This window comes from Theropithecus gelada, chromosome 7a (assembly GCF_003255815.1).
Source record: "Theropithecus gelada isolate Dixy chromosome 7a, Tgel_1.0, whole genome shotgun sequence".
Lineage (NCBI taxonomy): Eukaryota > Metazoa > Chordata > Mammalia > Primates > Cercopithecidae > Theropithecus > Theropithecus gelada.
Genome location: NC_037674.1, coordinates 50437958 through 50506787, shown reverse-complemented (window position 1 = coordinate 50506787; position 68830 = coordinate 50437958). Strand labels below are relative to the sequence as shown.

The following is a 68830-nucleotide window of genomic DNA, read 5'->3' as shown; positions in this document are numbered from 1 at the left end:
AACCCTGGTCACCCTCCCCAGTTCCTCCCAGGGGACCAACTGGCCTTGGGAAAGTCACTTGTTTCTTGGTACCCTCTTCCTGCTGGCAACTGGGCCTGAGCTGTCCAGGTGGGTAGAAGGTAGGAGTGGGGGACTGCAGGCTTCTTGGGCAGGGTTTCCCTGAAATCTTTTAAATTGTGGAACCAGAGCCTCTGAGGGTGAGAGGTGGCAGGACAGGCAATCATCTTTGCCTCTTCCCTCCTGCTGAAGGGGTTTGGGGAAGTGGGAGGGGCTCTTTTAACTACCTTTTAACATTTTTTGTATGCTCACACTGCCCACAAGGGTATGAAGGAGGAAGGAAAGGGGAAAAGAAAAGGAGGGAGGGGGCCAGGCGCGGTGGCTCACGCCTGTAATCCCAGCACTTTGGGAGGCCGGGGTGGGCGGATCATGAGGTCAGGAGATCGAGACCATCCTGGCTAACACAGTGAAACCCCATCTCTACTAAAAATACAAAAAATTAGCCGGGTGCGGTGGCAGGAGAATGGCGTGAACCCGGGAGGCGGAGCTTGCAGTGAGCCGAGATCACGTCACTGCACTCCAGCCTGGGTGACAGAGCAAGACTCCGTCTCAAAAAAAAAAAAAAAAAAAGAAAAGAAAAGGAGGGAGGGAGGGAAGGGAAGGAAGGAGCAGGCCATAAACATCAGAGTCATAACTGCAGGGTACTAATGGGGTTCTAGGCAGAGGGTGAAATGGGAAGTTTTGGTGGCAAATGACTCTGTGGCCCTCATATCACACCAGGTGGGTGGACCAGTCACAGGACAAATATGTGAATATCCTATTTAGACATTGGATTGTCTAAATAGGAGAGGGTAGGAACAGCTTGGGAAGACAGTAGTAGTTGATGTATTCAGGGCCCAAGGGCTTGGGAGTTGGGGGCAGGTGCAGAGGAGGAGCTCCAGTTGGGCCAAGTCAGCCCCCAGCTGCGTGTGGGTACAGGACAGGCACTGAGTCAGCAGAGCGGCAGCGGGTGAGGGCACACAGGTGAGAGGGGTGCAGACTGACAGAGACCCAGATTACAGGGCTGATGGGGAGGGGGAAGGAAGAAGGGAGGCCAGGCATGCCCAACAGAGCTGGGGACCCCTCAGCCTGCCCTCATTGTCCATCTCTATCTGAGCCCCGCAGCCTCCTCCACCCCATTCCAGGGGTAGTGCAAACCAGTCAAGGTTTCTTGGGGTTCCATTCCCAGGGTGAAGGGGAAACAAATGTTTCCCTTTCTTTAATCCAGCTCCTGATCTTTAATCCAGGTTCCAATCAGCCTTGCTTTGACAGGGTTCAGGGAGTGCACGTCCCCCAGCCCCCACTGCCCACCACCCTCTCGGCCCTCTCCCTCTCAGCCCTGCAAAACACTGAGGGGGAAGGGGTCTGTCCAATCCCATTAGGCAGAAGGCCCCGGAGGGTGGAGTGCTGACGTAAGCCTTGCTGCTGACGCTGCGGAGGCAGCCCATGACCCCCCTACCCGGCTTGGGGCTCTGGCTTGGGTCTCCTCCAGCTCTGAGAAGGTCAGAAGGAGGCCCTGGCCCGGGAGAAGCCCAGGAGTAGCTCAGAGGCCCAGGCCCATTCCCTGGGGACACTCCAGGGCTGGGCCTGTGTCTCTTCCTGCCCTGTCTCCCCTCTTCCAGCCCCCCATGACCTCCTGTACAGGTTTGATGGGCTTTGTTCTTATTTTACAAAGCAGATCTCATGGAAACTTTGCCCTTGAAACCCAACCCTCAGATGGCCGCTCCTGCCTGTGAACCTTGGCTGGCTTCCTCACAGGCTGGGCCCTGGACCTCGGGGTGGGGCACCTGGGGTTGGCCCCGTAGCACCTTCCTCCTGCCCAGGCCCCGGGGATGACCTGCTTGGGGAGCTTCCTGGCTGGTTTCTGAAACCTCCCCTGCCCCCTGCCCCTCAGCGCCTGCCACGGGTGAGCAGGATAAGATCTGGGCTCTTCGTTTTTTTAAAAGAATGAGTTACATTTATTGATAGTTTGTCACATGCTTTATAAATGGTCACCGTTTGAAACATGTATTATTACTATTTTGGGGAGGGGGGACTCTTCATTTTACAGGGGACAAGCAAGACAGGCTCAAGGAAGGAAAGGACAGGCTCAAAGTCATCAAGTGTGGGGCTGGAATGCAGTTGCCCTGTCTTCTTTCTTTTTGCATATCTTCCATCTCCAGGGTGAGGAGGGGTGTAGGCACAGGCACCCAAGACAGCTGCGGTCCAGCCCTGGCCCCACCTGTGGTCTCAGTGACGCCCCAGAGGTCCTATCTTCCCCACATAATGAGGCTGCGCCATCCTCCTCAAAGCCAGACCTATTTCATAGGCCCCAGACCCCACCTTCACCCAGGGTCCCCAGAGAACAGAGCTGGAGACGCTTCCACTCCTAGCACTGGATGCCTCCTCCCTCCTGTGAAGCTGTAGGTTGTGGGGTGGAGGACACCCCTTTAAGGCAGGCTCGGGGGGCTGTGAACTCCAAGACTCCTGGAAGCCAGTAAGAAGTGGGAAGGTAGGCACACCATTTGGGATTTTTATTTTTCACTGAGCTAGGAGAGGAGATTCCAGCTATGGAATCCAGAGAAAGTTCTACAGGAACAGAACAGAAATTGGCTGGGCCCTGGGCCCAGAGAAGGCCTGGAGCCGCTTACTGTTCAGTGCCAGCTTCATCCTTGGCACTCTGCCTCTCACACAGCATCACTCCGGCTCCCAGAGCCCACAGTGGCAGCCGCTGGAGGCTGTGGTGGTAGCTGCTGCCCTGCCCAAGGAGGGGTGTGGGCTTGGCTCTGAAAGTCTAAACCAGAAAGAGCCTTAGAAATCATTCAGCCATTCCCATTTTACAGGTGATGAAACAAGGCTCAGAGAGAGCAGGGGCTTTCAAGAACAATAAAGGTGGAGACTAGAACTCAGGCCTCCTGTCTGCCCAGGGTATCTGCCCAAGCTCTCTCTGAGAGTATCTCAGTGTTGGTGTCTAGAGGGGCTGGACACGCAAGGGAGCTGGCCTGTGTGTGCATGTCTATGTGTGCCGGGATGCATCTGTGGCTTCTGTCTCTGAACGTGCCAGGGGTTTTGTGTGCTGTGTGTGTCTTTCTGTGGGTGCTCCTGTGTGCAGGAACTTGGGGCCACGGCCAGAGAGGGATGGGCATATTCCTGCAATCTTGGGAGGCCTCCACAGGCTGAGCTGGCAGGGAGGGTCCTGAAGGGTAAGGTGAAGATGGGGGCTTTGCTCCCAGCAGAGAGGAAAAAACCAGAAGATAGGGTTGGGGCATGGATGGGAAAGGTCTTGGAACTAGGATGGGGCAAGGAAAACAAAGCCCCAAATGGAGTATGGGTCTCTGGAAGTTGACACACACTCAGCCCTCATGGGGGCCCAGCCCAGTGGGTAACTCCGGGGAAGTGGTCACATTACGTGACACTTCTCAGCTGATTGCTTGAGGTCCCCCAGTGTGGCCTGGGCCTTGTCCTTGAGTGAGCCCAGGTCCAAGCCAGGAAGGCTGGCCAGCTGCCCAAGGACTGAGGCCTTCTCCTCCTCCTCCTCTGTGTCCTCCTCGATCATCTTGGCCAACTCCCGGGGCAGCTCCACGTCTCCACCTGCCATCTGGATCTGGCTCTCATCTGTCTCGTTCTGAAGGGAAGAGAGGGTGGGGTGGAGTGGAAGTCTGTGAGAACCCAGAGTTGAGAGGACAGGGAGGAGGTTTGGTCTAGGTTCCAGGCCCCTAGATTCTCTCTCTCTCTCTTTTTTTTTTTTTTTTTTTTGGTAGAGATGAGGTCTCCCTAAGTTGCCCACACTGGTCTCAAACTCCTGGGCTCAAGTGATATATGCCCACCTTGGCCTCCCAAAGTGCTGGGAATACAGGAGTGAGCCACCGTGCCCGGCCCCCTAGATTCTTCAGCCCCATGTTCCAGTGAGCTCAGCTCCCACCCCCACATCCCAGGATCAAGCATTGGATGCTTGGACATGGAGACCTTTCATATTACCTTATTTCACTCTGAGATACTGAAGGACCAGCACAGCGAGTAAAGACAAAATGAAAATACTTATGAGTCACACTGTTACAGTCATCTAAGTCATGTTTTGACTCTTGTTATGCTTAAGGGTATAACCAAAAATAGTGATGGGTACCATTTATGAAACATCTATTACATCTATTACATGGCAGATGTTGAGCTGGGTGCCTTTACTTCTCACAATGACCCTGTGAGGTAGGTAGGTATTGTTACTCCCACTTCACAAATAAGGAAATTGAGGCTTACAGGATTTAGATAACTTACTTTAAATTTAAGTTACTTAACTAACTTAAGTAACTTAAATTGTCCAAGGTTACACAGGTAGGATGTTGGGGAGCTAGATTCAAACCTATGTCACTGATTCCAACATCTGTGTTTTTTGGCATGGCACCTACGATGGCCATTGCCCTTCACTGTTCTTCTGGGGGGCGCCTCATGTCCTACTCAGTTGCATCCAAGTCTTGGTTCTTCTGCTCAACTCTGACTTCCCTGATGGCAGGTGTCTCTTATATGCCTAGCACAAGTATCTGAGGAATGACTTTATTTCCAGGAGAGTTTGCAGTGAGGCAGGCTTTCTGGACCGGTTTTTCCCCGTGAGAGATTTCCAAAAGATTGGTGGCCTGTGGGCAGTCAGAAGCAGCTGGGGACTTAGTAAATATTTGTTGAATAAGTGAATGTGATGTTCATATATTTGGTCATTCAATTCAAGTGGAAGATCAAAATCAGGAGCACTAGAGCCCTGTGCTATTTTCCCGAGTCCAGCACAGTTCTGGGTGCACTAGGGCGATATTCTGGGAGAGATTTGTGCTTCAGTCCCCTCCTTAGACAACAGGAGCAGCACACTTACATGCCCATCTGGCGCTGCACTGCTCAGGGGAGCATGGGGGCAGGGATCTCCTGAGACATACTCTCTGGCTGCTTGGCCAGCCAAGGGGATACTTGGCTCTCTACAGGCAGACTCCATACCCTGGAAAGCAGCCTGGGGCCCTGGAGCAAAGGCAGGCTCATATTCACCGGCTTGAGGGCTGGTCCCAGCTCCATGGCTCACTGGCTGTATGATCTTAGCCAAGTCCCTCCATCTCTCTGAGCCTCAGTTTCATCATTTGTGGCTGTGGGTGATAGCTGCCTGGCAGCATTATTGGGGGTTAGATGAGGACATGAAGGTCAAGTACTTGGCACACACAGGGCTTCTCTCCCCCACCTTAAGTAAGTTCTACCCTCCAGTAGGTTCAGAAACCCCCAGAGCACTCACTTCTGCAGTCAAATCTGCTTTCTGCCTCCCCTGTGTCTTCCTCTGCCCAGGCCTGGCCTAGGCTTGGTGGTGGTACCGGGGGGGTGGAGGAGAGAAGAGGCCTAGATTGGCTCCAGAAATACAGACCTGTCAGTTTCATGAGAACTGGGGTCCCCTCAGCACAAAGCCCTGGCCCTTGGTGGGCACAGATTACCTATGAGTGAGTGAATGAATAAATGAACAAATGAATGAGAAGGAAGGATCTAACCAAGCACCCTGTGAGTCTTATAACTGCAGGCTGTGGTGCCCAGAATGGGACGAAGGAGTTGAGAACCCAGAGCTCAGGGTCCCAGATGTGCCTTGCAGCCAGGGCCAGCTTACCTTGGGTAGCCGGTATTTGTCTCGGAAGTGGCTCCGCAGTGTGGCCCGCTCTGCCTTCCTCTGTGTGAACTGTGCATCCCGCTCCATCCTGCAGGGTCACCGGGGGCAGAGTCACCATGAGGGCAGAGAGAAGGGAGTTGGAGTCTTCGAGGGAGGGACAGAAGGGGTCTCTGAGTCCTGGCAGCACTGCTGTATTGGTCCCTGTGTGTAGCAAAGGCAATCCAACCAGGACAGCCAGGTCTCTGCTGCCTCTCCCCATCACAGTGCCCTTTGTTGTCTCTGCTGCTGGATGGAACTAGGGGCCAAGGTGGCAGTCTGTCTGGCTCTCTCTGCAGACCCTAATTATTTGTCCCTCATGGCCTCCAACTTGGTCTGTTGTTCCCTCACTGAGAAGCTATGTCGTGTAGGGAAAAGTATTCAGGACAAACTTGGGTTCACACCCCAGCTCCACTACCATTTTAGGTATATCCTTAGGTAAGTCACTTACCTTCCTCTTCTGTAAAATGGGGATAAAGTTTTGCAACTCACAAAACTGGTATCAGGATTAAGCGAAATAATAGCTATCATTTATGAGACTTTATCATGTGCCAGGTGCTGCTAAACAGTTTACATGCATTGGCATTTAATCTTCATAAATATACAAGACATGTATTATGATTACCATCCCCACTTTCCAGAAAAGGAAACAGGCACAGAAAGGTTAAGTAACTTGCCTAAAGTTACCCAGCTAATAGGCAAAGCCAGGCTCTGAACCCAAGTAGCCTAGCAGCAGAATCCAGCCCCAAACTCTGTCCCAGCACTGCAGGCACACAAGTAGGCTCAATGTCTGTGAGTGCCCCCATCTCAGGGTCTGCCTCCGCGATTCTGAGCCTCCTCGGCTGCACCACTTTTTTCAGAGCCTCAAGCTCAGAGGAGCCCCAGTTGGAAGACACAGGCAGCTGGGACCAGATCGGATTAAGGGATTATTGTTTCGTCAGAAACGCACGTGCATCCCCCTCCTCGTCCCAGACTCCGGTCGCCCCTTCCCCCACTCCCCCTTGACCAGAGTATGAAGCTGGAGCAGGGTTTTGGGTTTGAGATGGGATGGGTCTGGGGGCAGTGTAGAGGACACCTCCCGGTCTCTTACCGTGTCTAGGAAGGTAGGGGAGAGGGGATTGGGACCTGAGGCTGGCCCGGGGATGGACTGAGCAGCTGTGGGGTTGGGGAGGGGGAGGTCGTTGGAGCCAAGAAGGGATCCCACTCACTTCTCTTCCACCAGTTGCTTCTGATACTCCTCGTACTCCTCCCGGCTCATGCCCTGAGCTTCGGCTGCCGACTTGTCCCCATCCCCCTTGTCCTCGCCGCCTCCCAGGCTCCCAGTGAGGTTCTTCAGCTGGCCGCCCACCATGGTCTTCACCATAAACGCCATGGTCTTCGCCGGCTGGGGCACTGGGCGCCTGCTACCACGCGCTAGGCACCGGGCACGTCCGCGCCTACTTCAGCACTAGGTCTTGCGGACAGCTCCCGCCGCGGGCCCGCGCCCCACGCTTGGCGCCGCCCGCCGCCCGCCCCCGCCCGGGCCCGCCCCCACCTCCCCAAACCCCTCCTCACGGGGGGCGGGGGGCAGCACGGGGCTGAGAAGGCTGGACCACGTGCCTGCTCCCCACTCCCGCCTCCCCCACGTGCCTCCTTCAACGCCGAGCTCCGCTGGGCTCTGCTGACAGCGGATTAGGGCCTGCGGTGGTGGGGTCGCTCTCCCGGGAGAGGGGTTGAGCTGATACACTCCTGGAACCCTGTTCCCTAGGGTCTTCCAACTTTCTCCTCTCCTGGGCCACTAATAACTGGAATTTCAGCTGGGAGATCCAGGTAGCAGCAAGGGGTAAAAACCCAGCCTTGGGCGCCCCTCATTCTCCCCACCCACCCAACTCACTGAACCCAGCAGCTGCCCAAAGAGCTTGACGCTGGAAAAGGGAGGGAGACCTGAGGGCGCAAGCGGGAATCCCAGTTATGGTTCCGCGAGTTGGCCTCTCAGGGTTGCTCTGTCACGCGCCTCCCCTGCTGCCCCTGGAGCAGTTAGGAGTGGGGAGGGAGAGAGCTGCTCAGTGATGCTGGCTGAGCTGGAGGGACTCAGGACGGACACTGCTCTCTGTTCTGGGTGAATTTGAGGACAGAATTATATACAGTCATGGCTCTCTTTTCCTCCATAGTCGAGGGTTCAAAGCCCGTGGGGTATCTGGTCTTTTGGAGGTTAAGCCAGGCCTTGGCCTCCTTGCCTGCTTGGAGCGCGCTCCTAGCCAGCTACTCAGAAGGGGTGGAAGCCTTCACAGAGATTAGGGTGAGGCTGGAAAGAAGACCAGCATATCACAGCATGGGGAGAGGGAAATCACCTTTAATAAGATGGGAGTGTGCTGAAAGCTCAGGTGTGGGTGGGAGCTGGGCACCCAGACGAAGAGGATGCTGATCAAGCACCCACCCCAGACACTGCCTGCTTCCCAGTGATGCAAAGCAGGCTCTGAGGTGGGTCAGGCAGGCATGCTGGCAGGGAGAGGCTGCCTCCTGAGAATCCCCGGGGCCCTGGGGGTGTATGGTGCAGGACCCAGAGGAAGGCTGCCTGTGGACAGACACTCCTGCAGGCTCTCGTTCAGCTCCTGCCTGCTGCGAGAGAAAAGGTTACAGGCTACTTGCATCTCTCCTTTATGGGCTTTTGAAAAACCAAGACTCTCGTGCTTGTCTTGCTACACTCACTGCACCACAGCCTCCCCTGTTCTTGGACTTTCTGCGGCTCTTTGGCCTGCTGCATATGGTCCACGCTTTCCCCCCCCGGGCATGTAAGGTCTGTCCTAGTGGCTCCAGGCTGATTGCCACCACTGCACTCCTGTGCATGTGCTGAAGCCTGTGAGCATTTCCACCTTGTGCTTTTTAAAGCTTAGCTCATTTTACTACTCCTCCAGGACCATCCCAGCCCACACGGACTCTTCTTGTCTTGAAATTCCACCAACAAAGATTGTCAGTCTCATTGCTGAGGCCCTTAGCACACCCCACATCTCTAAATGGTGCACGTTCATTCAGCAAACACACACCAGGCAAAACTAGTGACCTCCTCTCACTTTTTCAGATCTCTGCCCAATTTCACAAAGGTCCTGCCCTTTGCTCCAACACTACTGAACTTGCCACTTTTTCTCTAAAATATTATGTTTTTCTCATACCTCCCTGCCTTTTCTCATGCTGTTCCCTCTGCCTCTATGCCTTTACCTATCTTGTCAGGGTGGAAAACTCCTAGTCACCTTAATGACCATATCAAATGTCCCTTCCAGGTTGATTCCCTAACCAAGGGGGGTCAAGTGTGTTCTGCATTCTTGTAGCCCCTCAGCTTCCTGACATCATGGCATTGACTACACAGGGTCAGTTAGACCTGTGTGAGTGAGCTCCATGAGAGCAGGACCCAGATGGGGCTGGGGGATGAGCAGGTGGTCAGTGGTGCTTGGTGAGAGAATGGGCCCTATCCTGCACTGTGCTCTTTGTCATTTGGGGACTGGGCAGGTCCCCTCTGGGCTGAAGTGTCCCCTCTCCTAAATCCAATGGCTATAGCTGAGAACCAGGAGATGCCAGTGCTGTGGGAAGTCCTACTCACGGGGTGGCCCACCTGAAGTGCACGTAGCTGAAGAAGCCTACAGTCTGAATGAGGAGGAAGAACAGGAAGATGCCAGGATGCAGGCACGAGGAGGCCCTTGGGGGCTGGCCAGGTGGGCGGGGGGCCTTGGCCACTGCCTTCTGAAAGGGGAAAGTCTAAGGTCCTAGCTTAGTTTCTTACTCAAAAGGAGGGGGAGGACCTGGAATCTAGGCCATGTGCATGCTCCGTTTCCTTTCCCCAGGCTTGGGGTGTCCTGGCTCTCATCCAGGGAACTTGGAGAGGGGGCAGTGTACAAAGCTGCCTCCCCCACCCCAGCTCCCATGGCTGCATTTGTGGGAACAGCTGGGAAGGCCTGGGATCATCAAGGGGCCCAGGGCTCAAGAGAAGAGAAAGAGAGAAGTAGAGAGCCAAAGACAGGGTGAGCAGGGTGAGGGCGAGGGAACGAGGATGGGACAGGGCATGGGGAAGATCCGATTCCACCACTGGACTCAATGATCTTGGACACGGCCCACCCCATTTGGATTGAGGGGTGTCCAGGGCCCTGCTGGTGCTGAGTCTGTGGGACTCTCCAGAGAGCAGAGAGGGCAGAGAGAAGATGAGATGTGTGCTGGCATGTATGCATGCACATACAGACACTGACACAGGCACAGATGTTCTTGCCAGCAGTCCTGGGAGGGGAGGGCAAAGGCAGGATGGCTCGGGGCTGCCAAAGTGCTAGAAGAAGGGTGGCTGAGCCCAGACATCAGGGTTGGGGACCCCATGCTCCCCACTACTTCCCCCTCACCGCCGGGCCCTGAAGCTCCTTCTGCAGGAGGCCCAGGATGTGGTCCAGCTCTAAGAAATGATGCTCAGTGCCCACAGGCAGGTAGGAGACCTGGGCTTCTGCGGCCATGCGGACAGCTGCATCCCTAATCGGGGGTGGAAACCAAGTAAGATGACTCATTACCTCTTTTGCTTCCACGCAAATGGCCTAATCATTTCCCATCTCCCCAGGGGCAGCACATGGGTGAGGAACAGGTACCATCCATGGGGCCCCTTCTTGGGGACTGGTCTTTTCTCCTCCAACCTTCTTCCTAGATCCTGAGACTTTAGCTCAGATAAAGATCTCCCTAAAGCTATCTGTGTCAAGCCCAGGCTCCCCGGCTCTGCCTTCCATCCTGGATTTAACTCCTTTCCTTCTTCTCATCTAGGTGCCTCTCCACCCCCAACCCTAGCCATCTAGCTCTGTGTGTACAGGGGGGCTTTAGGCTTCAGGTTGGGACGCATGCCTCCTCCACGGCATCCCCAGAACTCCCCCAACCCCCAGGGCTCCAGAGATCCAGCCTAGAGTGGGATAACAGGAAGCTAATGCGGGCACAAAACCAAGTCAGGGACTGCCTCCTCCAGCTGGTCTGGTCTTGGCTGTGCTGCCTCTCCAAGAGCCCCCATCAAAATGCCCCTCATCCCAGGAGCTGCCACTGAAGGAACGCTCAGATTTCTTAACCCTCCTGAGGGTGGGAGTGTCTGAGGCGGCCTTCATGATGGGCTTCTCCTGGAGAGAATTGCTTTTCAACAAGGACTTGCAAAACATTAAACTTGATTCAGTTAAATTCAAGTCAACTCAACAAACCTAACTCCACCCCCAGCCCTTCCAATTGACAGGCTGTGTGCTGGGCGCTCAGGAAATGATGGAAGGAATGAAGGGCTAATGGAGGAACTTCAGGCAGAGAAACAAGGTAGTGGAGGGGTCCCCACCGAGTCCCTTACCTCATCTCTTGCAGGGCCTGGAGCAGAGTCCTCTGTCCATGGAGCAGGGCATCGACCTTAGCAGAGTCCTGCAGGAGGGCCAGCCTCTTGTCTAGGGCCCAGGACATAGCCCCTCTCTTGTCAGAGCCCACCTTCCCAGGTTCACTGCAGCCTCTTCCTTCCAGAGGCCTTCCCAGATTGCCAGGCCTTCCTTATTTGGACACACTGTGTTTCTCTGACCTCATCCCACAGGGGCTTCCCGCATTCCCCCTCCACTCACACCCCTCTCCCCAGGGGTGGTGGTTTCCTCCCAACAGTGGCCACTTCAGGGTTTTCTCAAAATACCTCTCCCTTCTTATTTATTTGAGATGGAGTCTTGCTCTGTCGCCAGGCTGGAGTGCAGTGGCACAATCTCAGCTCACTGCTACCTCCGCCTCCCAGGTTCAAGCGATTCTTTGGCCTCAGCCTCCCAAGTAACTGGGACTACAGACGCATGCCTCCATGCCCAGCTAATTTTTGTATAATTTTTGTATTTTTAGTAGAGACAGAGTTTCACCATGTTGGCCAGGATGGTCTCGATCTCTTGACCTCGTGATCCGCCCGCCTTGGCCTCCCAAAGTGCTAGGATTACAAGCGTGAGTCACCATGCCAGGCCAAAATACCTCTCCCTTCTAAAAGTGGTTCTGTCCCCTGAAGGAGGCAGAGCCCCAGCCCAGTCCTCTCTTTCCTGGTTCGCCCAGGGCACTATCCAAGCTGGGGCCAGTGCTGGTCAACACCCAGTGTTTGGGTCCCTGCCTTACTGAGTGGTGTCCAGGGCCTGAGGGTAGGATCAGAGAGGCTGGCCCTGGAGTGTGAGTCCCCTCCCCTTTTCCCCACACTAGCAGCCCAGCCTAAGCTGCTCTGACACAAGATTAAAACCTCGAGCTGTCAGAGTCCAGCAAAGCCCGCAAGAGCTGCTGGCCTCCTCTGCCCAGTGTCTAACACCTTGGCTGAGTTTAGCTCTCAGGCCCCCAGGCTGGACATGACCCGAGGCATGACTCCCTGGGGGAGGAGCCAGATGGCAATGGAGATGAAATGAGGCTTCTGGTGCAACTGAGCATTAAGCAAGCCGTATGCAAATTGCATGTGAAGCTACATGCAAATTAGCACCTAGTCTATTTCTGTCATTCATCTACAGAGCCGAGTCCAAATATCTGGCATCTCCTCTCCCCAGCCCCAGCCTCAGCCCCAGCCCCATGCGCATTTGGTTGTGCAGAGATGCCATCCCGCATTCTGCCGGACCCCATCCTGTGACCTGCAGCATTTCATCCCTGCCCTCCTTTCCCTCCAGGCCTTAGGGAGACTAGTTGCTTACTACAGTGCTTGCTCCTATTTCAGGCCCGCAGGTGGAGCCTTGGAGGCCTGTGGGGCTACTCACCCAGCCTCCATCAGGCCTGGCTTGGCCTGGGGGCCCCAGCTGCTGCTTCCATTGCCTCTCAGCCTGGGCCAGCTGCTCGGAGAGACCCCGCAGAGCCTGAAGGATCTGGCTGTGTCTGCCCAGCATCTCCTCCAGGTCAAAGAGCCTTTCCCCTGGGGATTAGGGCAGAGCTGGGATGGGCAGCCAGCCATGGTGGCATAACACAGCCTATCTTATCTTTGGGGGGGCTTCTTCGAGGGGGTGCCAGAAGGTGTGGCTGCTGCCTCTAAGACCCTCTCCAGGAAAATGAGTCTGAGTGGTAAGGTGGGGATAGGACAGAACAGTTGGGCCCAGGGCCTGCTTAGATATGGCCTCCTCAGGCCTCAGTTTCCCTTCTGATTAAAGGACTCCTGGTCATAAGGGTGGAGGATGCTGTGACACTCAGATGGGCGCCACCTGCCTGCTCTCTCAGTCCCTACCTTCTCCTTGAGCTTCAGAGCCTGACTTTGGAGTTACATCCTCCCTGGTGCCCAGGCCCAGCCTTGCCCGCAGCCCTTCCAGCTGCCTCGCCAGACGGAGCTGCTCCATCTCCAGGAAGGGCTGAGGGGGAACTGGGGGGAGGAAGACAGAAAGTCGGGCCCCAAACCCATGGGACATCCAGAGGCGAGGGGAGCCTTCCCACAGGCTTCCCCACGAGCCCAGTCTCCCTCCCTGGCCATCTGGCCCTGCAGTTTCCAGCCCTCTGAGTTCTGCCTTCACACAGATCCCCACCCTCTTCCCTCCCTGCTGTGGCCTCAGGCCTGTACGTGCTGATCCGCGGCTCCTTTAAGCTCATCTCCTCCAGGCAGCCTTCCTTGACCCCCTGGCTGGTTGGGACCCCTTCTCTGTGCTCCCACAGCCCCCTGTGCCTTTTGAGACCTGGCACGGATCACTCTGAACTGTAATGTCACAGCCTGAGCCAGCCAGCCTGTGAGGCCTTGCAGACCGGGCCTGGCCAACAGCACTGCCCAGCACAAGGTCTGGCCTGAGCAGAGCTCAGAGGCCAGGTGGAGGTAAGGGCTGGAGTGGCAGGTCTGAGGGCACCATGACATGGGCAAGGGCAGGGTCCCTGGGCTGCCATTCCCAGGTAGGCCAGGGCTGGCATCACCTCTGGGCTGGACTCACTCAGGCTGAAAGTCAGGAAGGACAGGACATCATGATCATCTGGAAGGGGACAGATGAAGGAGAAGTAAGACCCCTCCACCCAGCAGCCCCCTTGCTCAGCCTCCACCTTCACTGCCATGATATCCCACTGAGGCAAGAGGGGTGACTTTGGGCCATCACCTGATGCTTGTCTTGCTCACTTCATAGGAAAGATGTGAGGGTTGACAGGTAGATGGGTGGGTGGTGAGGGCTGAACCTCACACTCAGTCAGAGGCAGGCCCCTGTGAGTGTCAGAACTGGATGATCCCAAAACACCCTGGGCTACAGCCATGGCAGCAAACCAAGTGACACCCTCAGGCCCCCAGAGCACAGTGGCTACTGGTAGTAGCAACTGCGCGGTGGCCACCTCTCCAGCATAGCTCTGACCATATCACTCTCCTCCTCAGAAACCAGACTAAGGTCCTGGCATTCAAGGACTCCCACGCTCTGGTTTCCCTCAGCTTTCCCACTGTGGGATCCTCTGTGGACTCTCCATGGCATCACATCTCTTTGCTCCATTTTCCTAAATGTCCCTCCTTGCTGTCTGTCTTCTACTTGTCCCACAGCTCCCAGCTAGGGGCACTTATGGGGACAGCACTGAAATCAAAGTTTCTCTTGTTTTATCCTATCTGAGACTTGCAAGTCTCAAGGCAGACATGACTTTTCCCAAGGGTCGTGGAGGCCCAGGTCATGTGGTGAAGTGGCTGATGCCACCCCAGTGCGCTTTAGAAGGTGTGCTCAGGGTGATTCATTCATCACTGCCCTTCTGCTCTTACCTGACCAGTGGGATCCTCACCTGCCAGGATGCCGGTGGCTGCTGAGACCCCAAAGAAACCTCCAGGGACCAAAAGCAGGGGCCCCACATCCACACAGAACTAATCTGGATCACTGGGAGTGAGGCCGCTGTTCAAGGACACCTGAGGGACACAGAGGGAGTGAGCGGTAGGGGGTCGTCCCTACCTCTGACTCCCTGGCTCCCCTGGCCATAGGAGGGCAGGTGGCCCTACGGCTTGGTATCAGAATGGCATGGAGGTGACCAGCACTCCTGGTCTCATGTGAGCCCTTACATGTATGTGCTCTGGGTGAGTGTTAGGATTCTGTGTAGGGATCCCCTGTGGATGTTGGCCCGTGTGTGCTAGGGGCCTCAAGTGGTGTCACAGGCACTGGTATGTTGGGGCCATGGGCACGTACACACAGCAGCTCTGTAACTCAGAGCCCTGTCAGAAGCAGGAAGTGACTCACGCACAGCCTCTGCCCCCAGTAGGTGATCCGTGCTCTGAAGGGGTGTGGCCGGTTCCGGAAGTCCCAATGACAGGAGCCCAGCACTTGGCTGGCTCCATACCTGTGGGCAGTTTGTTCATTTGTTTGTTTTTGAGAAAGAGTCACACTCTGTTGCCCAGGCTGGGTGCAATGGTATAGTTGTGGCTCATTGCAACCTCTGCCTGCTGGGCTTAAGTGATCCTCCCACCTCAGCCTCCCAAGTAGCTGAGACTACAGGCATGCACCACCACACCTGGCTCATTTTTGTATTTTTAGTAGAGATGGGGTTTCACATTGTTGGTCAGGCTGGTCTCGAACTCCTGACCTCAAGTGATCCACCCATCTTGGCTCCCAAAGTGCTGGGATTGTAGGAGTGAGCCACCGTGCCTGGCCTTTGTGGGCAGTTGGAATCCAGCCAGGATATACAGGACTCAAGGCCTGGCCAGTGAGGGCAGTCCCAGAAGCCACTCTGCCCAGATCTGCTGTGCCACCTCCCTTTCCGCTGGGTGAGCTGGCATGGGATAGGTACCTTGTCTAGCTTGAGTCTCCCTTCTTGTAGCCTGCTCCCTTGGCAGAAGAGAGAGGGGCAGGGGAAGCAAGCCCTGCCTGGCAGAGTGTTGGGACTTGGATTTACAGAAGGGACCAGGGGACTCCCTGTGGCCCGTCCTCAAGGGGACAAAGGCCTGGACTAACAATGCAGTTTCTGCCCTCCATCCCTCCGACCCACCTATCACCCTCGTCCTATCACCCGTCCCTCCCTTCTTCTTCTCTCTCTTTCTCTTTTTTTTTTTTCTGAGATGGAGTCTTGCTCTGTTGCTCAGGCTGGAGTGCAGTGGCACAATCTCAGCTCACCGCAACCTTTGCCTCTTGGGTTCAAGTGGTTCTCCTGCCTCAGCCTCCTGAATAGCTGGGATTACAGGTGCTTGCCACCATACTCGGCTAAATTTTTTTTGTTTTTAGTAGAGACGGGGTTTCACCATGTTGGCCAGGCTGGTCTCAAACTCCTGACCTCAGGTGATTCGCCCGCCTCAGCCTCCCAAAGTGCTGGGATTATAGGCGTGAAACACTACGCCTGGCCCCTCCCTCCTTCTTCTCTTAAACTCCAAGTCCCCTGTGCCTCTGGCTTCCCCTTCCTCTCCCAGCTGACTCAGGACGGATGACCTGGACATGTCCTGGCAGCCAAGGACAATGTGACCAGGCTGCCTTCCTGACGGGTCGGCATGGCAGGCTCTGGGGAGTCAGGAGAAGAGTGTTAAACGCTGAGTGTCTCTGGACACCTCAGGCTACTCACAGCAGAGAGTCTGATAGTGCCGCCTTCCGCCAAGAGGGAGGCAGCACAGGGCAGGGGAGAAGCCAGCACCAGAGCAGCCACCTGGGTTTGTGCCCCGAGCTGTGTGACCTTGGGCAAGCCATCTCATCTCTCCAAACCCCAGCGTTGCCATCTCTAAAATGAGGACGGTAATTGGAACGACCTCATAACAATGTTATGAGGGTTAACTAAGACAGTAAATGAGAAGGACGTGGTGCTGGGCCTGGCATACAGTCAGCTCACTCCGTAAATGCAGGCAATTACTCTAATTGTTATGAGCCCAGAGAAGGTTGCTGAGAGACACTGACAAACCGGCCCAGCTACTGAGGAGGCATGGGGGCGGCTGGGGAGGGACAGAAGCCAAATCATCTGGGAAAGCGAAGGCACAGCTAAGCAGGGAAGAGCGGGGACCCTTCAGGAGTAAGTCTGGGCTCAAAGTTCAGCTCTGCCCACAGCACGTCCCTTCCCCTCTCTGGGGCTCAATGTCCTGACCTGTAAATGGGACGAATAACCCCCACTTATGGAGGGTATTGGAGATGGGATGAGATCATGGGAGTGAAGATACTCATCATAGGCCACAGCCTGTGTCATTTCACCTGGGGCTGTTGGGTTGCAGGAATCAAGCCCCATGGGTGTGGGCTTCGCCTGAGTGAGAGTCCAGCAAGGATGGCAGCTCTGGGAGGGTGGGCCCCCTGCTGGAGTAGGCTGGGGCAGGGGCTCTGATGGGGGGGATGGGCCCCTCCCAATGCAAAAATGGAGGTGAGGGGTCAGTCTAGACAGGCCCTTACCCAGGCTGCTCAGAGGGGATGTGCCCATCGCTGGCCAGCACACGGATGGCAGGACTGTTCTGCAGGGAGATGAGAAGCAGCCTGAGCTGCGGCCACGGCGGGAGGGGGAGGGTGTGGGCGGGAGGGGGGCTGGCAGGCAGGAGACAACTACACACCTGAGTATCCTCTGCCGAGGAGTCAAAGAAGATCCCGATGCCGTCCCATGAGGCCAGCCCCCCGAGGATAGAGCCTACATGGCCCCTGCCCTGGGTGTACCACACGGCCTGTAGGTCGCCAGCCCCTCAGCTCAGGGAACTGTGTGAGATACTGGGACCCCAGGGCTCATCACCTGCCTCCCTGACCCACCCTGCTCTGTCAGCTCTGGGAGAGGACACTCACCATGCCCTGGGCTCCCTGGCGCCCCAATCCCGTCACCCTCATCTGCACCTCTACTTCCCAGGCAGAGAAGAGGACAGAGGCCCTGCTCCACACGGCGCCACTCCGGTTCCTCATGGATGGCGTCAGCCGCACTTCCTCCAGGCCCAGGATGGCGTCTGTGGACCAGGGCAGTTCAAGCCCCAGGCCCCACTATACCCCAGTTCCCCCTTCACTCTCTCTCACCGGCCTGGGCTGGGCTCCCGGAAGAGGAAGAGACAACGCCAAGGCCTGCCATTAAATAACCAGCCAGCCAGGGAAGCAGGAGTCAGAGCCCAGCACAGCCGGAGGGGCCTTTGCCGGGGAGGGCAATGAATGCCAGCACTGTCCGCGTCGTCAGTGAAGCCTCACTGCAGTGTGTGTTGTCTGTTTTTATAAGACCCCATCTAACAGATGAGGAAACTGAGGCTCAGAAAAGTTAAGGAACTAAGTGGATTGGATGGAATTCAGCTCCCTATGACTCCTAAGTGCAAGCTTTTTCCACCACGAGAGAGATTTGTGTCTAACTCTTCCCATTTCTCAGATGAGGAAACTGAGGCCTTGTGACAAAAAAGGAAGTGCCTGAGACCACAGAACACAGGAGAGCACTTTAGGAGAAGTAACTGCAAGGAGGCCCAGGACTCTAGGCTGTGGCCAAATGAGGCCGGAGCTTCCTGGTGGACAGGACCTAGGGGCATTCCAAGGTGAGGAAAGCAGGAAAGCAAAGTTGCGGAGGTGAGAACCGGCCTGCAGAATGGCGATGAAAGAGTGCAGGACGGAGTGTGTGTGTGAGAATTGTCACTGGCGGTGGTGGGGTGGGGAGGAAGGAGCCCTGCATGGTAGGACGGAGGAATGGGAGATAAACTGAGGCAGTCTTGGCAAGAACTGGGGGCAGGGAACTCAGAGGCCCTACTCCAGCGTGCTCCCCACCCTCCAACCTGCCAGCCTGGAACCTGGCCCAGGGCCCAGACTCTGCCAGGACGTTCTGGAGGCTGCTAATCCCGCCTGTTTGCTCTATAAAGGCCAGGGATGGGGGTAGGGAGGCTCAGAGCTGCAAGGCCACAAGTCCCAGGGCCTCTGGAAGCTGTCACTGCCTCTGAAATCCTTGCAGGAGGCAAGGATTGCCCACTGTCTACTACGCTTTCAGCCTTACGAGGCCTGTGGGTGAGACCTTGCCCCAGACCATGGGCTCCTTCAGCCTGGCTCTACCCTGTGTCTCTGGGCTGGGAACAGAGGAGCATCAGGGTGAACCAATGAATGCATAGACAATGCACACATCACTGGGTGATCTTGGAGAAGGTGCCTCTGTTCCCTTACATGATCTGTGACACCCAGACTTGGCAAGGCCCAGAGCAGTGAGCGTTGTATAAGCTTGCCATCCTGGTCTTGAGGCAGGGGCCGGTATGGTGGTGTGAGAAACAGCCCACTTTTTTGTTACCTCCTGTGTCTTTATGAAAGAGGACTGAAGGCCGGGCGCGGTGGCTCACGTCTGTAATCCCAGCACTTTGGGAGGCCAAGGCGGGCGGATCATGAGGTCAGGAGATCGAGACCATCCTGGCTAACACGGTGAAACCCCGTCTCTACTAAAAATACAAAATATTAGCCGGGCGTGGTGGTGGGCGCCTGTAGTCCCAGCTACTTGGGAGGCTGAGGCAGGAGAATGGCATGAACCTGGGAGGCGGAGCTTGCAGTGAGCCGAGATCGCGCCCCTGCACTCCAGCCTGGGCGACAGAGCGAGACTCCGTCTCAAAAAAAAAAAAAAAAAAAAAAAAAGAGGACTGGAAGAAACCCTACTGATAGGGCCTGTCATCTTAAAGGGATATATTTTGGGCTGGGTGCAGTGGCTCACGCCTATAATCCCAGCACTTTGGGAGGCCGAGGCAGGCGGATCATCTGAGGTCAAGAGTTCGAGACCAGCCTGGCCAACATGGTGAAACCCCGTCTCTACTGAAAATACAAAAATTAGCTGCATGTGGTGGCACGCACCTGTAATCCCAGCTACTCAGGAGGCTAAGGCAGGATAATCACTTGAATCCGGGAGGTGGAGGTTGCAGTGAGCAGAGATCACACCATTGCACTCCAGCCTGGGCAACAAGAGTGAAATTCCATCTCAAAAAAAAAATAAATAAATAAAAAGGGATATTTTTTCCTGGCCTTAGTCAGGAATCATGCCATTTCTCAGAACTAACTTTTTTTTTTTTTTTTTTTTTTTTTGAGACAGAGTCTGGTTCTGTGGTGCCCAGGCTGGAGTGCAATGGCAGGATCTCGGGTTCAAGCAATTCTCCTGCCGCAGCCTCCCGAGGAGCTGGGACTACAGGTGCGTGTCACCACGCCCAGCTAATTTTTGTATTTTTAGTAGAGACGGGGTTTCACCATTTTGGCCAGGATGGTTTCAATCTCTTGACCTCTTGATCCACCTGCCTCGGCCTCCCAAAGTGCTGGGATTACAGGTGTGAGCCACTGTGCCTAGCCAAGAACTCACATCTTATAGACAGAAATCCACAGCTGATCTGCTTTCTATCTTTGCTTTGCCTGCTAAGAGGCTCAGAATTAAATTTATGGCCTAACTCTGAGGTGGACAGACCTCACAGCGTATGTGTTGGAAGCCATGCTCCTAGACTATTTCATGCTCCACTCTAATCCTCATTGTCCTTGCTCACTCCTAATGTAAGCAAGCTCCCTTCTATCTTGTAGTTCCATCATCACAAATCCTTTTTGGAACAAGATCTGGTAGAAGACACACTCTTTGTAGGTCCAGGTTTGGAAGTCCCTGAACACAAACCTATGGGCTAAGATGCTCTCATGCCTGCTTCCACCCACAACACACATACAGGGAAAGGCTGGTGCCCACTCGCCTGGAATGAGGATGCCTCCCTCCAGGTAGCCCCCAGTTCTCATGGCCAGCCACAGGCCTGCTGGGATGGAGCCAGGAGAGTGGAGGTTTGTGCTGGTCCACATTGCCTTCTGTGTGTCTGGGACTTAGTGTGTGAGCATGTGTCTGTGTGTTCACAGGTCAGAGAGACAGAGGAAGGGCAGGGATCCAAGGAGAGGCAGAGGAGAAGAGAGAAGTCCTGGCACAGGGAAGCAGAGAGGTAGAGGAGAAACAGCCTGGGCAGGGGTCGGGGGTGTTGAGGGGGTGGAGCAGGAGACAAGCCTGGAAAGGGTCCTGGGGTGCCTGGCACTGTCCCAGGCCCTACCCCACCCTGGACAGAGGATGGCTGTGACAGACCCACTCTCCACCAAGTCACAGCCCCTCCAGCACTTTGAGGGACCCTGGGCATGGCTGGTCCCCATCCCTGCCCCTCACCTCCATGATGGCTCCAGAAGGGTATTCCAGCCCCAGGCAATGCCAGCCTTGGGCCTTTGAAGCTGAGCTTGTATTCAAACCTGCGCAGAGGAGGACATGCCGTCTCAGGACTGTGGGGTTCCAGGAGCAGGAGGAGAAGGCAGAACAAGAGACCTGGACCATTGACCACCGGCATTGTGAAGGCGCCTGATGTCTGGGCCCTGGGGTAGATCATAGCTGAGAGGCCGGGGAGGGGATCCTGGGATAGGGCCAGGCAGGGAGGAGCTGGGGACTGGCCAGGAGCTGGGTTTTGGCACTGTCCTCTCTCTCCCTCTCCAGCACAGACATCCTGTTCCTTCCAGGCCTGCTGTCAGGCCCCGCCCCTCCCTCACCTCCAGTCTGACGTGAGCAGCGGGACCCCTCGACAACCCGAGCTCTGCCCCTGCTCCTGACTCAGGCCGTCTTTCTATCTCCCCTCACATCCAGCAGCTGGATGTGGTGGAGGGAGGGGGGCACCCAGGGTTGGGCTCCACCCTTCAGCAGCCCTGGCCTCCCCTCCCAGTTAGGGAGACAGGCCTCCACATCCTGCCTGTGTCCCCCAGCATGGGTGGCACGTCTATCTGGACACCCATCCTTCTCTCCTCCCTGCCCCCTCTCTTCCTCGCCCTCATTCCCCCAGGCTTATCCTTCCAGGCAGCCTGGTTTCCTCAACAAATGCATTACATGAAAAAAAGAAAGGGAGTCTTTAGAGACAGCACAAAAACGCAACGTGCAGACCTTGTTTGGAGCCAAATTTTAACCCAACTGGGGAAACAAAAAAAAAAGATATTGGGGAAATTTGAACAATGGATATTTGACTATACTGAAGAATTGTTAACAAATTTTAGGGCCGGGCACCGTGGCTCATGTCTGTAATCCTAGCACTTTGGGAACCCAAGGTGGGTGGATCACCTGAGGTCAGGAGTTCAAGACCAGCCTGGCCAACATGGTGAAACTCCATCTCTACTAAAAAAAAAAACAAAAAACAAAAAATTAGCCAGGCGTGGTGGTGCATGCCTGTAATCCCAGCTACTTGGGAGGCTGAGGCAGGAGAATCACTTGAACTCGGGAGGCAGAGGTTGCAGTGAGCGGAGATTGCTCCATTGCACTCCAGCCTGGGTGACAAGAGTGAAAATCCATCTCAAAAAAAAAAAAAAAAAATAAGGACTAATATGGTATTGTGGTTGTGTTTTTTATTTTTTATTGTATTTATTTATTTATTTATTTGAGACTGAATCTCGCACTGTCGCCCAGGCTGGAGTGCAGTGGTGAGATCTGAGCTCACTGCAAGCTCTGCCTCCTGGGTTCACACCATTCTCCTGCTTCAGCCTCCCAAGTAGCTGGGACTACAGGCACCCGCCACCACGTCCGGCTAATTTTTTGTATTTTTTAGTAGAGACAGGGTTTCACTGTGTTAGCCAGGATGGTCTCGATCTCCTGACCTCGTGATCAGCCTGCCTCAGCCTCCCAAAGTGCTGAGATTACAGGCGTGAGCCACTGCGCCCGGCCTTTTTTTTTTTTTTGGGGGGGGGATAGGTGGTGTCTTCCTATGTTACCCAGGATGGACTCAAACTCCTGGGCTCAAAGGATCCTCCTGCCTCCTGAATAGCTGGAAATAAAGGCATGAGCCACCACGCCTGGCTTGTGGTTATTTTATTATTATTATTATTTTTTTTTTTTTGAGACGGAGTCTCGCTCTGTCACCCAGGCTGGAGTGCAGTGGCGCGATCTTAGCTCACTGCAAGCTCCGCCTCCCAGGTTCACGCCATTCTCCTGCCTCAGCCTCCTGAGTAGCTGGGACTACAGGCACCCACCACCACACCCGGCTGATTTTTTGTATTTTTTTTTTAGTAGAGACGGGGTTTCACTGTGTTAGCCAGGATGGTCTCGATCTCCTGACCTCGTGATCCACCCGTCTCGGCCTCCCAAAGTGCTGGGATTACAGGCATGAGCCACCGCGCCCGGCCTGTGGTTATGTTTTTAAAGTGTTGTCTTTTGGAGAAACATACAAAAGCTTTACAGATGAATTGCTGTAATGTCGGGGATTTGCTTCAAAATATTCCAGGGTTTGTGGGGAGCAGGTGGGGTAGAGATGAGACAGAACTGACCTTGAGTTGGTAAGTGCTGAAGCTGGATGGCAGGATGCAGGGGTTTCTTATATCCTCTCTCTACTTTTATTATTTTTTTAAACAGGGTCTCACTGTCACCCAGACTGGAGTGCAATGGCAGGATCGTAGAGGAGCTAAGACTATAGGCATGCACTACTGTGCCTAGCTAGCTATTTGTTTTTTGTTTTTTTTTTTTTTTTGAGACAAATTCTCACTCTGTCGCCCAGGGTGGAGTGCAGTGGCGTGATAAAAGTTGGTTTTCCAGAATGACTCATTTGCCAAGAATTCTGGATAGCTGAAATTTTACTGTGCTTTGGAGGTTCCCAATAGGAGTCAGTGACTGAAGCTTTACAAATGGATTAAAATCAAAGTTGTGAAATGTTAAATGTGAAATGTTAGGACATGCTATAAGAAATCATTTCACAGGCCGGGTGCAGTGGCTTACACCTGTAATCCCAGCAATTTGGGAGGCCGAGGCAGGCGGATCACCTGAGGTCAGGAGTTCAAGACCAGCCTGACCAACACGGTGAAACCCCGTCTCTACTAAAAATACAAAATTAGCCAGGAGGCTGAGGCAGGAGAATCGATTGAACCCCTTGAATCCAGGAGGCAGAGGTTGCGGTGAGCCAAGATCGCGCCATTGCACTCTAGCCTGGGTGACAAGAGTGAAACTCTGTCTCAAAAAAAAAAAAAAAAGCCGAGCGCAGTGGCTCAAGCCTGTAATCCCAGCACTTTGGGAGGCCAAGACGGGCGGATCACGAGGTCAGGAGATCGAGACCATCCTGGCTAACCCGGTGAAACCCCGTTTCTACAAAAAATACAAAAAAACTAGCCGGGTGAAGTGGCGGGCGCCTGTAGTCCCAGCTACTCGGGAGGCTGAGGCAGGAGAATGGCGTAAATCCGGGAGGCAGAGCTTGCAGTGAGCTGAGATCCGGCCACTGCACTCCAGCCCGGGTGACAGAGCAAGACTCCGTCTCAAAAAAAAAAAAAAAAGAATAAAAGATACTATTTTGCAACACCAAGCCTTCACCTGCCTCCATCTGCTCCTCCTGCCTTGACAGCCACGCTGGTGGATAGGTGGTCCATTCTGTCCCCGCCTCCTCACTGGATCCTCAAGCCCCTGGCTTCCCGCTCCTGTCCCCACCACTCCATGGAAAACGCCGTTACAAAGGCCTGAGCAGTGATGCTTGTTCTTTGGTCCTAGGAGACCCTTCTCAACCCAGTCTCTGCTACTTGAAATGCTGCTGACATCCACCTTTTCTCCATGACCCCTCCTGCACCCTGAGTCCCCCCAAGGCCCACCTGCTTCTCCCCCTGCCCCTGGCTGCTCCCTTCACTACTCCCTTGCCAGCTGCTCTCCCTGCCTACCTGCATAAGCCTCAGGGCTTGCTTCTCCCCAACCCCACACTCCCTGACCAAGCTGCTCCATGCCCTGACTTCAAACACATCCCTGTGCGCACCTTCAAATCTACTTCTAGCCAGCCTCTCCTGGAAGACTTGAATGAATGTGTCTCTTTGCAGGGGATATCCCTGCTTGGATGTCACTAAGGCCCCCAGGAATTCCAAACTGAATTCCTCTTCTCCAGCCCCTTCATCTTCCTCCAGGCCTCAGCTCTCCCAGGCGGCACCACCCCCTTACACCAGAGTGGAACTGCTCCCATATCCTTCCCTCTGCCTCATCCCCACATCTAGCCGTAGGCAGGCTCTTATATTTGTTCTTGCCATTCATACTGTGTTACCTGGTTCCTTAATCTTGTCAAGTCTTAGTTTTCTTATCTGTAAAATGGGAGCATTAATGGCATATACCTCCAAGAGTTGTTTGAAAAGTAACATGGAACGTATTTAGAACAGGGCCTGGCAGACAGTGCTCAGCTCAGTAGGACAGCAGCTCCTTCATCCTCCTCTTCCCCACTACCTGCTGACTGCAGCCTCCTCACTGTCTCCCAGACTGCAGTGAGAAAGGTCTTTCTAAAATGCAGATCTGGGCCGGGTGCGGTGGCTCACGTCTGTAATCCCAGCACTTTGGGAAGGCCAAGGCAGGTGGATCACCTGAGGTAGGAGTTCCAGACCAGTCTGACTAACATGATGAAATCCCGTCTCTACTAAAAATACCAAATATGCATGATGGTGCATGCCTGTAATTCTAGCTACTTGGGAGGCTGAGGTAGGAGAATCGCTTGAACCCGGGAGGCAGAGGTTGTAGTGAGTCGAGATTGTATCATTGCACTCCAGCCTGGGCAACAAGAGTGAAACTCTGTCTCAAAAAAAAAAAAAAATAAATAAAAAATAAATAAATAAATAAAAATACAGATCTGGGCCGGGCGTGGTGGCTCAAGCCTGTAATCCGAGCACTTTGGGAGGCCAACACGGGCGGATCATGAGGTCAGGAGATCGAGACCATCCCGGCTACCCCGGTGAAACCCCGTCTCTACTAAAAAATACAAAAAACTAGCCGGGCGAGGTGGCGGGTGCCTGTAGTCCCAGCTACTCGGGAGGCTGAGGCAGGAGAATGGCTTAAACCCGGGAGGCGGAGCTTGCAGTGAGCTGAGATCCGGCCAGTGCACTCCAGCCTGGGTGACAGAGCGAGACTCCGTCTCAAAAAAAAATACAGATCTGGCCATGCCACACCTCTGTCCTAAGCCCTTTAATTGCTCCTGGCTATCTTCCCATAAAGTTGAGCACCTCATTGGGCCTACAGAGGCAGGTGAGGTCCAGGCCCCTGCTTTGGCTTCAGCCTCACTGGCTCCCAAGCCACACCCCTTGGCATCTGAGCCCCAGTAAGCTGGTCAGCTTGCTGTCGCACCTCACCACCTTTGGCCGGGCAGTGCCCTTCCTTTGCCAGGAAGGCCCTTGCTGTCCCTGCCTGTTCTTTGAGTGTCTGAGAAGCCTCCCTGCACTTCCCACCACCTCTGCCCCATTGGTGGAGTGCTGGTAGCAGGTATTCCCCCACTTTTCCAGCCAGCAGACTGAGTCCTGAGAAGGCTCCCCATCAGTTCACAAGCTCCTTAAGGGTAGGATCTATGTCTTGCTCATCTGTGATGAGCCGGTGGTCAGAGCAGAGAAGGGAGAGATGAGAGAAAAAAAGAGGAAAAAACAAGTAGAAACAGAGAGAGAGGCTGGGTACAATGGCTCACACCTATAATCCTAGTACTTTGGGAGGCTGAGGCGGGCAGATCACTTGAGGTCAGGAGTTCGAGACCAGCCTGGCCAATACGGCAAAACCCTCTCTCTACTAAAAATACAAAAATCAGCCAGGTGTGGTGGTAATCCCACCTGTAATCCCAGCTACTGGGGAGGCTGAGACACGAGAATCGCTTGAACCCCGGAGGCAGAGGTTGTACTGAGCCGAGATCATGCCACTGCATTCCAGCCTAGGTGACAAGAGCTAGACTCCATCTCAAAAAAAAGGAAAGATGAATGGGAACATCCAGCCACCTGGGCCTGCAACCCTCAGGGTCCCATTGGCTGAGCCCTGTCCTTTCACTCCTGTTTGTTTTATGCCTGGCCCATCTCTCTTGTGTTGCTTGGCTGGCCCCTGTTGTGACCCTATAGCCATGGGCTTCACTGTAGGTTTCTGAACCCTGGCTAGCTTGGACCAGCTGTGAGAGCTGATTGATGGAATCCCCATCCCCCGCTGTATTCAGCGAAGTCAGGTTGGTAGCTTGAAATTGACCACAGTGAGAGTATTAACTCCACGGATATCAGCAAATGCTATAAATCAGAGCTACCCCACCCAGCCCGTGTCCTAGATTTGGATATTAAACATTCACCAGTGCACCACTGCCTGAGTCTCTCTCCTCTGCACTTTCGGAGGGACTATCCCTCTCCCATCTCAGGTTGGTTCCCCCATGTTCTGGCTTCCCACCACCCACCCCCTGCTCTAAGGAAGGCTCTACCATCTATATACCACCCCTCCTGTCTGTATCTCTTGCCTTACTCTCAGTACTCAGTACGATTTGAAGGTCAATGTCCTTCCCTTTGGCAGCCAAATTTGCTCAAGACTCTGCTGTCTTAAATCTACCAGCTGGGTGCGGTGGCTCATGCCTGTAATCCCAGCACTTTGGGAGGTCAAGAGATCGAGACCAGCCTGGCCAACATACTGAAACCCCGTCTCTACTAAAAATACAAAAAGTAGCTGGGTGTGGTGGCGGGCACCTGTAGTCCCAGCTACTCGGGAGGCTGAGGCAGGAGAATCACTTGAACCTGGGAGGCAGAGGTTGCAGTGAGCTGAGATGGCAGCACTGCACTCCAGCCTAGGCGACAGATTGAGACTCCATCTCAAAAAGAAAAAAAAAAGAAAGAAAAGAAAAAAACTAAATCTACCACATCCTTCTGTCACTCTTCCTCTCTCATCTCCATTACAACTTCATTTCCCAGACTGTCCACCTCTTGCGTTGCTCACACCCTTCTCTAGTCACTGTGGAATCATCCCTTATCAACACAGGCGTTGTGGCTAAACCCGAGGGGCAGTTTCACCGGGCACAGTGGCTCATGCCTGTAATCACAGCACTTTGGGAGGCCGAGGTGGATGAATCACTGAGGTCAGGAGTTCAAGACCAGCATGGCCAACATGGTGAAACCCTGTCTCTACTAAAAATGCAAAAATTAGCCAGGCGTGGCGGCGGGCACCTGTTATCCCAGTTACTCGGGAGGCTGAGGCAGGAGAATTGCTTGAATCCAGGAGGCGGAGGTTGCAGTGAGCTGAGATTGTGCCGGTGCTCTCCAGCTTTGGCGACAGAGTGAGACTCCGTTTCATAAATAAATAAATAAAACAAAACCAAGTGGCAGACTCAGCCTCCATCTCTGTGCCTTCTGGGAGGCAGGGACCCTGGTGGCTTCCTCCTCTTGAAGTTCTTTTCCCTTGGCTTTTATGACATGGCACTTGTGTGGTCAACCTCCTCTTCTTTACCTTTTTTTTTTTTTTTTTGAGATGCACTTTCGCTCTTGTTGCCCAGGCTGGAGTGCAGTGGCACGATCTCGGCTCACTGCAACTTCTGCCTCCCTGGTTCAAGCAATTCTCTTGCCTCAGCCTCCTGAGTAGGTAGGATTACAGGTGTGCCCCACCACCCCTGGCTAATTTTATATTTTTAGTAGAGATGAGGTTTCACCATGTTGGTCAGGCTGGTCTCTAACTCCTGACCTCAAGTGATCCACTGGCCTTGGCCTCCCGAAGTGTTGGGATTACAGGTGTGCGCCACCGCGCCCGGCTTCTTTGCAGTTTCAAAGCTTCACTTAAAACTCAATGTGTGGCTGGGTGTGGTGGCTCACGCCTGTAATCCCAACACTTTGGGAGGCTGAGGCAGGAGGACCGTTTGAGCCCAGGAGTTCAAGGCTAGCCTAGGCAACATAGGGAGACCTCGCCTCTACAAAAAATTTAAAAATTAGCCGATCATGGTGGCATGCACTTGTAGTCCCAGCTACTTGAGAGGCTGAGGCAGGAGGACTGCTTCAGCCTGGGAGGTCAAGGCTGTAGTGAGCTGTGTTTGCACCACTGGACTCTAGCCTGGGCGACAGAACGAGACCCTGTATCAAAATAACAAAAACCTTAACATGGTCTTAACAGAGCTCGTGATGCTCCCTCCTAAGCATGAGTCTCCCGTCCTGGCTCAGCGGATGCCCCCTGCTGCCCTCCCTGCATCCGTTCTGCTCAGTCAGGCCTTGCTGTGGCCCCTCCCTCTCCTCCACCCTCACACAGAATCCATAGCCAAGTTCGGTCAATTTTAGCTCTGGGGCTAAATCTCTCTGGAGACCGTCTCTCATCTGGACCAGTCCTCACTGTACTCCCTGAAACTCCTCTACCATTAGCTAGGGTGGTTTCAAAAACACATATCTGGGCCGCGTGCAGTGGCTCACGCCTGTAATCCCAGCACTTTGGGAGGCCGAGGTGGTGGATCACTTGAGGTCATGAGTTTGAGACCAGCCTGGGCAACACGGTGAAACCCCGTTTCCACTAAAAATACAAAAATTAGCCAGGCTGTGGTGGCGCATGCCTGTTGTAATCCCAGTAACTTGGGAGGCTGAGGTAGGACAATCGCTTGAACCCAGGAGATGGAGGTTGCAGTGAGCTGAGATGGCACCACTGCACTCCAGCCTAGGTGACAGAGTGAAACTTCATTTAAAAAAAAAAAAAAGATTATCTGACATGTCACCCTCCTGATGAAACTTGTCGTTGGCTTCCCATTATTCTGTTTGATAAAAGCCAAGTCTTTGCCACAGCCACAGTCTCACCTCTCAGGCCTGGCTGTTTGTACATCCGCACCCACCTTCTTGGAGATCTGACAAAGCTGCCCTCCGTCCAGTCTCAGCATTTCTTCCTGGAATGCTGCTAACTCCTGCCGTACAACCTGTTCATTCCGCTTCAGATCTCAGCTTAAATGCTGCTTCTTTCCAGAAGCCCTCCCTGATCTACAAAGATTCCCATGTTTTGGGTTCCTCATGTAGCACTTAAGTTTGTCACTGCCTATATGTGACTATTTGATTGTCTTCCCAACTGTGGACTCCACAGGGTGTGTTTTGCTTACTGATGAACCCCAGTCCTAGCAAACAGTAGGTATTCAAATATTTGTTGTTGAATGAATGGTGTAGTTTTAGAAAAATTAGTCTGGCAGTGTGCAGAGAAGATGGAGTGGAGGTGGCAAGGAGGCTGTTGCACTGGGCCAGGAGAGATCATGGTGGATGGAACTACAGCGGGGCTGAGGAACAGACACAAGGTAGACTTCAAAGTCAGATCTCCCTGGATTTCAGGTCCTGTTGGCTGGTAGAGGAAGCGTCAGGGCCACAACAGGACAAGGGGAACACCCCACCTGCCTGCCTCAGGGAAAACATGAAGCCTCCTCACACCTTCAGAGGTTCTGTACTGACCACTGCCCCTGGACAACCTCAGTGAGGGGAGAAAATCTCATGGCTGGTCCACATTCCCTGTATGTGCCCTGACAAGGTGGGGTGGGGAGGGAGTCCCCCTGACTGGAAGGTGCCAAGATTTCCCCTCTGCCCTGCATCCTCAGCCCCTGCCAAGTCTGGTATGACATAAGGCCTGGCACATGGCAGGGGTGGGGACAGGGCAAAGCTGTGACATCATGGGTAAAATGGAGAACCACCAGGAGCTTTCTTGTACCCCTCCGGGTCAGCATCTTCTCAGGCATGAGACACTTCTCTTCCTACCAGAGGAAGCCCACCGGGCCCACCATTGCTTTTTCTCTCTCTCGCACAGGGGGCTTGAGTAGAATCCCGTTGCCATCTGTGCAGGCCTGGGCTCCCTCCCATCCCTGGCTCTAGCCCTCCTTGTGCTGCAGGCTTGAACAACACACCAGGGGAGGCAGCTGGAACCCCCAGGCAGCATCCTGTGGACGGGGCTCCAGAGCTGGGCTCGGCGGTAGCTGGACAGTGGGGCGGGTGGTGAGTACTTCCCCGAGGGCAAACACAGGACACTCACTCGTGCAGCTGACACAAAGCGGCGGCTACATCTCCCGGCCATGCTCCCCACCCAGCCCCACTCACAGAGACAGGGGGATGGACAAGATGGCATGGGAGGGACGACCGGGCAGGACAGGCAGGCTCGGTGGAGGAAGCGCCGAGGCGGGCGGCGGTGTCCTCATGGCGTGGTTTATTACGATTCCATCTCACAAGGCGGGTGGGTGGGTGGCAGCGGCACACGAAATCCAAGCCCCTGACAGACGTCTGCCTCGGGCGCATGCAAACAGTGCAACATGGTCAAGCGCAAACACGGGGCGACCGAGGAGACACGGGACATGGGACACGGAATGGGGAATGAGGCTGGGGCGAGGGGTCCCTAGAGAGGGGCCCGGTCTCCCCCACCCTCATGGGCAGGACAGGAAAAATAAGATTCGTACTTCTTGTAAAATGCCCATTTGCTGGGTACTTTCTTTCTCCTTATCTTGAAAAATAATAAAAAATAAACACACGGAAAAAAAATCTCAAAAAAGGAAAGGAATAAAACTCTTAAGAAGGCGAGCGGCGGGAGGCCAAGGAAGCCCGACGTGGTGGGGCGCTGCCTCCCGCTCCGTGGCCTCCTTCCTCCCTGGCCCCTCAGTGGGCTCCCCAGGCCCCACACGTGGGTCCAAGAGAGACGGGGCCGGAGGGATGCAGGCTGGGACGCAGGAAAAAGGCCCACCAGCCCGCTGGGGCTCAGTTCAGGCTCGGGCCCAGTGAGCAGGGGCACCAGGTCCATGATCTTCCAGGTTCAGTCCCCACAGGCCCATGACCCGGGCGGAGGCCAGCCGTCACAGGTGCAGCTCATGGGTTTTGATGTGCTCAAGCTGCTCTCGGAGCTGTAGGAAGGATGGCCGCATGGCGGCGTCCAGGTGCCAGCAGTTCTTCATGACCTCATAGACTGCAGGCGGGCAGCCATCGGGGGCATCCATCTTGTAGCCCTTCTCCACCCGAGGGACGACGTCCTTCAGGGGCTGTGGCCAGGAGGATGGCAGGAGTCAGTCCAGGGCCTGGCCCCAGAGAATACATCTACCCAGCAGCCTCTCAGGGATGCCCATCAGCTCTGCCCCAGACCCAGGCCCGGAGAGTGGCCTGTGAGCTCCCCAGGGCAGGCCTGAGGCTTCCAGGCCTTGACTGGGGAGGCAGGGCCCAAGGAGGCTCATGCCCCTGCCAACCCCTTCGTTGCTCCAAGAGCTACCCTGATCCCAGTACCTATACTCACAATTCTTGGATAAGGCACTCGCCCAAAGGAGTAGATTTCCCAGAGAAGGATTCCGAAACTCCACACGTCAGACTTAGTGGAGAATTTCTGCCATGTGGATAGAAAAAGCAGCGTCAGATCCCAGGACTCTAGGGGTGGGGAGCGACCCAGGACTCCTGCCCACCTCTGTAGGCCCCAGGGGAGGCCTGCCCCACCTTCTCTCTCAGGGCCTCAGGGGCTGTCCACTTGACTGGCAGCTTGCCCGTGTCCTGGGTGCTGGACGCCTCCTTGGTGAGACCAAAGTCGCTGACCTTGGCCACGTTGTCCTCAGACACCAGCACGTTGCGGGCAGCCAGGTCTCGATGCACGAAGTTGTTGCCCTCCAGGTATTCCATGGCCTCGCAGACATCTCTGGGGGTAGGCCAGGCACACGTCCCCTCAGACTGGGGCCCCCATAGCAGGGCAGGGTACCCCTCAAACCCTACCCATCCAAGAGGCTGCTTCACTCACAGCGAGAACTTGAGGAGACAGTCTCCGCCCAGCACTGACCGACCCCGAGACCGCAGGTAGTCCACAAGGCTCCCCTGGGAGAAGGAAGGACAAACCAGGCCCAGAGGTCAGATGTGCCCTGCAGCCCTCTCACACAGCAGGCTGGGGCCGGGTGGGTGTTGACACTCCAAGGAGGTGTGAGACAGGGAAGGATTGGGGAGGGGCCAGGACATCCGTGCTGGACACTGCTCTGTGTTATTCCTGCCTTATCCCTTGACTCTCACAAATCTCTGAGATAAGCTGTTATTATCTCCATTTCCCAGATGTGATGCTGAGGCTTGGAGGTGACATGATTTGTCCAAGGTTACAGTCAATAAATGGTAAACCAGGACAAAAGCCCAGCCCTGGTGACCTCAAAGCTCACTTGGGGTCGGGGGACCGAGGGAGCAGGGGCCCCAGAGCACAGTGGGGGTTTCAGGGCAGTTGGAAAACCCGAGTGCCGGGTCTCAGCAGGTGCCCACCTTGGCCATGTACTCAGTGACGATGTAGAGCCCGCCCTTCTCCTCCACGATCACGCCCAGGAGCTGCACCAGGTTGCTATGCCGCAGTTGCCTGGGGCAGGACGAGAGTGGTCAGAAAGTGGAAGCCGGAGCCTCACTCCTAGCTTAGGCCAACCTCCCCCCTACCCCGCCCCAACTCACGTCATGACTGAGGCTTCAGCCAGGAAGGCCTGGGCGGTGGCGTCGTTCTTAATGCACTTGACAGCGACTTTGTTCCCTCGGTAATCGCCCAGCATCACGTCTGGGGGCAGAGAGGTCGGCTTGTTCCCAAGTTCTGAGTCCCTTGGCGCGCCCCCCTCAGGCAGCCCAGCCCAGCTCACCTCCGAACTCGCCCTTCCCAATGGTCTGCAGTAGCTTCAGCTCCTTCATGTTCAGGGCCCAGCCACCTGTGGGGAGGGGCCAGTGAGGGCCTGGAGGCTGCTAGGGACATGGCTGGGATGACAGAGGCTGACTGGACTATCAAGCACATGGGGTTCTCTGGAGGTTCCTGGATAAGGGCAGTGCCAGGAAGCCTGCGTGGGAGGAGGTGGGTGGGCAAGAGGTCTGGAGTGGGGTGCACTCACTGCGGTAGAACTCATCCTGGGCCGCCACCGTGCCCTCCATGACCTTTGGTTTAATGAGGCGCGTACAGAGTCCATCTGCGTCTGAGGTGTAGTGCTGCAGGGTGTGGGGGGCAGGGTGCTCAGAGACAGCCCAAGGTGCCCCATATGCACCGTCCAGGCCTGACCACCAGGGGGCGGCAGAGGCCGGCCCCGCCCAGCCTGGAGTCACTGAGTGGGGAGGGCTCCCCATTTCTGGTAGGGCAGGGGTTAGGGAAGTCCCGGATTATGAAGTATGGCCCATTTCCCATGCCACCCTACATGTGGCTGCTGGACACTCAGCTGTTGCTACCACTCTGGACCCCACAGGTATCCAATGCAGAGGGCAACCCATGGCTCCGTCCTGACACCAGCCTCTAGCCAGGAGAGCCCAGGACCCCACCCTCACCTGCCACAGGCCAAGCCAGGCCAGCAGGGGAGGAAGATGAGAGTAAATACAGAGGGACACGGGAGGCTGTCTGTGGCTACCGGATGCCAGGTGTGGCCTGGCCAGGACTGGCAGAGCGGGCCTGGGAAGCTGCAGGGACCCGTGGGCATGTCCATGCAGGTTGCGAGAGCCTCAGGGGCCCTGGCGATCAAGGCGCATGGCTCATGCTTCTGCACACACTTCTGGGTATGCAGGTCTGTGAGTGGCTGGAGGAAAGTTAGCTCTGGGATCAGACAGACTCAGAATCCAGTCCTGGCACCAAATTATAGCTGTGTGACCTCAGGTGGGTCCCCTAACTGCTCTGAACCGTCGACTTCTGGTCTATAAAATGAGGATAAGGCTCCCCTCCTCGGGGTGGCACTGTGGGGTCAGAGGTGAGTCCTGGCACACAGCAGCTGCTCCACCAAGGTGTGAGGAAACGAGGGCTCACAGAAGTTGCCCCACATGCCTGGTCACCAGGCAGAAGCAGTGGGGCTGGAGCTAGAAGCCAGGGCTATGTGCAAAGGCCCCAGATGGGTTTAGGGTGTGTGAGGGTGGAAGTGAGGACCCACGGATACCCCCCAGCTCACCTCCACCAGCTGCATGAGATTCTCAAAGTACACCTCCTCGTCGATGCTGAGCTTGCTGGCATGGTACATGATGCGGTAGTGCTCCACCTTGCCATCGCAGCTCACGCACAGCGTGTAGTCCCCAGGGTAGTTGGTGCTCTCCCGCACCAGGAACAGGCCTGTCTCCGGCGGGTACAGAAGCCGCTCAGCCTGCTCCCGTGTGATCTTGCCGTGGAACCAACTGGGGAGCAGCAGGGCCGGAGGTCACGGTGGCCCAAAGGTACTGACCCTGGCTCCCCTTTCTGAAGGGTTTCCCTCTGCTTGGCACCCGTGGCTCACACTCGCTCAGTCAGGCATTTGAGGCCCTCCTCTTCTGCTCCCTGTCCCTTCTTCGACACCCTCCTGCCTCTGCTCCCAGCCCTGCTCTGTGAGGTCCCGCACCCGTGCCCTATACCTCCCTCCTGACGCCCTCCCCAACACCCCAGCCCCTCACTCTGGCCTCCCTGCTTGTTCCTGATGCTTCTCCAGGAGGACCAGGGCCCCTTCCCTCCCCAACCCCTCCTTGTAGTACTCACGGCATGAGGCTGAGTTTGGTACCCGCCTTCACGCCCTCCCGCTTCTGGACGTAGTTGGCTGGGATGATGCCCTCACGGCCCACCTTGTTTTTGGCTTTGTACCAGTTGGGGTCCTGGGGAGAGGGCAGCCCAGACATGCTCTCAGGCCCACCTCCCCCTGCAGAGGGAAGGCCCAGCAGTGAGAGGGTGGGGTAGGCGCCACCTGATTACCTTGGTGACGGCCACAATGGTGAGCACGTCTCCTTTGCAGAAAGGCAGGTCTTGCTCGGCGGTGCCGTGGAAGTTGTACTTGGCAATACATTCTGTACCGGATGGCCAGGCGGCCTGCAGGACAGGTGACAGGTGGGCAGGTGCAGCCTGGGACCCCTCCAGCCACCTGCCCGGACACCCTTGTGGTCACAGCCTTTGAGCTGGCCTCTGTGAGCCTGGGTGAGGTGCTCTGCCCGGAGAACGAGCCCCTTCCTGTTGAGACTCCCCCACTTCCCCCGGCCTGTGTCTGACTGGGTGCTGGGAAAAAGGGGAGTGGGTTGATCTAAGCTGCATCCTCTCTCCTCCACTAAGCACCCCACCGGGGCCGGTGGGAATGCTTGCATGTCCCAGACCCTCACCCTTGTGGTACCTGTATTGCTGACATCTTCTCAGGAGCTCTGGCGTCCCCGAGTCACAGTAAAGCCGACCCGTCACTTGGTACCATTAGACCTGTGGGGAAGAGAATGAAGAATGAGGAGGGGTGTGAAGAAATGCCCCCCAACTGCTGAGATCTGGCTCCTCACTGGGCGTAAACAGGTGCCAAGAGCGTCCTGTGCTGGAATTTGACACACGGGCCATTCTCTCCAGTCCTGGCAGGCTGACGGTACTGGGTAGAGGAGCATGAAGGCTGAGGACCCCCAGGGACAGAGGGAGCCACCAACCCTAAGGCCACAGGGGCCCTTCCAGGACTGACAGAAAGGAGCCAAGGGGGCTTAGAGGGCTAGCAGGACTATGGCCACCTGCCCACCGGCCCCATCAGCCCCAGGCCTAGTTCCAGCTACGGTTCTGTGGGGAAAAGGGCCCTGGGCCAGCTCTAAGAAGGGGCTGTGTGATCTGGGAAAGTCCCTTATGCTGTGGGCCCTCGGGTCCTTCACCTGCAAAAGCCTGCCTGGGCATCTCTAAATGTATACCAACCCCACTTCTAGGTACACACCAAGAGGACACAGGGCATGTGTCCACTTAGACAGACATAGGAGGGCTACAAGCGGCATGCTTAGTAATAAACCTCAAACTGGGAGCTGCCCAGATGCCGATCCAGAGGAAAATGGATAAACAGTGGCATATTCACAAAAGGGACTACGAACGGCAGCAAACTGCAACCATCAAATAAACTCCAACACAAACTCCAACCATTAAATAACCCTGATGAATTTCTTTTCCTTGCTTTTTTTTTTTTTTTTTTTTTTTTGAGACGGAGTCTGGCTCTGTCGCCCAGGCTGGAGTACAGTAGCACAATCTCGACTCACTGCAACCTCCACCTCTTGAGTTCAAGTTATTTTCCTGCTTCAGCCTCCTGAGTAGCTGGGATTATAGGCACGCACCACCACACCTGGCTAATTTTTGTATTTTTGGTAGAGATGGGGTTTCACCATGTTGGCCAGGCTGGTCTCAAATTCCTGACCTCAGGTGATCCACCCACCTCGGCCTCCCAAAATCCTGGGATTACAGGTATGAGTCACCGTGCCTGGCCAATCCTGATAAATTTCAAAACATAATGATGGCCAGGCACAGTGGCTCACACCTGTAATCTCAGCACTTTGGGAAGCTGAGGCAGACAGATGGCTTAAACCCAGGAGTTCAAGACCAGTTTGGGCAACATGGTGAAACCCAGTCTCTACTAAAGATACAAAAATTAGCTGAGGGCGGTGCTGCGTGCTTTTAGTGCCAGCTACTCAGGAGGCTGAGGTGGGAGGATTGCTTGAGCCTAGGGAGGTCAAAGCTACAGTGAGCCAAGGTCACACCACTGCACTCCAGCCTGCGTGACAGAGTGAGACCCTGCCTCTAAATAAATAAATACTGTAATCCTAGCACTTTGGGAGGCCAAGATGGGCGGATCATGAGGTCAGGAGATCGAGACCATCCTGGCTAACATGGTGAAACCCCGTCTCTACTAAAAAATACAAAAAACTAGCCAGGCGAGGTGGCAGGCGCCTGTAGTCCCTCCCAGCTACTCGAGAGGCTGAGGCAGGAGAAAGGCGTAAACCCAGGAGGCGGAGCTTGCAGTGAGCTGAGATCCGGCCACTGCACTCCAGCCTGGGCGATAAAGTGAGACTCCATCTCAAAAAAAAAAAAAAAAAAAAAATATATATATATATATATATATATAAATAAAATGTTAACCAAGAAGCCAGACACAGAAAAGTACATATTATGTAATTCCATATGAATAAAGTTCAAAATCTGGCCAAACTAATCCATGCTGTCAGGATAGCTGCTCTTGGGACAGGGAGACTGGAAGGAATGCAAGGGGACCTGTGGGGTTGGTTGTCTGACTGTCTGAGCCGAATCATGAAGTGGGTCCACTCTGTGACAGTTCACTGAGCTGTACCCTTGTGATCGGCACACTTTTTGGTGTACAGTTGACCGTTGAACAACTCGGGTCTGAACTGCGCAGGTCCAGTTACACATGGATTTTTTTCCTTTTTTCTTTGAGAAAGGGTCTCACTCTGTTGCCCAGGCAGGAGTGCAGTGACATGACCATAGCTCACTGCAGCCTCAAACCCCTGGGCTCAGCCAATCCTCCTGCCTCAGCCTTCTGAGTAGCTGTTACTATCGGCATGCGCCACCACACGTGGCTGGATGTTTTTCAATAAGTTACACTGGGTATGCCTGCATTTTCTGCCTCCCTTTCCACCTCCTCCGCCTCCACCTCCGCCAACTCTGTGATGGCAAGACCAACTCTTCCTCTTCCTCCTCAGCCTACTCAATGTGAAGGATGAAGACCTTCATAATGATCCCCTTCCACTTAAAGAACAGTAGATGTATTTCTTCTTCCTTATGATTTTCTTTTCTTTTTCTTTTTTTTTTTTTTGAGACAGAGTGAGACTCTGTCGCCCAGGCTGGAGTGCAGTGGTGGGGTGACTCACGGCTCACTGCAACTACCTCTGCCTCCCAGGTTCAAGTGATTCTCATGCCTCGACCACCTGAGTAGCTGGGATGATAGGCGTGCCCACCACAGCAGACTAATTTTTGTATTTTTAGTAGATACAGGGTTTCACCATATTGGCCACGCTGGTCTCGAACTCCTGGCCTCAAGTGATCCGCCTGCCCTGGCCTCCCAATGTGCTGAGATTACAGGTATAAGCCACTGCACCCGGCCATATGATTTTCTCATTTTATTTTCATTAGCTTACTTTATTGTAAGAATACAGTATATAATATACGTAACAAACAAAATGAGTGTCAACTTTATCTACAAGGCTTTCTGACAACAAAAGGCTATTAGTAGTAAAGTTTTTGAGGAGTCAAAGTTAATATACGCTTTTTTGACTGCAGGGAGGAGGTTGATGCCCTCAACTCCTGTGTTGTTCAAGGGTCAACCGTATATTTACTTCAATAAAGTTGACCCCCCAAAAAAGCTACCCTAGCCAACCCCATTCCCTAAGAGCAGCAACCCACCGGTCTGCACATACATACTTTGTAGTCCCAGCCCAGGGCCCCCTTGGACCTGTCTCAGGAAGCACAGGGGCTGGAACTACTGTTTCCTTTCTACAGGTGAAGAAACTGAGGCTGAGAAAGGGCCAGTGGCATCTTTGTGGTCACAGTGTGTTAGAAGAGAAACTTCTCCATGAGCCTCTTTGCTGGGCTCTTTGATACAATGGATGAGGTCTGGGGGCTAGCCTGACAGTCACAAATACTGCTACCTACCCCAATGGAAGAAGACATTTTATTTTATTATTATTGTTATTACTGAGATGGAGTCTTGCTCTGTTGCCCAGACTGGAGTGCAGTGGCATGGGAGAAGACATTTTAGTGCAAAGTGCTGGGGGTGCAAAGTAGGCAGGGACTGCAGAGCTTAGGCAGGCTCCCTGGAGGGGGAGCTCTGGGGCTGAGCCCTGAAGATTGCAGGGCTTAGACAGGCAGAGGGCAGGCCAGGGAAGGCACCCGAGTTGGTGCAGCAGTCTGAGCAACAGTGTCAGGCAGGGGACTGACACAGTGTGAGAAACTGGCCCGGGTGGAAGCCGATGGTGAGGGAAGCGGGGAGGCAGACCCTGCCCGTCTGGGGCTCTAGGACCCCACATGCTTCCAGAGTCCACCCTGAGCACCGCTGCTCAGGGGACACTGTAGGGGATGGTTTCAAGTGGGCCTGGCATAAACTCTGCCAGGCAGCAGGGGGGCTTCCACTGCCAATGTGAGGAACCAGGGTTTGATTCTGAGGGTGATGGGGCCTCAGCAGGGGAGCATGTGATCGTGGAGAGCAGAAGGAGCTGGGGAGGAGACAGTCAGGAAGAACCAACACTTCCAGGCCACACACCTGGCTCTATAGTCAGGCCTGGGCTTAATACTTGGCTCTGTTGATTGTGCGACTTGGGGTGAGTGACTCAACCCTTCTAAGTCTCACATCCCTTACTTACACTGAAGGGGAGGACAGGGATCCCCTGCAAGCTGGCTGAGGAGGGGCTGGAAAGAAACCCTGAACTTGGAAGTATCTGGTGCGCCCCTGCCCCATCCCCTGGACGAAAGAGCTTCTGTTCCTCCCAGAACACAGGCCCTTCCTATTCCCAGAGGCCAGGCCATCAACTCCTGCTGTTTAGGCAGGGACACTGAGGCTCAAGGAGGATGAGCCTGAAACCTGCCTCCATCCACATGACTCAGTCACCACTGAGTACAGGAACCACCCCTTGCCTCCCGTGAACTGTAAGCTGTGGAGGTAGGGATGGCAGGGACCCCTTGCCCCTGCCTCCCGTGGACTGTAAGCTGTGGGGGTGGGGGTGGCGGGGAGGGAAGGAGGATTATGAGCTCTTCTAACCCTCTTACCTCCATTTTACAGAAGCAGAAACTGAGGCTCAACTGGTTGAACAATTTGCCTGAAGTCACATAGCTAGTTAGGGGTGACAGAGCTTGAATTAGGGTCCCACTAGGGCTGGCTGGGCCCCCAACCTTTAGGTCCTTCTGAATAGGGGCCCTGCTAGCATTCCATATCCCCATGCCTCCCTCTTCCTCCCCAAACTCCCTGCCACCACAGCGGGGCGCGGAGGCTGCTGCGCTGTTAGTCACCCTTCCAGCTGTCAGTTTGCAAACACTCCCTTCCTGGCCTACAGCTGCTGCCACCGCCGCCTCCCCACTGCCTTGATGATAATAATAAAAATAATAACAGGCCCTGTTTTCTGAGCACTTATTCTGTGCCAGGCCCTGTCCTTGGCACGTTATGGCTCATCATATCCTCTAACAACTCTGAGACAGAGAAGCTATTATTATCCCCATTTTGCAGATGAGAACCCCAAGTTCCCATCTGGGGTTCTTGCCCCACAGGGGCAAGGCGGGCGTCCCTAGGACCACACCATGAGTGAGCATCCTGTCCCACTCAGGTGTCAAACTCCTGAGCTGCTGAGCCAGCCCTCCCCACAGCCCCGTGCCTCCCTGCCTGACAGGCCCCAGGAGTTGCCATGGGGACCACACTAGCCTAGGGGGAAGAGAGAGAGGAAGGAGGAGGGAGGAGGGAGAAGCAGCCAAGAGGGGCACAGGGGCAGCACTCAGGGAAGGGTGAGCCTAGGAGTGGTCAGGGTGGGCCGCCTCAAGGAGCTGGGTTCTGAAGGCTTCAGAGGGTCTCGAAACAGGGAAGAGGGCTAAACTCATCACCTTTACTCTGCTGGCTGTGACTCTAGGACCCAGCTTCCCCATCTGTGCAATGGACTGGTGATAACCCTTGGCTCCGGGGGCTGCTGTGAGGACTGGGGTTGGGCTCTCAGCACCAGAACGGTGCATGCCTTGCCACAGACATCCTGCAAGTGGGAGCTGCTAACCCTCTTGGACGGCTCCTCCCTGGTGGGGTCATGAGCCCCCTGAAGGAATGAATAAATGAACAAACAAAAGGGGGAATCCAGTCTGGCTACATTACACTCAGGTCCCATAACCAATGGGACTACAGTTAACTCCAAAGTTAACCCCAAAGGGATAGCAGCTATCACCCACCCCCACAGAGCTAGGGAACAAGGGGCTTGGGATGTGGCAGGACCGGTGCTTCACTTTGACTTCCTACCCCAAACCTGGCTCCCAGTAGCCCTTGTGCTGGGGTCCTGGAACAGGCTGGCATTGTGCCCAAGTGCTGACGTCAGAGACCGCAGCCAAGATGGCTCAGTGGCCTCCCAGCCAGTGCCTCGGCTGGGGTCCCCTTCTTAAAACATCTCCAGAAGGTGAGAGCACCCTCCCACTCCAGGTCAGAGGCTGAGAGCCAGAGTGGCTGGGAGGAGCTACTGCAAACTCAGGCTTCCACAGCTCAGCAGGGCTGAGGCACAGAGAGGGCGTCTTTCCTGGAGTTATTTATTTATTTATTTATTTATTTTTTTTTGAGACGGAGTCTCGCTCTGTCGCCCAGGCTGGAGTGCAGTGGCGCGATCTCGGCTCACTGCAAGCTCCGCCTCCGGGGCTTACGCCATTCTCCTGCCTCAGCCTCCCCAGTAGCTGGGACCACAGGCGCCCGCCACCTCGCCCGGCTAGTTTTTTGTATTTTTTAGTAGAGACGGGGTTTCACCGTGTTCGCCAGGATGGTCTCGATCTCCTGACCTCGTGATCCGCCCGTCTCGGCCTCCCAAAGTGCTGGGATTACAGGCTTGAGCCACCGCGCCCGGCCTCCTGGAGTTATTTAAACTTAAGAGTCAGGCTCCTCTATGGAGCAGTGCAGGAACGTCGTCCTGGGTGTCAGAGGCTCTGAATCCTGCACCTGGCTCTGCCATCAACTTGCTGTGTGACCTTGGGAAAGTCACTTGACCTTTCTGGGACTTGCTGGCTTCTGGTACCTTAGCCAGACCTATATCCCATCTGTCGTTTCCAGGACACCTGTGCCCTGTTTCCCTCCCCGCCTTGCCATTCCCTTCCCACTCTCTCCTCCTTCTTTACCAAGGGACTTCCACTCAGCCTTGGGGGTGCAGCTGAGGAACTGCTTCTGGAGCACCCATGCCTTAAAAAAAACACAGCAGGACAGTCCCTCCAGTGCTGTCTGTAGTAGCAGGAGATGATGGAGAGACAGCCCTTATGTCCCTCAGTGGGGGGCTGGTTGGATAAATTACAAGATGTCCCTAAAAGGGGACAGCATAGCTCTAGCTGTGATGGGGCCAAGGGAGATCTCTAGGTGCCGATACTGAACACACCCCATGATAGAGTATGGAAAATGGCAAAACACCAGCTCAAGTCATTGAAGAAAAAGTTGCCAGGGGAGCAGAACAGACACAGCTTCCAAGTCCCATCCCACAGGCTAATCGGAAAGATGAAGGAGCACCTGCTCTACACGGAGACGTGCAGACACCCTTGGAACCAAGTGATCCAGTGAAGCATCACCAGCAAGGCGACACGTGGACACTAAGTGCCTCCTGGAGGAGGACTCTGCATCGCCCAGCGGGGCGTGCCGGCCAGAGCTGTTCCACTTGACTCCAACCAGGGAGAAGCAATCAGACAAATCCACAACAATTGGACCGGACTCTTCATGTCAATGTCATAAAAGAGCAAAACAAAAAAAGGGCTGGAGAATGTTCTAGATTAAATAGGACACTAAAGAAACATGACAACAAGATTCAATGAATGATCTGGAATTGAATTCTATATCAAGGGGTGGTTGGGGAACAGCTATAAAATCACTTGGGGGCAGGGGAAATGGACATAACAGATAATATGGAATTCATGTCAATTTTCTTAAGTGTGATCATGACGTGATTATGTAAGAGATACACGCTAAAGTTCTTACGGTGAAAGATACAATGCGTACAACTAACACTCAAATCAGCAAAAAATACACACAAACGCCTATGTAGATAAAAGAAGAGCTAGAGTAAATGTGGCAAAATGTTAAGAACTCGCAAATCTGCATGAAGGATATATGAATATTCATTATACTATTACTTCAACTTTTTGGTAGGTTTGAAATACTCAACATAACAGGCTGTGAAAAAAAGCCAGGTGCAGGTTCTCTATGGAATACTACAAGTTGTGTTTTTAAAGAGGTATTAATACAATACCTCCCTAAACTCAAATATGCCTTGATTATCTTTGGAAAGACAGAGGAAACTGGTAACAGAGATTGCTTCTAGGATGGGAAAGGCAAGTGAGATCAAGTTCAAGGGAAACTTACTTTTTACTGTTCATTTGCTATTCTGTCCTTCTGGGCTTTTTAAAAAAGTATTATTATTTTTTTAAAGCCACATGCATCTATTACCTTCCCCCTTAAAATGAAACTGGAAATAAGAAACTTTTTGTAAACCACCTCTCCCTGGAGCCTTCCTTGGGTCCCCAGCTGTGTTGGGTGCCGAGGCCTCCAAGGCCTCTCACACATCCCTGTGCTCCAGTGAGAACCTCACTGGTTGTGGCCTGTGGTTTAGGGTGGACTGGGAGCTCTGCAGGGGGAAAGTGAGGATCTGATTCACGTCTGCATGGGCTGGGCCCAAAGTGGCTGCTCAGGAAATGAGCGCTGAATGAATGAATGAACCAACGAACAAAAGGGGACGTCAGGCTTGTGGTACATGGCTGTACCACACAGAGGTCTCATAACCAATGGGACTATAGTTAACCCCAAAGGGACAGCAGCTGTCACCCCATTCTCGCAGGGCTAGGGGACAAGGGGCTTGGGATGTGGCAGGACCAGTGCTTCACTCTGACTTCCTGCCTCAAACCCGACTCCCAGCAGCCCTTGTGCTGGGGTCCTGGGAACAGGCTGGCATTGTGCCCAAGCGCTGAGGTCAGTGGCTGCAGCCTCAGGCAGGCCTTTCTTGGGAGCCCAGGCTGACAAGGAGTGGGGAGAAAGAACTGGGAGCCCAGAAACTCTCAGGCTGCCCTTTTCCTACCCTGGAAGCAGCTGTAGACCCCCAAGGCCAGGCATGTGCTGAGGGCCAGGGGAGGTCAAGGGGCTCCCTTGCCCTTCCCCCGTTGCCAAAACTCTGCTGCCTAATGGGGCGTGGGAGCCTTCAGTAACTGTTTACACCCAGCTAAAAATACCCACTGAAAAGGGAAGTGCACAAAAGACCTGGGGGAACTCAGGGCCATGGCCCCCGGAGACTCTGGTGCTGCCACAGGACCCAGCTGGATGCTCTGGGGGATGGGGACAGCCACTGCAGGCAACAGGCAACAGCAAGGTCCACCTTGCCTTCTCATTCTTTGAGCCAGTGTTTTGGAAGCTTTCCTGTGTGCCCAGAGCCATGCTTGGTGGGCCAGGATATCCGGGTGGAGAAGGAAAGGATTCAGGAGATCCTGCCTTTGGGGACCCAAGGTCACCATTCACCTGCCTCTTCTCTGTGCACAGGCCAGGGCTGGATGCTGGGAACCCCCATAAAATGCAGACCTGACTCCTGTCCTCCTGGTTACTGGATGGTCAACCATGGCCTGGTGTGCTCAGTGCCTCCATAGACTGAGACAGGGGCTACCCAGGAAGGCTTCCAGGAAGAAGGGTGAGGGGAGCAGGAGCTAGAAGGCTTTTAGGGGAAAGTGACTGAGAGAGGGGTGCCTTGGAGTAGACCAGGATTAAGACTGCAAACTGTGGTACAGAGCGAGTTAATGAAGACCGAAGAAGGTTCAGGATAGGGGCCCAGGGAGCCTCTGAGCAGGGCCTACAGGTCATAGTACAGATACAGGCAGAATTAAGTTTCAGATCTGGGCCCGCCCCTCCAAAGGGCAGTGCACCTGAGGAGGGCGGGGCACGCACCAGCAGTTGGGCAAGTTTGGCAGCAATAAAATCAGCCCCACCTCTGGTTCTGCAGAGGACACCAGGCTGATGCACTGTGACATTCCCCACTGCACATCAGGCAAGGAAGGGTGCTGGAGGGCTTCTACTGACCCCTGCAGCCTGTGCTGGTGGTCCCTCAGCACCCCCACTGCATAGGTGTCTCAGGGTGGGCAGCAGCAGAATTGGGCGCCAGGACCTTGGAGATGCCTACATCTCCCGGGGGGTCACGAAGGAACAGAAGAATGTCTGCTCTGGCTCCAGTGCACGCTGCCCTACCCCCATCCCGGGGCTCCCATCAGCACCCTGACCGAAGGAGAGGGGCGGATTTAATGGATAAATACCAAATTACAGCAACTCACTGGCTTTTTTTTTCCTGCCCCCAATGGTTCAGTAGGACGGGAAATCCCGTCTAGCGGTTTGGGAGAGGTGGGGGCTGGGGTTAGAGCAGGCTAATGGGGAGCCTCCTCCCCAGGCACCACTGCGGCTTGAGGCTGCCATTCCTGGCCCAGAAAGGTTTCTAATTACCGCTCAGGAGCCTAATTACCTACGTGTGCTGGGCAATGGGGACTCTGGGCCTCCCCAGGGCCCTAACCCAGGCCTCTGCTCCTCCACCCCCTTAGCACAGGATGTGGTCTTTGCATCTTCATTTGCCTGCATTTACATATAACCTCTCAGCACTAACCTTCAACGAACCCTTCAAAGTCATGTTCTTGTCCCTCACCCCAAAGTCTCCTGGCCACATTCTAGGTGGGGAGACTGACGGCTGGAGGCCCATGAGCTGTCTAGAACTTTGGCCCCCAGATTTCTGGCCTCCCCACTTCAGAACCACGACCCGCAGAACACACAGCTCAGAAGGTAAAGCTGTGGGGACCAACACAAAGGACAGACTTGCTACTACTTAAGGGAGATGGGGCCGTTACCAACACACTGCTCTAGCAAGAAGGGCTGCAGAATGAGAGCACAGGAGTTACAGCCTACTGACCCAGCCGGGTTTGGGGCACTGCATTAGTTACTTAATCCTTCAAACACCCCATGGGGCAAGGACCGGTGATCTCTCACAGAGGAGGAACAAGCTGTGCGGGGACTTGAGCTCAGAGTTGTCTGAACCTTGGTTAGGGGACCTTTCTTCTCACCTTTCCTTGTGCAGGACAGATGACATCCTGAAAATGGATAGGTGGGGGGCACCAAGGGAAAGTCTGCCCAGAGCTTGGCTGTTCTGCTCTGGGAAGCAGAAGTTCTTCTGTGCCCACTTCTTGCTTGTCTGCACACCTCAGCCTCTCAGAGAGGCCAAGAGCCTATCGAGGGACACACAGAAAATAGCCAGCAGCCCCAGAGAGGGAAGAAGCTCCAAAGAAGGACCTCTCTCCCTACCATGCTTCTTCTTCAAACGCTTCTTGACTTTCACAGGCCCTTCCCCTCCGGGAGGCCCTCCAGGCTGCCCCAGCCCACGCACAGCCCCAGCTTCAGAGCTCCTACCAGCCCTGCCAGGAAGTGAGAACCACAGGCCTCCCCTCACTGACTCCTGGTTTCCTCCACCCGCCAGCAGAGGCGCTCTCAGGGTTTGTTCTTCATCCTTCCCTCCTGTCTCCCTGCAGCATGGACAGCACAAGCTGCAGATAGACGAGCGAGTCTGCATGAGGACCAGGTGTCAGGCTGGGCTGAGAAGCAGCAGCCAGGGTCCAAGGGGGGCAGATTATGCCCAGGTTTTCACCTGCCCACAAGGCTTACAACCATACCACGATCGGGACAGCCAGGGAGGCACCAAGCAGCCTCTTCTACTTGTTCCTTCGACTCTGGGCCCAGACCACAGAAGAAGGGGTGGAGGGAAGCTGCGGTTGAAGGGTGTGTGCACAGCTAGTGTGTGATGAGAAGCTGCCTTCATCTTAGCACCTTAAAACCAGGAAGAGAAACTGAGCAGGCAGAAAGGGCACGCTGGGCTGCATAGAGCCCTCTAGTCCCTGGGGGCCTGCTGAGGGGAACTCTCAAATAGTCACTGGACAAACCACTTATCCTTTCTGGGCCTCAGTTTCCCCATGGGAAAAATGGGATTTTTTTTTTTTTCTAATGGGTCCTGCCAGTCTGCCCTGATTGGTGCTGTCTACACCTAATGGGCCACGTCATGGTAGATAAAAGAGCACCCCCTCAACTGGTGGAGTACTCCTGATCCCGAGGAGCAGGGGCTCAGCCACCCAAAGCCAGCCTCTCCCTGCTCACTTCTCCCCTCAGTCATGCAGGGAGCACCAGCTCTTCCTTCACCAGCTTTTTATTTTTAGGTCTGAATTTGACTTTAATCATTACTTAGCGGATTCTATTTCCAGCCCTTGGATGAAGGGACCCAGAGGGGAGGAGGAAGGGAGGCAGTGCTCCCTGCCGGGCGCTGGGGGTGGCCTGCTCCTCCACCCATCCTGTCCCCAACCAAGGGCGGGGGAAACTGAGAAACACCCAAAGGGCTCTCATCTGAGCCAGGCCAGGCCAGCATCTTGGGACGGACCCCACCCTGTGACCTCATCCCATCCCAAGCTGTGGGACAGGAGGGCAGCTGTCATGCCCACTTCCCTTACACTAAGAGCAGGGAGGAGGGAGACACTCCACAGGCCAGAGTATGGCAGCTGGAGTCTGAGGTCGTGTGCCCAAGGGACCTCTGCACTGAATGGGCCACCTGGGGGAGGACCCCTTCCCTAGGTTAGTCCTGGGCCACCCTAGGGTCATCTGGGGCTACAGTCTCTTAGGCCCAGGGTTGCCAAGCAGAGACCGGTATCCTGCTACTGCCCACAGGGTGGCTGTAGGAGGGCACTCCCAGTTACTCTGGTCTCCATAAAAGCAGAACAAGAGGAAGCAGGTGTGTCACAGTGAAACACACTCAGGTTAGACCTGGGGAACACCTGCTGAGAAGGGGAAGGCTAACACATGAGTTTCCTAATGTGTCCAACTCCCTCCTGGGAAGCTCTGGGAGGCTCCAGAATCCCCCTACCCTCAATCTCCCAGCCTGCTTCCCTTCCTTGGCTACTGGGACAGGGTGGGAAGATGAGGCTGGCATGGCTGTTCTCGGGCTGGGGTTCGGGATGCCTAGGTTCCTTGTCTAAGTCTCAGGCTAAGCAGGCCTCTATTTCCTCTGGGAAAATACCAAACTGGGCTGACCTAGCCAGAGCTGGGAGGCGGGAGGCAGCCAGGCTCTTAAGAGGCCTTGTCGGCCGGGCGCAGTGGCTCACACCTGTAATCCCGGTACTTTGGGAGGCTGAGGTGGGCAGATCGCCTGAGGTCGGGAGTTTGAGACCAGCCTGACACGGAGAAACCCCGTCTCTACTAAAAACAAAATTAGCCAGGCGTGATGGCACATGCCTGTAATCCCAACTTGGAAGGCTGAGGCAGGAGAATCACTTAAACCCGGGAGCCGGAGGTTGTGGTGAGCCAAGATCACGCCATCGCACTCTAGACTGGGCAACAAGAACAAAACTCCATCTCACCAAAAAAAAAAAAAAAAAAAAAAAAAGAGAGAGAGAAGATGCCTTGTCTATTCAGCTCTGATGTTGGGAGACTGGAAGGGGAAAGGGTGGAGTCAGGTCCTGGACCCTAACCAGCAGCCCATCTTCCCAGGGCCAGCCCCATGCTGTAGGCCAGGCAATCACATGGTAATGGGGAGAGGGGAGGGCAGGGAAGGGCACTGGCCATAGTATTCTAGAACCTCAGGACCAGGGGGTTTCAGAGGGGCTCCCCAGGCAGAGACCACCTCTTTGCCGGGTGAGTGGTCAGCCAACGTTGGCTCGTGGCTCAGGCACCTTCCCCACAGGTTGAGGCAGCCAGCAGTGGACACTCCTTCAACAATGCCAGTCCTACTCATAGAGGAAGTGGAGGAAGGCCTGTGCCAGGCACTTTAGAGCCCCTTGGTTAGTTAGTGGACACTGTCCTTACACCTTTCTCTAAAGTAGGTGTCACCATCCTGTTAATTATATAAAGGCAGCTCAGCAGATCAGTGACCTGTCTAAGGTCCCTCCACCCTGGGTCTAAGTGGCATGTCTGAGCCTGGAACCCATATTCAGTTGGGTGCCAAGTTGCCCGTGCCCTCTAACACCCTGGCTGCTTTTGGGACTCACAGTAATGACAACCACAACAGCAACAGAGGGGAAAAATGCACACGCTCCAGTGTATGGGTGATGGCGCTGCAGCAGGCCAGCCTGGAATATTCTGTGGCTTTTTAGAAGCAACATTACTTAGACCATGTAGCACCATGAGAAAATGCCCACAGACGCAGTATTAAATGAAAAAAGGTGTCACGGTACACACACTCCAGTGACAACGGCGACGAAGGAAAAAGACGGGGAAAAGACCAGCAGGGAACTCCAAAATGCTAACACAGTCACTGCCTGCTGAAGAAATAGTGGGTGATTTCTGTTTCGTTTTCTAAATTTCCTGTAGCGCTGTTTTGTTATTTTCTAAATCAAGAAAATGAGTGCATTCAGTTTCCCTAGAACGAGCTCAGATTCACTTCCCTGGGACCCGCCTGCTCCCTAGCGCTGGCCCAGGTGTCTGGGACAACTTCTGCCACGGGATGCCTTTCTCATTTGGGACAGTCCCTCAGACATAGGAGAATCTGTCTCTACTTTCTCTTTTCCCAGACTCAATCAACATCCTTGGTTCTTTGAAGACGACTTGTCAAGGTTTTAAAATCCTTCAAAAGATGGAGCCCAGAACTGCACCCAGACAGGTCTGCCCCCTTTGGGGGGCAGCCACATCACACTGTGGATCATGGGCCTCAACCCCTACCTATATTTGTTTGGAGGAAGCTGCATTCTGTCCGCAAACTTTCCAACCCTTGCCGTGGGCCACTCTGTGTGGCTCAGCCTTTTGGGGTCTGGCCCCCCTGCAGTGGTAAATGGGAATATTTTCTGGTCTTTCCTTGCCCCGACCCAATGCAGAAAGAAGAGCAGCCGCTTCTGAGAGGGAGGAGGGCACCAAGCTCACTCCCTCTCAGAATGAACGAAAAGCACATCCCCGCACACGTGCTAGCCAGAAGCCAGACTCCTTTCTTCAAAGGCCCTGGACCCTGGGTCGCACCCTCACAGCTCACAGTTGGTAAAAATTAAAATAAAATAAAAATTAAAAAGGCTGGCCTGGGGTGGAAGGGAGCCAACCATGTCAGGCTCCAGCCCGAAGTCCCTCAGGGTGGAAAGGAAGTTAGGGCTGGTGTGGGGCCATGTGAGGGGAGTCTCACAGGCCCAGGACATCTGGGTCCCCTCCACTGTGCATGTCAGGACAGCCAGAAAAAAACTGAAAAAACAAAAAAACCTAAACTGTGAGCAGGGACCCAGCAGGACAAAACTGCCAGCAGCTCCAAGGGAGCCCAGACACCACTCAACACCCTCCAGGGCACTGCCTGCTCTCCTGGGCCAGAGGATCCTGCCAGGCCCCGACTTCACCCCTGCTGCCCTTGCCCTGTTCCTGCTGTGGCCACAACCAAGAAAGACATTGGAACGGCCAGGGTACTAGGAGCTTGAAATAGGCCCCCTGGGTGTCCCCACTCTGTAGCCTGCTGCCAGTGGAGACAGGGCTTCCACGGTTCCCATCTGACCCCATTTATATTCTGAACTTGGCTGCTCCTGTGCCAGCTGGGCCATAGGTGTGGGGAGCGCTGGGTCAGGACTGACCACCAGGTTGTTTCAACTCAGAGCCGGGGCCAGGAGCCGGCCTTTCTGCCACACCACACAGATGGCCCCACACCACACATTCCCCACATCTCCTGCTAGCTGACCCAGCCACAGCTGGGGCCGGAAGCCCTTTCACTCCCTCCAGCCCTCTGCAGGGAAGCACGTGCTCAACCAACAGTCCCTCCCGGGCCAGGCTGGGGGGCCTGTATACCCAGTGGGTGAAGGTGCCTGCCTGGTTTCCTTCCACCCACAGCCATCCAGCCCTGCAGAGCTGGGGATGAAAGGATAGCCAGCCTAACTCCACTAGGGGCCTGGGGTAGCAACTTCTCCCTTTGAGCCTCGGTTCGCGGGTGTACAAAATGGGCGGGGAAGTGAACTGGTAGTTAAGCTCCAAAAATCTGCTGGCTGGACACACCCCTTCCTGACACCTGGTCTGGACCACAAAAAGCCTAGGAGAATGGGTGCCCCAGGGTGCCAGAAGGTGGGGGCATGGTGCTAACGCTCAGTCACCTCCACCCGGGCGGAAGGCCTGCCCAGTTTCCCACCCAAAGGTCAGAGGTCCCTTGGCTTACGCCTGGTCTTCTGAGAGGCCAAGGGTGACAGTCTCAATCCCAGGACCTCGGCTTCTAACTGCTCACCCGAGGTGGCTGGGCCCTGGGCTTGCTTGCAGCCCGCAGGGTCACGGTGGGATAATGAGGGAGGGATCAGAACCAAGCAAGTCAGGGCACCTGCAGGGAGGTCCTGGACAGGGAACGGCAGGGGAGTCCAGCACTCTCTCTAGGGACCTGGCCCATACGGATCCTCTTCCTCCAGACTCCAGCCACCTCCTACTCTGAGCTCCACAGAGCGGGGACTCGGGATGACCCGAGAAGACAAGTCCGTGGAGCTTAAGGGCAGTACGTCCCTCGTGCACTCCCTTCCCATTTGGGTTCCGACAGTGGCTCCTGGGAGAATTCGAACCCTTGCAAGGGAGTAAAGGAGAGAGGGGAGAGGGGGGAGAAGGGGGGAATAGGAGTGGACGCGACAGTGGCAGCAACAGAGACCAGACGCGCGACCTCCACCCTCTTCCCTCCAGGGGACACTCCGGGACGGCCGGGCACTCACCTCGCTTGGGGCACTGCGGTCCAGGCCACCCCGCCGCGGGCGGCATCAGCGGCCTGCGGGACGGTCCATGCGGTCAGGGGGGAGGGGAGGGGCACAGGGGTCCCCAGGGGGTACGGTACAAAGAGGTATGAGTGCGAGGCGAGGGGAGGAGGGACCGCCAGGCAGAGGCAGGGGGACGGCCGCAGGGCCCGGGTAGCGGAGGGAAGAAAGGCGGGGGAAGGGGGCGGGAGGGAGTCGGGGGGAGGAAACAATGTAGCCGGCGCGGACCCGGCAGAGTTCCGCTTCCGAGAGCCGCCACTGAGGTTCGATTTTGGAACGTCGCGCTGGCTGCCGGGGGCCGCCCCGGACGCTCGATCCCGGCCGCGAGGCTCCTCGCGCTCCACGCCCCGCAGGCTCCGGCGGCCAGAGACTGGCTGGGGCGGGAGGGACGGCGGGCCGGGGTATGGCCCCGACGGCGGCGCAGGAACCCGCCCCGGCAGGATCCCCCGGGCAAGGCGCGGGTGGGGCAGGAGCGGGAGGGCAGCAGCGGGCTCGGCGGCGGCGGCCAACCTCGGCTCGCCCGGGGCTCCGCTGGGAGGAAGCTCGCAGGCCTGGCGAGAGGAAGCGCGGCCCGGATCCTCCGCCCGCGGCAGCGCGCCTGCGCGAGGGGGCCTGCCCGGCGCGCGGCGGGGCGTGGGCCGGCGGGGCGGCGCCCCCTGCCGGGCGCCGGGGGCACTGCGGGGGGTGTGTCCGCGCCCACGCCCTGCCCCCACTTGCCTGCCTGGCTACGTTGAAGGCTCCAGGGTCTCCCCCACAGCGCACACCAGCCGGCCTGGGAGCAACCTCCCAGCCTTCTCTGGACGCAGCTCTCCCGCTGCCGAAATGCTGGGGGCCGGGCCTGGGCCCCTCTCCTCAGGTCTGTGGAGAGTGGGCCTGACTCCCGGCAGAAAGCCTTCATTCATTCATTCACCAACATTTCCTGGCGCTGACATCGTGGCGGAGCCTGCTCTGGAGTCTATTGGCAAGATCATTTCACTACCGTCAAGGCGTTCTCGGTCGGGTGGGGGTAGGCTGACAGGCCAACAGACAATCGCAAGGAAATAATTGATCAAAGTGGAGAGGTGGCGGACACGGTTCCCAGGAGGCAGAAGGAAAGCGAGGGCTAACGGGGAGACCTCACAGAGCCGGGACTGGGCAGAGGGAACTGCACGCACAAGGGCGGGGAGTGCGGAGGGAGCTTGGTGGCTTCTGGGATCTAAAAATAGCTCACGCGGCTGCCGCTTGCAGTGTGGGTGGGGGAGAGTGGTGGGAGATGGGTTCCTGCAAACAACAGGGGCAAAAAAGATCTAAAGAGCCTCATGGGACTTTCTTGGAGTTTATGTTCAGCCTGGAGGCAATAAAGAAGTTGTCAGCAGCTCCGTGACCTTGGGCAAGTTACTCAACCTCTCTGTGCTTTAGTTTCCCCGTTTGGTAAAATAAGTGATATATAATGGCACCGACTTCTTAAGTTTTTGTGGGGAGGGGAGGAAATTAGTTAATACATTTAAAGTGCTTAGTGTGCAGTAGCTGGCACGTGAGGAGCCCTCCGTTAAGCAAGGGCTGTTATATCATTGTTAACAAGAAGCAGGGAGATGACCTGCTCTGAGCCACAGGAGAGGACAGCGTGCTCAGGCATGATGCAGGTGGGAGAGTGCAGGGTGGCGGGGGAACAGAATGGGGGTACAGTGATGAGGGCGAGACTGGGGAACAGAATGGGGATACAGTGATGAGGAGGAGACCAGAGACTCCAGCGTAGGGAGGAGGTGAAGGTGGGGGACTTTCTAGGGACTAGACCCTGAAGCAAGGGTCAGGCTTATGTGGACAGAGGGAAGAGGCACTCTTGGGGTTGGTGGGGAGGAAGTGGGGCATGCTGACAAAGTCTTGTAACACAAAATAAGCATGAAGAGGCCCAAGGGAGCGAGAAGAGGGCAAAGAGCCCTGTGGGAGACAGAGCTGGGAGACAGTATGGCTGCAGTTGTTTTAAAGAGCCTCGGATGCCAGGAGCAGGAGCTGCCCCCAAAACCACAGGTTGGCCCTCTGACCCAGGGCACCCTTAGGCCGGTTTCCCAGCTGAAGCCAGCCCTTTGGGGAGGGATGTCCTTTGAGGAGACAGTCATGAATTTCAGCGATAGGTGTGGTGTGATAGAAAAAAGATGAATTTGGGGTTGAAGTCTCCAAATTAAATTTCAACCCGTTCACTTACTAGCTGTGTGACTTAGGACTAGTTACCTAAGGTCTCTGAGCTGTTTCCTCTTTTGTAAGATCAGACTCAAAATACTCTTCTCTCATGATAGATAGTGCAGATTCAGCAAGATAACGGCCGGGGGTGAGGGAGTGGAAAGGGTGCTCAGCAGAGCTGGTTTCCCTTTCTTTCCTCTGAGGTCAAGATGGAATGATAATATGGGGTGGGATGGGGGGCCGCCTCTCAGCCTAAAAGAAAGCACTTCAGCAGCTCTGCAAAGGCTTCTGGGAGGAAGAAATTGACATCTCCTCTCCTCTGGCTGAATCAGCTAGCAGAATGGGAAAGAAAGGACTAGGGATTTGGGGAAAATACTCTAATCCCTGTTCCAGTTTTGTCACCAACCTTTCTTTATCCCCAAATACACTTGACTTTTTCCCCTGGGTGTGCTGTGGCCCAGCTGTGAACTTTGGAGTCAAATAGACCTGCATTTGAATCCTGGCTCCACCTCTTCTCAGCAGAGTGAAATAAATTTTTTAATCTTCCTGTACTCCAGGCACTGGGGATAAAACCATAAACAAATCGATAAACGGCCCCACTCCCACAGACCTGTCCTCTGGTGGAAGAGCCAATTAACTTCTAACATCATCATTCATTCATTCACTCATTCGTTCTCTCAACTAATGCGTATTGAGCACCTACTAAGTGCTAGGTGTGAAGTGCTAATTAGGGAAAGGGAGTCAGGTCAGTGGGAGCAAGGGAAAGCAAAAAGAGAAATTCGATAAGCTATGAGTCTGCCTTTCTTCATGTCCAGGACATAGCTCTCTTCATGTCCATTGCAGAGAGCTCTCCTGTGCAAGCAATTCACAATCTTCCTGTGCCCAACTATCACCAGTCTCCTGCAGGTTAGCTCACTGCACCCTCGGCGTCGATACTGCACAAAAACCTTCTCAACAGATAGCATAACACTATTCTATAAAATCTCCAACAACCTTTTGTTTCCTGGCAGTCAGCTTCTCTTCTACCTTCTTGCAATGTATTTTCCTACTTTTTCTAATAAGTCTGCCTTTATCTACAACTGTCTTGGCAAGTTTTTTGTTTTGTTTTGAGACGGAGTCTTGTTCTGTTGCCCAGGCTGGAGTGCAGTGGCATGATCTCGGCTCACCGCAACCTCCCGCTCTAGCATCCAACCATTCTGTCTTAGCCTCCCACATAGCTGGGACTGTAGGTATGTGCCACCATGCTCAGCTAATTTTTTATTTTTAGTAGAGATGGTTTTCACCATGTTGGCCAGGCTGGTCTCAAACTCCTGACCTCAAATAATCCACCCGCCCTGGCCTCCCGAAGTGCTGGGATTACAGGCGGTAGCCACGACGCCTGGCCTCGGTAAATTCTTTTACCTCCGCACCACCGGTCACCCGCTACACTAGGCGTTGTTCTGGATGCTGGAGATGAAGGGGTGAGCAAGACTGCCAAGGTTCCTGTCCAAGAGGATATGGAAATAAAGAGAGCAAGCAGACACATGTGTGAAAGCAATGAGCTATCTTCATCCATGGGTGAGAGACGTGGAGACATGGATGAGAGAGGACTAGGGCAGCAGAGCTCAGCCTCCAGACCTCAGGAAGAGGTCTGGGCCAGTGTGGGAGGAGTGGGGGAGGGTATTCCAGGTAGAGAGGAAGATAGTGAAAGACCCTCAGGCACAGAAAGCCTCAGTGGCTCAAGGAACAGCCAGAAGGCCAAGGTGATGAGACTGGCAAGCAGGGGGGAGTGGTGTTCCAGGAAAGGACAGATCCTATACGGTGTTGTGGGCCAGAGATTTTTATTACAGGAATTTGGGTTTTATCATATGAGCAATGGGGAGCCATTGAAAGATGTTTATAAGCAGGGTAGTGATATGATAAAGAGTGAAGGTCAGCCGGGTACTGTGGCTCACGCCTGTGATCCCAGCACTTTGGGAAGCTGAGGCAAAAGGATCACTTGAGGCCAAGAGTTTGAGACCACCCTGGGCAACACAGCAAGACCCTGTCTCTACAACAACAACAAAAAAATTTCTAATTTCTAATTAGCCAGCCTCCAGGAGGCTGAGGTGGGAGGATCACTTGGGTTGGGGAGGTGGAGGCTGCAGTGAGCAACTTCAGCCTGTGCAACAGAGCAAGACCCTGTCTCCAAAACAAAAAACAAAAAACAAAAAAACAAAAAAAAGAGTGAAGATCAAAGGTCAAAGCCCTAGTGAGGAGGCTGTTGCACGGCCTGGACCAGGGCTGACAGGTCTAGCCCTGGTGGAAGCAGCGGGATAGAGAAGTGAATGGACAAAGGCAAGTCCCAGGACAGCTCTCCATGAGGGGTTGTTTGTGGGGAGTGAGGCCACAGGAGAAATCAGACATGACTTCTCAGTCCTCAGGTGTGGCTGGAGCACTTGTGGAGATGGTGTGAGATGGGAGAACCTGGGGAGAGTGCCAGGCTGGGGGAACACTCAGGAGTTCGGTTTTGGACAAACTGAGTTTGGGATGCCTGCGAAACGTGGAGTCAAGGCAGTGTTGGGAACTGAGCACTAGCTCTCTGAGGCTAGGCCACTTCTGCCTGGTTATGGGGCCTGCCCCAGGAGAACAGAGAAGAGAGGAGAGGTTGGAGGCCCACTCCTGGATGTGGGGAACCAGACAGAAGCTTCTGGTTGCATTTTGATGACACAAGCGCCAAATGGGCTAGCTCCATGCAAAGTTGGGTTGGCCTCCAGCAGTCCGGAGCTTATGCACATGTATGTGCATTTATACACTTACAGGGTCCCCTGGGAAAGGAAGGGCTGCTCCTCCCTCCACCCAGCCTCCTCCCCTCCCCCAGCCTCTTTGCATGGAGATGACAGTTTAGAGAAGCTGGTGTGAAATAGCTTGAAACTCGGACAGTCTGGGCAGTCCCCCAGGGCAGAAAACAGGAAGCCAAGATTAAAGGCAGATTTCCAGCAAAGTCCCCTTCTACTTCCTGCAGAGCAGGTGCTCAGGCTGAGCTGGCTGCTAGAAGAGGGGCATGGCAGCTTCCCTTGCTGACAGCACCTCCAGGCCTTCCTCAGTGACCGGCTTTCCAGCTTGGGGAGCTGTCCTTTGGCCCTGTCATCACCATCCCCACCAGGCCCTTAAGGAATGCGCCTGCTCGGGAAAGAGGCTGTGGTGGGAGTCATCACTAGGAAAGACTCTTAATAGTGGCACAGACAGGAAGCAGCACTTGGGGGCACCTGGCAGGCAATGGACCAAGCAGAAAGGGCATGGGCCGTGGGGTCACTGAGGCCTGGCATGAATCCAGGGTGCAGGGTGCAGGGTCTCACTGAGCTATGGGGATGGGTTGAGAGGTGAAAGCAGGGGAAAAGGGGCCTTCAGGGAAGGTGGCCAGGGAGATCCATCCAGTGCTGGGGGCTGAGAGTCTCTAGGGAGAAACAGGGAGAAGCCAAGAGGCCACACTAGCCCCTGTCATCTTGTTGCGAGGGGCCTGTTGGCTGAGTGCCAAGCTCAGGCCCACAGATATCAAAGACTCAGGGAACCAGGGGCCAGAACAGGCTCCCCTGTGACTTCTGCCCCTTCCTGACCCACGGGAGAGCAGGCTCTTGGGGATTCCATCAAGTCAAGCAGCTGAGACTTCCTCATGCAGAGATAAACCTTGGCCTTCCCAATAACCCCCCTTGCCTTCCTTAGGAGGCCTGAGTTCCCATCCTTCCAAAGCTGTCCTTTGGAGGAAACATGTCTGCCTGAATCCAGGCACAGAAAACCTCCCTCCTAAGGCTGGACAAGTTTATTATGAGGATGAGGCATTGGCCCAGGAGACCCAGGTTCTAGGGACACTGCTTTTTTTCTTTTTTTTTTTTTTTTGAGATGAAGTCTCGCTCTGTCACCTAGTCTGGAGTCCATGGCGTGATCTCGGCTCACTGCAACCTCCGCCTCCCAGGTTCAAGCAATTTCCCTGCCTCAGCCTCCTGAGTAGCTGGGATTATAGGCGCCACCACCACGCCAGGCTAATTTTTGTATTTTTAGTAGAGATGGGGTTTCACCATATTGGCCAGGCTGGTCTTGAACTCCTGACCTTGTGATCCACCCTCTTCGGCCTCCCAAAGTGCTGGGATTACAGGTGTGAGCTTCTGTATCCGGCCGACACTGCTTCTTACTTTGGGCCAGTCCTTCTCCTCTAGGCCTGTTTCCCTACCTAGGAACTGAAGGGTTTGGATTTGGCGATCCGTAGGTCTGAATCCCTGTGTACAAGTGGAGGGCCTTGAGAGTAAAGTGGGTGAGGGGCTATTGACTGCCTCTAATTTCTGTCCCCCTGGGACCAGAGAACTACCATTTACTGAACATCTGCTATGTGCCAGGTACTTTATTATTATCATTGATAATAGCAGCTAATATTTATTGAGCACTTACTATGCACAACCACTTTTCATGTCAGACCAAGGTCGGCTCTCTCCACTGCACCAGTTTGCTCCAAGGGGATTTCCTGGGAAGTTAGTTTTTGTTTCTGGTCATGATGGTGGTAGAAGTCCTGATCTGGTGGCTTGGTGGCTTGATTGGTGTGGTGGTGATCTAACTGAGAGGCCATTGGGAGCTGGAGGACCCCACCCTCGGGGCCTGAGGCAGCCAGCACTCAGGGGTTAACTGGCAGACCCCTGATGGCAAAGGTTGTGGGTCCTGGGCTTCCTGATTTGATATCTTCCTGGAGAGGGCAGATCCAGAGCCAAGTCTATGATAAGAGTTGGCCGAGGTGCCTGGGATCCCTTCAGGCTGTCCCAGCGCCTCCCCCATGCACACAATTCCCTCCTCCTTGGTTCCTATCTTCTTGGAATGTTCTGTCTTGTGGGGGCAGAGGTGTTCAACAAGGCGATGAAGTTCCCAGAGGGTTGTGCACGTGCAGCGTGAGTGCGGAGCAGAAACCTCTCCCTGCCTGAGCACTCAGACCCTGCAGGAGGAGAGGTGGTGCCTGGGGGCCTGGCAGAGGGGGCAACAGGAGCAGAGGCCCTGGAGCTGGAAGGGATTAAGCTTTGGGCAAAAGGAAAACAGGCCAGGATGGGATGGGGTCAGAGCCTTGGAAGCAGAGGCACAAATGGCCAGAGCCTGTAGGATCCCCTGTGGAATAGGGGAATCTTTGGACTTCATCCTTAGGGCATTGGGGCCCTGCCCCCATGCTATTTGAGGGTTCACCACAGCCTTAGCTGATCAGCTTTACATGTTAAAAATATTACTTCTGCTTCTGGTTGGAGAATTGACTAGCTGTCTTCGAGAAGCTTTGATGACCTCTTCCCATATCCCAAGGCTGGAAGCCTCCCCTCTGCTATTGTCCCTCACTGGCCCGCTTCTTAGTATTATAGCACTGACTACCCACTTTGTACTTGTGTCCTGATCTGCTGCTGGAGGCTGAAGCCTGGTACTCAAACGTTTGTTGAATGAATGAGTGATATAAATTTCAATTAATAATAATAATAGGCAATGCTAATGTAGGTGTTACATGTGCTAGCATCATTCTAAGCATTTTACATGTCTTTTTGTTTGTTTGTTTTTGAGACGGAGTCTTGCTCTGTCACCCAGTCTGGAGTGCAGTGGTGTGATCTCATCTCCTGCAACCTCCACTGCCACCCCCCTCCCCCTGCCCTGGGTTCAAGCGATTCTCCCACCTCAGCCTCCCAGCAAGTAGCTGGGACCACAGGCACGTGCGTGCCATCACACCCAGCTAATTTTTGTATTTTTAGTAGAGACAGGGTTTTACCATCTTGGCCAGCCTGGTCTGGATCTCCTGAGCTCAAGTGATCCCCCTGCCTTGGCCTCCCAAAGTGCTGGGATTACAGGTGTGGGCACTGCACCCTGCTGTTTACTTTTTTTTTTTTGAGACAGGGTCTCGCTATGTTGCCCAGGCTGGTTTTGGAACTTCCAGGCTCAAATGATCCTTCCGCCTCAGCCTCTCAGAGTAGCTGAGACTACAGGGGCCTGCCTAGCTATTCTACATGTCTTCAGTGTCATTAGATCCTCCCAATCTCTTTACAATGTAGGTATTATTATTACCTCTATTTGCAGATAAGAAAACTAAAGAGGGATTTAAGGAGGAAACAGTCACCAGATCCCAGCTGGGGGAAAAAGGACCCCGGATGCCATCACATCATTCTTGCTCATTTATTACAAAGGCTTCCAAGGTTACAGTCCTGGCTGCACCCCCTTCCCAGCCTTGTGACCTTAAGCAAAAGTCACTGAACCTTTGTGAGCCTCAGTTTCCTCATCTCTAAAGTGGGACTGAGAGGACCCATGTCACAGGGGATTTATGCTAAACTGAGATGATGTAAAGTTGCTTGCTTAGCAGGATTCTTTGACACAAGGCAGACTTTCCCGCCACGGCAGTTAGATGAATATTTTTTCTCTCACTCCTGAAACAGGCTTTGTAGTTCTGGCTCTCCCCTGCTGGGTTCAGTCGGGCTTTCCAAGGGTAGGGCCAGGCCTTTTGTCTGTTCCTAGGCCTACAGTTTCACAATGGCCGATGAATTGAAAACCCTCATTCATCCATTCACTAAATATTGAGGGCATGTTTACTACTTTCCAGGCACTGGAGCAGCTGGAATTGGGCAGGGCCAGAGCTAACTGGTTCCCACCTGGAGTCCTGGGCTCACAGCAGGCTGACACATCTCCCTCTGTGCTGTCAGGGGTCATTTTTGTGCTGGACCCAGTAGTCCCCTGGCTCTGCCTTGCTGACTGGAAGCCACAGTTGGTACTGTTCTGGCTTCCTCCTGGGAACTCTGGGCAAAAGCAAGAAAAGCGGCCCTGGGGTTCTCTGCAGTGCAAAGGTTAGAGACCTGGCCCAGGGTGGAGCAGGTGAGGAGAAGGAGCAGGAGGGTTGCTCTGCGAGGGCTGGGAAGAGAGAGCAACTGGGCACTGGTGAGCCTCAGGCCCAGCTTTTGCAAAACCCATGCAAATGCCCCCGCCCAGGTGTTACACCTGTGAAGAAACCTGTGTGCCAACATTGTCCCTGTCAGAGATCAGGGGAGCTTTTGAAAGACCTCCTTGCCTGATTGGGGGTGGAGTGGAACTGGGCTGGGGGCTGGGGCCAGGGGTAGATCCTCCCTGAGCTGGAGGAGATTTTGGAAGCCCCTGTGAGTCAGGGCGAGGCCTGGAGGGCCCTTCGTCAGGGGACTCCAGAGGACCTGGAGGGAAATGCCCCTTCCTTTTGGCCCGTATGCCCCCCAGAATTTCCTTCTAAAGAGTGTGTGTTTGGGTGAGGTGAGCTCCGTGAGGACAAGGACTGGCTCCCTTTCCCCTGTCTCTCCATGGGAAGGCACAGAGCCTGTAGCCATAAATGTGTGCTGAATGAATACGTGAGTGATCGAATTCTCCCCAGGGGTCTCAGGGCTCCCATTCCAAGGAGAAGCTCTTTGCCTGCATCCCTATTGCCTGTCCCCCAGTCTATCTTCTCGAATCCCTAACTGGAAGCTTTGGGTCTCCAGGAGTGTTCTCCTGACATTGAGGTAGCCCCGGGAGGTCCCAGTCACCTCTCCCTCCAGCCAGGGCTGGTTCCTTCTTTTTTTTTCTTTTTTCTTTTCTTTTCTTTTTTTTTTTTTTTGAGACGGAGTCTCGCTCTGTCGCCTAGGCTGGAGTGCAGTGGCCGGATCTCAGCTCACTGCAAGCTCCGCCTCCCGGGTTTACGCCATTCTCCTGCCTCAGCCTCCCGAGTAGCTGGGACTACAGGTGCCCGCCACCTTGCCCAGCTAGTTTTTAAAAATATTTTTTAGTAGAGACGGGGTTTAGTAGAGACCGGGTTAGCCAGGATGGTCTTGATCTCCTGACCTCGTGATCCGCCCATCTCGGCCTCCCAAAGTGCTGGGATTACAGGCTTGAGCCACCGCGCCTGGCCTCTTTTTTTTTTTTGAGACGGAGTCTCACTCTGTTGACCAGGCTGGGGTGTAGTAGAGCCATCTTGGCTCGCTGCAACCTCCATCTCCCAGGTTAAAGTGATTCTCCTGCCTTAGCCTGCTGAGTAGCTGGGACTACGGCTGTGTGCCACTATGCCTGGCTAATTTTTGTATTTTCAGTAGAGATGGGGTTTCACCATGTTGGCCAGGCTGGTCTTGAGAACTCCTGACCTCAAGTGATTCACTCACCTCGGCCTCCCAAAGTGCTGGGATTACACACGTGAGCCACTGACACTCTACTCAAGTGATCCACCTGCTTCGCCCTCCCAAAGTGCTGGGATTACGGTGTGAGCCACTGAACCCAGGGCCGGTCCTTTTTTTTTGTTTTTTTTCTGAGTCAGGGTCTTGCTGTGTCACCCGGGCTGGAGTACAGTGGTGCGATATCAGCTCACTGCAACCTCCGTCTCCTGGGCTCAAGCAATCCTCCTACCTCAACCTCCTGAGTAACTGGGACTACAGGCACGCACCACCATGCCCAGCTAATTTTTGTATTTTTGGTAGAGACAGGGTTTCACCATGTTGGCCAGGATGGTCTCGATCCCTTGACCTCATGATCTGCCTGCATTGGCCTTCCAAAGTATTGGGATTACAGGAGCGAGCCACCGCACCCGGCCTGTGGCCAGTTCTTATCCCCCAAAGATTTCCACCCTCACCCCGCAGCCAGGCTTGGCTCCTGCAGCCTGCAGCCCTCAGCGACTCCAAGTCCACTGCAGCCGGTGGTGTAGCCAGCTCTCAATGCCCGTCTCCACTGAGCGACCAGCCAGCAGTGTGCTTGGCAGCTTACTGAGGAGGCCCACCAGGTGGGCTGCTGGGTGCCAGCCCCTTGCGTGGGGCCTGGCGTGGGTGCTGACACCCACTCCCCACCCCCACTTTGCTGAATGAGTGAGGATTGATGTTGGGGTGACAGGACCAAAGCTTGGGAGGAGTCAGGCCAGCTAGAGCCAGGGTGTGTGACTGGGGCCCAGGGAGATGATGTTTGGTGGCAGTGCCCTGTTCCAGCCGCACTGGAGCCCTCACCTTCCCTGGGTGACTGCCGTATCCCCAGCTTGGTTCTCTGTCTTTGTGAGCAGGGCATTTATTTTCTGCTAATGTTAGCTGGAGGTCAGTCTCTGTTGTTTGTGACTTAGAAGCCTGACTGGTGCCCCCAGACCCCACCCCCATCGTGGCGGGTGGGAGGATGAGGTCAGGTCTTGCGTGGGAAGTGCCAGATTCACAGTGATTAGACAAAGGCCATTGTCTTCCCTTGCACTCCGGGCGATCACTTGCCTCCTACCTCTTTCAGAATCCAGAATCCAGGGCTTGGTGGGTCACGCCTGTAATCCCAGCACTTTGGGAGGCTGAGGCGGGCGGATCACTTGAGCTCAGGAGTTCAAGACCAGCCTGGCCCACATGGTGAAACCCCATCTCTACTAAAAATACAAAAAATTAGCCAGGTGTGATGGCTCACGCCTGTAGTCCCAGCTACTCAGAGACTGAGGCAGGAGAACCGCTTGAACCCAGGAGGTGGAGGTTGCAGTGAGCAGAGATCGCGCCACTGCACTCCAGCCTGGGTGACAGAGTGACTCCATCTCAAAAAAAAAAAAAGAGAAAATCTAGAATCCAGTCTCGTCTCTGGTGGCGCTGGCCTGTTGGTCTACTCGGGTCTGCGGGAGAACAGCCCCACCTGGTGGCCACAGCACAGACCCCAAGGGGAAGGGATGAGAGAGCCACAGAGAGGCAGACAAGGTCACACCGCCCTGTTGGGCTGGCTCAGAGGCACGCCTGGAGAGCAGGCGCATGTCTGCTCTGGGAAAGATGAGCTGTTTGGCTCCTGGGAGGACCATGTCCCAGACTTACCTAGGGCTGGAGCCACAGCTGACTGTTCCCGATTGGGAGCATCACAGGGCAGGTGCTGGGTGGGTGAGGGCAGGGAGCTGGAAGGTGCCCCATCTGGCTATGGAAGAACTTTTCTTGGTGAGGTGCTGGGGAGCGGGTGAGCCAGATCAGCACATGGCTGCTGGGACTCCACAGGGCCCCGTACCGTGGGCTGCTCCCTGATTTGAAGGCCACCACCACACTGGTCCCTGGGGATCCTGGATTGGCCTCAGTGTTGCTGACATCCTCAGATTTTCCTGAGCAATAAGAGCAAAGTGAGAACAGGTAGGAAGGCACACTTTGTTGAACACCTACTGTGTGCTGGGTGTTTGCACATTTGCTCTCATTTGATCATCTCCCTTCAAGGAAAACAGTAGCATCTAGATCTTATCTGTAGGGTAAGGGAGACCCACAGAGGGTGATTTACAGAACCACCCCAGAGCCTGAACTCTTTTTCCTGCCCCATGAGGAGGTCACCAGATGGCAGCTGCAGAGACCCCAGACCCCAGGTCCTAGGTTTGCTCGGCAGTGAAGGGCTGCAAGCTGGGGGAGATGTTTGCCTTCTGCCTGCTAGCCCTCCATCTAGACCTTCAGAAGCTTCTGGTGCAGGGGCCATCTCCTGCTGGACATGGTTGGGATAGGAGGGTCTGGTTGCAACAGTCCTGGACCTCCAGGTGGGAGGCAGAGATAGGGCACAGGTGGAGGCAGGGCCAGGAAGGAGGAGCATGATGTGGCAGACTGGGGTCAAACTCCTGACTTCACAGTCTGCCCTGAGCCTTGTCCGAAGCTTTCAGCTTGGCCCAGGCCCTTTGAGGGGAAGCACAGGTATTGATGCCAAGTCGGAGGGTCATGTGTTGCCCCAGTCACTTCTGCATGGGCTCCAAGAGCCACCAGCAAGCTTGAGGCCAGATCCAACTCTGCAAATGACTAGAGGTGTCATCCTGGGCAAGTGACCTCCTGCGCCTCTGTCCCCATCTGCCCAGTGGGCATTAGCATGTCGCTATTCCAGTGAGCTGTAAGGACTAAGTGGGGCTAAGTGCCAGGAGGGACCTGGCATAGAGCAGGTGCTCAGGGAACTTTGGCTGATTCTCAAGTGAAAGCAGAAGCAAGGGGACAGCTGGACTGCAGTCATCTCCAAGATCCTGGAATTTAATCCCTTTGAATATAAGATCCCTGAGGAGAGGCAGGTGGGGGTGTAGGTCCGTGAAGAACTGGCTGCTCTCATCCCTGTGCCTTTGGCGCACTTGCAACCCTCATTTTCTCACCTGTTGCTCCAGCTAAGTGGGCAGTGTGAGAGTCCCAGGAAGTTACAAATGGATCTGTACCATCAGTGTTCCCAGTGCCCCAGCACAGAAAAGATAATGGATCAGCCTTGAGGGTAGTGAGCTCTCTGTTCTTGAAAGTATGAGAACAGAAGTTGAACTCCTGGCAGGGAGTTGGATGAGGAATATTTATTTATTTCTTTATTTATTTGAGATGGAGTCTTGCTCTGTCGCCCTGCCTAGAGTGTAGTGGCGTGATCTTGGCTCACTGCAACCTCTGCTTCCTGGGTTCAAGCAATTCTCCTGCCTCAGCCTACCAAGTCGCTGGGATTACAGGTGCCTGCCACCACGCTTGGCTAATTTTTTTTGTATTTTTAGTAGAGGCGGGGTTTTACCATGTTGGCCAGGCTGGTCTCGAACTCCTGACCTCAGGTGATCAGCTCGCCTCAGCCTCCCAAAGTGCTGGGAAGCCACCATGCCTGGCTTCACGAGGAATTTCTACTCCAGGTGGGTCTATGAGGACCAGGCCAGGGAATGAGGGAGGGGAAGTGGGGGGCTATTCTCTGGCCACTCTTAGTGGCTTCTCTAGAATTTCTGCATAGGACGGACTTGAGACTTGTCTTGAAGTTGTATTTGCAAAACAAAGTCGCTTATTCCTTAGATTGCCTTTTTATTTGGGGTGGGGTCCCCAAGACACTGGATAAAGGCTAGCAGCTATGAGAAACATGTGCTTCTCTAACTGCCCAGGAGAGGGCAGCCTACACTGCATTTTCGGCTCCTGTTCTTGGCTGGGGAGAGTGGCTCGGGCAGATCCTGGCCTGAGGACAGGGCTGGGGGCCGACGGATCGAGAAGAATTGGGCAGCAGATGGGTGTGGGGGCGGGGGCTGTTCTTCTCCCCATAGATCACAAGCCCGACTTTTTTGGGGTTAGGAGGAACAGGCAAGGTGGGAAGCTTTCCTTTCAACAGTGGATCCTGCCACTGGAAAAATTTAGTAGAATTTGAAGACCACAGTTGTAGCAAGTGTCCGGGAAGCCTTTCAGCTTGACGTTTGGGGACAGATTCCTGCTCCCCCGGGGCAAGGAACACGTGACAGCATGGCTGCTGGGAGGAAGGGAGCCTCCTGCACAGGAAAAGAAAAGCCCCCGGAGGGCTGCGCTGAGCTCACACAGGACAGTTAAGCAGGGCACTTGAGGCACGGTGGTGAGCAGAAGTCCCTCTGTCATCCCCTGGGTGGGAGGACCCTGGTGCTGGCTTGTGTGTAGTGCGTATTTACCCACTTCAACCTCCCAAAGGCCTGGGATTACAGGCTCACTGCAGAGCTCCGGGCCTTTTCCCTGGGCAGCCACTCGCAGCAGGCCTAGTGACATCCTGGGTGGATGAGGGGAGGGAGAGCGGCTGGAGGGCCAGGAGATAAGAAAGGACCATTTCTGGAAAGCATGGGCGGATCGGTCACTCAGAGAACGGCAGAATCCAGCCCTTCCAGGAACCATCCCCAGAAGCCCCTTCTGGCTCTGGAAGGGCTTTTCTAGATGGGGTGCTGCAGGGGTGAGCCTGATCCATATGTGGCTGCCAGGACTCCCCACAGTCCCCTGAGTCTGAGTCCCTGTGCATCCACAGCTTATGCATGTGGCATTCTCAGCACAGGATGCTCACACTGGTTTAGCACAGTGCACCTGTAGGCACCAGGAAGTTCTGACCCTCTCTTGGAGTGCGGCCTGAAGCCCCTCTCTGGTTGAGGAGATGGCCTCACCTCTCCCTGGGTGAGAAGGCAGCCCCTTCTCAAACTTATCAGGTGCCTCCCTGGGGACACAGGGCAGAGAGAATGGTGACCCCCTTTGGGCTCCAAGTTGGGGGGTGCAGGGCAAAGGCCAGAGAGCTCAGCCAGAGCCTAGCAGACTCCAGGCAGGCAAGGAGGAAATCGTGCCCAGTCCCACCCACTGCCTGTTTGCCTAGCTGCAGGGGAGCCTGGCAGGACCCAGGATAGGATTCCGCAGCCCTGGGGCAGCAGTGACTAGGAGGGGCCTGGCCTGGCAGGATGAATGCCTATCTAGACCTCAGTTTCCCCATCTGTGCCACGAGGCTTACTCACTCATTTATTCATTGCACATTTACCTAGTGTTCAGCTAAGCACAGGGGCCTTGCCATTTTACACCCTTGGCTTTGATCCCTCCTCTGCTGCTTACTTTCTGGGCAGTCGTTGGCACTTTTTTGTAACGTCTCTGAGCCTCAGTTTCCTTACCTGTAAAAAGGAGTGTGTGCCTCATAAGATTGCTGTGAAGATTAAATTGTTGTTATTATGGAATAAGGAAAGTGAGACCTGGTTACTGTCCTCAGGGAGCACTCAGTGCAAACACACTGAGAACACCAGGCACGTAAGCTTGTAGATGCACAAGAACATACATATTCAGGTTTTACATCAAGGAAGCAGCATTTTAAGAGAGGTACATTTCTTTTTCTTTTTGTTTTTGTTTTTCTTTTTTTTTTTTGAGACGGAGTCTTGCTGTGTTGCCCAGGCTGAAGTGCAGTGGCATGATCTGGGCTCACTGCAGCCTCTGCCTCCCAGGTTCAAGCAATTCTCCTGCCTCAGCCTCTAGAGTAGTTGGGATTACAGGCACCCACCACCTCACCCAGCTAATTTTTGTATTTTTTTTTTTTTTAGTAGAGACAAGGTTTCGCCATGTTGGCCAGGCTGGTCTCGAACTCCTGATGTCAGGTGATCTACCCTCTTCAGCCTCCCAAAGTGCTGGGATTACAGGTGTGAGCCACCATGCCCAGCCAAAAGAGGCACATTTCAATGGCTAGGGTGCAGGTGGGGCAAAGAAGAAGAGGGCCTGGCTGGGCGCAGTGGCTCACACCTGTAATCCCAATGCTTTGGAAGGCTGAGGTGGGTGGATCACTTCAGCTCAGGAGTTCAAGACCAGCCTGGGCAACATGGTGAAATGCTGTCTCTACAAAATACAAAAAAATTAGCTGGGCATTGGTAGCATGCACCTGTAATCCCAGTTACTTGGGAGGCTGAGGCTGGAGAATTGCTTGAGCTCGGGAAGGGCGGTTGTAGTGAGCCAAGATTGTGCCACTGCGCTCCAGCCTGGGCAACAGAGTGAGACCCTGTCTCAAAAAAAAAAAAGAAAAAAGAAAAAAAGAAGAAGAGGAGGGTTCAACTCTAGGTGCAAGGTAACCGAAGGTAAGTTAGGGGCTCATTTGTCTGTAGCCATGGTTGGTGCTCATGGCACGTGTGTAGACATTCAGATATACATGCAGCTTCTGATGTTTTGCTCTCCCTCAGTCCTTGAGATGGGGAAGACAGAGCCAGGAGTCAACTTCTTCTCCTCTTTCCTTCTCGTCCAGGTCTTAACAATCCTGCAAAAGGTCCCCAAATGCATAGCTGGAATACTACTGAGTTCATAGAGCCAAAAAGATCTAGGTTTCAATTCTGGCTCTTCTGCTTTCCTGAAGAAGCCATCTTCCCTCTCTGAGCCTCTGTCTCTCCATCTCTAAATTTGGGTTATTTCACAGGTGAGGCTACGCCTTTCCTGAGAGGGGTGATAATTTGTCTACAAGCACACAGTAACCCTTTTCCTGCCTCAGGACCTTTGCACAGGTTGGTCCCTGTTCCTTTTTCCTCTTTTCTTCTTTCAGGCAGACTCACTCCGTCACCTGGGCTGGAGTGCAGTGGTGCGATCTTGGCTCACTGCAACCTCCGCCTCCTAGGTTCAAGCAATCCTCCTGTCTCAGCCTCCCAAGTAGTTGGGATTACAGGTGCATGCCAGGATGACCAGCTAATTTTTGTATTTTTAGTAGAGATGGGGTTTCACCATATTGGTCAGGCTGGTCTTGAACTCCTGACCTCAGGTGATCTGCCTGCCTCAGCCTCCCAAAGTGCTGGGATTACAGGCGTGAGCCACGCGCCCAGCAATGTGCTCTTCTTTAATTTTAACTCTGAGAAGCCCGTCCTAATTAACCCATCTAAAGTCTTCGTCTCTGGGCCAGGCACTGTGTGGCTCACACCTATAATCCCAGCACTTTGGGAGGCTGAGGTAGGCGGATCACCTGAGGTCAGGAGTTTAAGACCAGCCTGACCAATATGGTGAAACCCCATCTCTACTAAAAATACAAAAATTAGCTGGGTGTTGTGGCATGCGCCTGTAATCCCAGCTACTTGGGAGGCTGAGACAGGAGAATTGCTTGCACCAGGGAGGTGGAGGTTGCAATAAGCTGAGACTGCACCACTGCATTCCAGCCAGGGTGACAGAGTGAGACTGTGTCTCAAAAAATAAAATAAAATAAATACAAAATAAAGTCCTCACCCCTGTTTATCCCTTCATAGTAGCCTTGCTGCTTTTTTTTTTTATAGCACTCTTTATACTTTGTAAT

General features: G+C 54.5%; 2 protein-coding genes across 4 annotated transcripts; both read right to left on the bottom strand.

Annotated features, from left to right (window-relative positions):
* Positions 1 to 2000: 2000 nt before the first annotated feature.
* CPLX3 (complexin 3) lies at positions 2001 to 7200 on the bottom strand. The gene is made up of 3 exons (XM_025390130.1): positions 6880 to 7200; positions 5636 to 5723; positions 2001 to 3640 (listed from the first exon to the last, which is right to left on the bottom strand). Exons 1-3 carry the CDS (start codon positions 7041 to 7043, stop codon positions 3416 to 3418), a joined length of 477 nt encoding a protein of 158 aa, XP_025245915.1. The 5' UTR covers positions 7044 to 7200; the 3' UTR covers positions 2001 to 3415.
* Positions 7201 to 30286: 23086 nt separating this feature from the next.
* Positions 30287 to 51855, bottom strand: CSK (C-terminal Src kinase). Of its 3 annotated transcripts, XM_025390129.1 has the most exons (15): positions 45395 to 45428; positions 43023 to 43152; positions 40409 to 40611; positions 35199 to 35278; positions 34790 to 34903; positions 34580 to 34692; positions 34026 to 34245; positions 32994 to 33087; positions 32751 to 32816; positions 32572 to 32671; positions 32392 to 32482; positions 31892 to 31965; positions 31597 to 31792; positions 31403 to 31489; positions 30287 to 31154 (listed from the first exon to the last, which is right to left on the bottom strand). In XM_025390129.1, exons 4-15 carry the CDS (start codon positions 35211 to 35213, stop codon positions 30972 to 30974), a joined length of 1353 nt encoding a protein of 450 aa, XP_025245914.1. In that variant the 5' UTR covers positions 35214 to 35278; positions 40409 to 40611; positions 43023 to 43152; positions 45395 to 45428; the 3' UTR covers positions 30287 to 30971. The 3 variants fall into 3 exon arrangements, with proteins under 3 accessions (XP_025245914.1, XP_025245913.1, XP_025245912.1); XM_025390128.1 differs by lacking the exons at positions 40409 to 40611; positions 43023 to 43152; positions 45395 to 45428 and adding exons at positions 51221 to 51273; positions 51770 to 51834; XM_025390127.1 differs by lacking the exons at positions 40409 to 40611; positions 43023 to 43152; positions 45395 to 45428 and adding an exon at positions 51221 to 51855.
* Between the last annotated feature and the right edge of the window lie 16975 nt (positions 51856 to 68830).

Bases quoted from the DNA above. Each gene is read 5' to 3' on its own strand.
- CPLX3 (XM_025390130.1), bottom strand. From the start codon at position 7,043: ATGGCGTTTATGGTGAAGACCATGGTGGGCGGCCAGCTGAAGAACCTC. The intron at 5,724-6,879 runs GTGAGTGGGATC...GTGACCCTGCAG, and splicing joins AAGCAACTGGTGGAAGAGAA to GATGGAGCGGGATGCACAGT. The intron at 3,641-5,635 runs GTAAGCTGGCCC...TCTTCCCTTCAG, and splicing joins ACAAATACCGGCTACCCAAG to AACGAGACAGATGAGAGCCA.
- CSK (XM_025390127.1), bottom strand. The intron at 32,672-32,750 runs GTGAGCTGGGCT...CTCTGCCCCCAG, and splicing joins TGGGAAGGGCGAGTTCGGAG to ACGTGATGCTGGGCGATTAC. The intron at 31,155-31,402 runs GTGAGTATAGGT...TCCTGGCCACAG, and splicing joins GAGTGCCTTATCCAAGAATT to CCCCTGAAGGACGTCGTCCC.